The sequence below is a fragment of the Hippoglossus hippoglossus genome, chromosome 4 (genome assembly GCF_009819705.1).
Source record: "Hippoglossus hippoglossus isolate fHipHip1 chromosome 4, fHipHip1.pri, whole genome shotgun sequence".
NCBI lineage: Eukaryota > Metazoa > Chordata > Actinopteri > Pleuronectiformes > Pleuronectidae > Hippoglossus > Hippoglossus hippoglossus.
The window spans coordinates 17,032,492-17,103,111 of record NC_047154.1 but is presented as its reverse complement, the minus strand read 5'-3'; the positions used below and the strand labels follow the sequence as shown (position 1 = coordinate 17,103,111).

The 70,620-nt window shown below is 38.3% G+C and overlaps 6 protein-coding genes across 10 annotated transcripts in view; 4 read left to right on the top strand and 2 right to left on the bottom strand.

Annotated features, from left to right (window-relative positions):
* Positions 1–8,945: 8,945 nt before the first annotated feature.
* On the bottom strand, positions 8,946–12,437 carry tctex1d2 (Tctex1 domain containing 2). Its single transcript, XM_034583446.1, has 5 exons — positions 12,279–12,437; positions 11,244–11,377; positions 10,418–10,487; positions 9,425–9,488; positions 8,946–9,328 (listed from the first exon to the last, which is right to left on the bottom strand). The coding sequence occupies exons 1-5, from the start codon at positions 12,323–12,325 to the stop codon at positions 9,281–9,283; spliced, it is 363 nt and encodes a 120-aa protein (XP_034439337.1). The 5' UTR covers positions 12,326–12,437; the 3' UTR covers positions 8,946–9,280.
* A 4,200-nt stretch (positions 12,438–16,637) lies between these two features.
* Positions 16,638–21,716, top strand: si:ch211-276k2.2 (receptor-transporting protein 3). Its single transcript, XM_034583445.1, has 3 exons — positions 16,638–16,810; positions 17,459–17,789; positions 21,522–21,716. Exons 1-2 carry the CDS (start codon positions 16,662–16,664, stop codon positions 17,787–17,789), a joined length of 480 nt encoding a protein of 159 aa, XP_034439336.1. The 5' UTR covers positions 16,638–16,661; the 3' UTR covers positions 21,522–21,716.
* LOC117760571 (receptor-transporting protein 3-like) lies at positions 20,317–21,512 on the top strand. The gene is made up of 2 exons (XM_034583694.1): positions 20,317–20,616; positions 21,212–21,512. Exons 1-2 carry the CDS (start codon positions 20,468–20,470, stop codon positions 21,510–21,512), a joined length of 450 nt encoding a protein of 149 aa, XP_034439585.1. The 5' UTR covers positions 20,317–20,467.
* A 3,184-nt stretch (positions 21,717–24,900) lies between the features above and the next one.
* Positions 24,901–36,217, top strand: LOC117760660 (5-hydroxytryptamine receptor 3A-like). 2 transcript variants are annotated; one of them, XM_034583854.1, is made up of 19 exons: positions 24,901–25,023; positions 25,170–25,224; positions 25,538–25,701; positions 25,852–25,896; positions 26,021–26,127; positions 26,796–26,965; positions 27,323–27,486; positions 28,076–28,286; positions 29,374–29,550; positions 29,728–29,903; positions 31,547–31,610; positions 31,859–32,019; positions 32,248–32,292; positions 32,598–32,704; positions 33,701–33,870; positions 34,009–34,172; positions 34,782–34,992; positions 35,481–35,693; positions 35,817–36,217. In XM_034583854.1, exons 1-19 carry the CDS (start codon positions 24,997–24,999, stop codon positions 36,095–36,097), a joined length of 2,712 nt encoding a protein of 903 aa, XP_034439745.1. In that variant the 5' UTR covers positions 24,901–24,996; the 3' UTR covers positions 36,098–36,217. The 2 variants fall into 2 exon arrangements, with proteins under 2 accessions (XP_034439745.1, XP_034439744.1); XM_034583853.1 differs by having other exon boundaries at positions 31,859–32,022.
* A 4,819-nt stretch (positions 36,218–41,036) lies between these two features.
* Positions 41,037–45,618, top strand: LOC117760075 (5-hydroxytryptamine receptor 3A-like). The gene is made up of 9 exons (XM_034582814.1): positions 41,037–41,094; positions 41,735–41,898; positions 42,137–42,181; positions 42,253–42,362; positions 42,456–42,625; positions 42,886–43,046; positions 43,400–43,610; positions 43,993–44,271; positions 45,055–45,618. Exons 1-9 carry the CDS (start codon positions 41,040–41,042, stop codon positions 45,264–45,266), a joined length of 1,407 nt encoding a protein of 468 aa, XP_034438705.1. The 5' UTR covers positions 41,037–41,039; the 3' UTR covers positions 45,267–45,618.
* Positions 45,619–59,449: 13,831 nt separating this feature from the next.
* The window catches only part of rubcn (rubicon autophagy regulator), a 21,061-nt gene continuing 9,890 nt past the window's right edge, over positions 59,450–70,620 (bottom strand). For 2 of the 4 annotated variants that reach the window (XM_034582810.1, XM_034582811.1), the window contains 12 exons: positions 70,462–70,620; positions 69,966–70,073; positions 69,026–69,100; positions 66,258–66,312; positions 66,001–66,133; positions 65,712–65,857; positions 65,261–65,325; positions 64,720–64,958; positions 63,600–63,661; positions 63,271–63,424; positions 63,020–63,113; positions 59,450–59,831 (listed from right to left, as the gene is read on the bottom strand). The exon at positions 70,462–70,620 is cut by the window's right edge and continues 40 nt beyond it. In XM_034582810.1, the coding sequence (XP_034438701.1) occupies positions 59,695–59,831; positions 63,020–63,113; positions 63,271–63,424; positions 63,600–63,661; positions 64,720–64,958; positions 65,261–65,325; positions 65,712–65,857; positions 66,001–66,133; positions 66,258–66,312; positions 69,026–69,100; positions 69,966–70,073; positions 70,462–70,620 (1,427 nt within the window). In that variant the 3' untranslated portion in view covers positions 59,450–59,694. The remainder of the gene's footprint in view (positions 59,832–63,019; positions 63,114–63,270; positions 63,425–63,599; positions 63,662–64,719; positions 64,959–65,260; positions 65,326–65,711; positions 65,858–66,000; positions 66,134–66,257; positions 66,313–69,025; positions 69,101–69,965; positions 70,074–70,461) is intronic. The other 2 variants (XM_034582812.1, XM_034582813.1) reach the window with 1 other exon arrangement.

The window sequence follows — 70,620 nt, the reverse complement described above, 5'->3', positions numbered from 1 at the left end:
TTGTGACAAGAATTATTATTTGATCAATTTAGTAGCAGATAATTATGTAATCAGTGGACTTCAGTGGTCGTTTGTCTCTGCGTGTCAACCCAGTGATGAACTGGCGACCTCCCCATGTTGTCTCCTGCCCAGTGTCAGCAGGGATTTGCTCCTGCCCTCAAAGGATAACTGGTGCAGCAAATGGACGGTTGGATGATAATTACTCAATCAGCAACAAGGACTCTCAACCAGTTCCATTCTGCAGGCGGAGGAGGGATTAAACATAAAGCTCAGAGGTGGGATTTGCATCAGCTAGTGCAGATAAAACTAATGCTGTGAAGAGGTAAGAAGCATTTACTGAGGCCGAGTGAGAACTCACACTGAGAAATATTATTGAGGCCTTTATTACCACGAGCCACAGTCCCGATTCAATCAAGAGGTTTTTCTTTAAAAAAAAGTTAATATACATATAACAGCATTTTATAAAATATATTAATAAAATACTCTTTTTATGCTCATCTCTTGTTATTAACACGATCACCACAATGTACTAATCTCTCTTTTTACTGGAAGAAAACTTTCCCCACAAAACTCACCCCACAAACTGAACTAAAGTAAATAAAGGAACGAGGTCTTTGTGCGTCAGTTCCCACATGCCAGGTGTGTTTGAGAGGACAATAAATGCAACTTCACTTTTTATACATCTCAACGAATGTAAAATAATGAAGTAGTGATCTCATGATACTTATTGAAGTATGGTTATGCCCAACCTATGTTATAGATCATAAGATATAAGAGCAAATATTTATATTTCATGGACTAATTGACAATGCTATTCTAGAATGAATAATTCACTTTACTTGTTCTAGTGTCTCGAAACATAAGAAATTTAAATATCAATCATCTTCACAGGATCATTTTTTTTCCAGCTTTCAAATGGAAATTGTCTCAGAAGGTGCCACCAGTGATATTCTACATGAAATCCAACCTTTCATCGTCTGTGTGTGCATGTGTCCAACCGTGTCCATATTTCATGACAGTTTGATCATATAGTGAAAAAGATATGCAGCTTTATGCAGGAACATTTCAATATCGGGACCCTACATGGAACCAACCTGACCCCCACCCCACCCCTCCATGAGACACACTTGATACAAAACCATATCCTTACAATCTTTAAACGATTCTTTTACTATCAAAAGCATTAACAAAGTGCTGATTGAGAAAGTGAAATCTCCCAAGGAACATCAGACACATTCATTCAGACACTCAAGGTTTTGGCAGAGAGCTCCTGACATGGGGCCTCATTTGGTGGTTTTCAACCATGGGGTCTTCGCAGTCCCCTGTGGATAGCTGATCATAGAATATAAGGGGGTTCTTACAAATTTGTCGTTGCTGTGGACATAATCAGCCATTCTTGGGGGCCCTCTCTCAACTCAGGGCCCCTGCTTGCATACCAACTTGTCCCTGGGTGAAGCTGCAAGATGGAGTGTTAAATATAATGTTGAACACTAACACCAAACAAAAAAAAAATTGCTACCACTCCAGTGACAGCTTGGCAAAAGTAAATTATAGACGCAGCAAAGCACAAACACATTCATTAGGAACATTGTGGTAAGCTGTCCCCACAGTGGTTACAACAGGACAACACACTTGTCTGAAGCCAGTGGAGATTGTTGAGAGAACATAAAACAAGAGGAAGGCAGGTTCTGTAATCATCTCACAGAGCCATTTCCTCTGTAGACCTTCTGGCCACAATTTCCATTATCTGAGAAAAAGCTTAATTGAATGTAAACACATTCACTTCGGCCACAAATTATTGCACATCAATATTCTCCTGTTCAGAGGCAAGACAAACCTTCCCCTCATCACTGGTGATAACAAAGCAAATAACTGAGTGTAAACACAATTACTTTGTGGTTTGTAATTAAATCGTGATACAGCCTGAAGAAATACTGATATAATGGTTGAAATGTGACTCTGGGCTATAAATTAGCCAATAATTTCGCTGTTAGGCTTTCAGCAAACAGTGAGTGACAATCAATTAAATACTTTTTACTCCATGTAAAATGTAGAAAGTGCTGTTGAGATCATCATTTTATATTACTGGGAAATAAGAGTGCGTTGGGACTAAAAAGAAGAACAGCCAAACTGTAACCAGTTATTATTTTTCACTTATTAAATGTATAATTATACTAACAACCAGTTCTTCATGTTCTTCATGGAAATTATGCTAAACGCTGCACTGGCTGCATCATGCAAATCCTCCAGTCCAGTAATTATAGCTCATTTATAAATATATCTAACAAGAGGGAGTTTGATTGTCACTGCACAGCTCTGAGCCATATAGACTGAATACTGCTAATTACACATTGTACATTTGAATTATACTGATGATGCCACAAGTCTCATTTCACTGATCAGTATTTTAAGATTTCCACTGCGGATCTTTTCAAAATCCTGTGTTTGCTCGCTTCACTTTAACAGTTATACAGGCTTAAACAAGTTCTGCTTTGTGTTGATAAAAATGTTGGTGCCTCAATCAATACAAGTCACTGAGCTTCATGATGTGCAGATGGTCTGTTTGTTGGTTTCTTCGTCTGCAGGATTACACAAAGTCTACATATGTGAGTTCCACCAAACTTGGTCAAGGGATGGAGCCTGGGCCTGAGAAAAAAACATTAAAAAAGGTGCAAATGCAGGTAATAGGCAGATCCAGGAATTTCTTTATCTTATATGACAAATCTTTTTTTTATATATTTCTACTATAAGAACTATTCAATCATGTGTAAAATTGTGTAATAATAATGTGCAGTGCTCTTTTGAGTAGATATACAAATTCGCCATTATCTCAAGAGATAACAGTTATTGTATTAATAATACAACAATTTTAATTAACCTGACAATTGCTATTTCTGGTTGGACTACCATCATTATGGAAAGCACAGTCAACTGATTTTATCACATGTTGTTAGCCTGGATTATATTAAAGAAAATAATAGTCATATATCTTTACTTGTTTCTTCGAGTCAAGCCACATCCCAAATGTGAATGCATCCTTCAGTCTATTAGTCCATTGGAAAATGACCATTAACTAGTAGTTCTAGAACTAGAACGACATTTGAAAGGTGAAAGCTTCACACTGAATAGTGCTGCAGGATGCAAGGTGATATTTCATGGAAGCTACATTAGCTTTACAGTTTTTGTTGCTGAAACGATCACGCAAAGGTCAGCTCACCAAAAGCCTCCCATTCTGTGAAGATACAAGTGGTCAGATGCCTCATTCCTTAAGGTCAAAATACCGTTCAGTATATCACCAACAATGTAAATGGACAAATCATTTAGAAATGAATGAATATAGTCGACAGGGAGGTTTTCTTCTGCTTCTGCTTTGTCTGCCTTGATGAATAATCTATGCAAATCCTCGAAAGGAGTGGGGGCTGTTGAGAGAATTCCTGTAACCTGAAAACCTGTGACCCAAAGATTCCATGTTCATGAACTGTAAAACATTTGCCCATGAAATGGGGGATAAAACACAGTAAATTTGAAGAGGCAGTGAGTGATGAGTGATATGCTGATGATAGGGAATGGCTCATACAATCACTCCTTCAAACGTAAAACATAAAGCTAAGCGCAAATTAGAAAACCCTCCAACTTCACGCTTAATGATCGAAGGGGTACGTGTCTTTGACAGTTTAGATTTCCAATCTGTCGGAGCCAATTAAGACGAAGCTATATGACGGCATCAAACATCCTGTGAGATTAATATGTGACATTGATGGAGGTGATGAAAGTGAGAACATACATTAAATAAGACCATGAAAGTCACCATGTGTTTCTATTTTCAGGCAGCTCAGCCATTGAATTTATTTCGTCATGGTGGGCATGGGTGAGTGTCCACTTCGACATCACTCAGTCTCACATTTACTCACACCTTTAGATATCAGAGGGAATTGCCTGGTGTGGTCCTCTTGCTTCCTCTCCAACGAGCGGTTGTGAATTATGTCCTATGTTCTATGTATTCAGGTAAATCTGTTGGCTTTAAGCCCCAAAATCAATAAAGGAGATCAGGGTTTTCCCTGAAAAATCAATAGATCTGCTTCCTCACCACTTAGGCTCATGGGAGAAGCTGCGGGCTGAGGATGAAAGGTTTAAATAACCTGAGGTGTTGTCAAGGGTGAGGTATATTGACTTGTCTATGTTCTTCACAAATATTAGGGGAAAAAAGGCCATTGAGTCATAAAGGAACTAAAGAACCTGGTGCTGGGCCTGTTCTTAACCTGCCTGTTTGGACTAACCTGTTTGCTTGGCCTGTGTTTATGCTGGTTGCACCTTAATTCAACAGCAAAAGAGACCTAACCTAATTTAGATGTGACGGCTGCGGTCTTTGTCAGGACATGGCAAACTAAGTCCATGGAACCCTGAAGCTGCGCCCCCAGTGCTACACAAAGTGCTGTGTGTCGTTAACTCAAAGTCAGATAAAGCTTGACTCAGTACGCAGAACAGTAGACTTTATATAAAGATGGACGACGTGTCTCCACTCCTTTCCACATTCCAAAAATGAAGCCAAAATATCCCAGATTTGAACGCTGCCATCTTTGGAGCATCACTTTTGAGGAGCTGTCATGTCGTCCATCTTGATACACAGTCTATACGCAGAGCCATGAACTTGTCGTCACCATTGTCATGATGGTTTTCACCATCATGATTTTCACCTCTATATGCAAAAGGTATAAATATTGAATGTTTCTTGTGTAAAAGACAGTTTTAATGTGTTTTTTTTGGTTTGTTCTTTTTAATATAAAATAGCTTGTGTAAATATATATATATATATATATATATATTTGTGTTTTTATACAATTATATTGCGTTAGTTAAAGTAAGTTAATTTGAGTGATACATAGCAGTATTGTCTTCTAACAAGGGGACATTTTTGTTGAACATATATAGATTTGTTCTCACCTTTGCGTGTTAAGTATATCTTACTGTGCTCAACTGTGGATATGTGAAATGAAAGGCTCAGGGGAACATGTTGGTAATGAGCAGGAGGATATAATGATAGATTTCAGCACACGGGAGATTTGCGGAGAATGTACACCCTAGAAAAATGACAGCATAATTATACCAGATGACCAGAGGTTGGCCACGCACTGGCTTTATAAGCTAATGTACAATTTTGGCATTGTAGCCGAGTTTTAGAGAGATCAATTTATTTTTAAGTTGCTATACCACAGGTTTACAACTAGATGGCCCAAAGTCTAGATTCGCCATTGTTCATATTTTTTCCCCCTCAAATATGTGTTTCATTTTGCACCAAAAAGGAGAACTGTTTGCAAAAAAATAGTTTCTACACCACATTTGAATAGAAAAAAAAGAATTCTATTTAAAAAGATAGCACTCAATGTATTTAGGGTACTCGCTTGCCAAATGCCCTGTTTGGATGCAAGTATGCTTTCATTCAAAAGAAGCACATTTTAAATAAGCTTAAGGGTTTGGGTTAACCCTGTGTTTATGTACAAATGTTTTGTTTGTTTATAATTTTGCTCCCTAAAATCAAGGATTTTAAAAATGTAATTGGAAGTAATTTGAAGCTAAAAACTGATCTAGTTTTGTGTGTTAATTTATGCACGTTTGCATTGGTTAGGTTAATGAGAAGCTAGAATGACAGTCTGACATATTTTAAGACATCTTATCACTTACTGCCCTCGAATTTGCTTGTTTTGAGTAAAACATAGATATTTAGGGCTTGACAGAGCATTGAAAATCTTAGTCAATGGTTTCAGTTCTGTGCATTTCTAAAGTGTTTACTGGTGTTAGTCTGAATATTAAGCAGGGATTTTTGATAACTTTGAATTAAGCCAATAAAACAGCATCCACTAAATAAAGCAATTAGCCTTAAGTCAAGTAAGCGAAGTCATCCTATTCACTTGGTGAAGTAGTAGTCTATAACTCAATAATATTGCTTCCAAGACAACAGGCAGTGAGGAGGAGAGAGCCGAGGATAATAGAGGGTTTACACAACTCGCCACAATCACTGCTCCCTGAGTGGTAAACACCCAACAGCCAGCATCTGTCATTGTGGATTCACAATGAAAAACAACATCAAAACCACTGTTTAAAATGTAAAGAGCAGCTGTGCAAATCACTGCACAAATACATTCACAAAGAATTCAGATTCTTATGGACTGCTCAAATAGATGAGGAGCAATGTGAGGCTCCGCTGAACTTTCTGCAAGGTTGTGCATGGGAAGGAATTTAGGTATGAGGCACTACTAACAAGTGAGCCCTTAAGGCAGTATAGATGCTGTGTGTCTCTAGGATGGCTGTGAGGACACTGGTAGGGTCCAGCCGCACCATTCCCCAAAGGCAGTTGCTGTAGCAACTGGGGCTGTAGCACAGACTGCATCGAGAAGATATGATAAACCGAGCCTCTGGATGAGAGAGTAAACAGTAAACAGTGGATCGTGGTGGCATCTGATTGTGTTGGTGGATCCTGATCGGGGCGGCAGCTGATCGTGCACTATAATTACAACTAGACTGTTTATATACAATATGTCTACTCACATTCTCGACCATTACTGACCATAACTCCTCCATTTCAATTGTCCCTGCTGATCGCTTTATCTCTGTCAGACATTTTCTTATAGATAAATACTTTAAACATTGACACAATTTTCCAGTTTCTTCTAATCCATGTTGTAAATAGTGTCATGTTAGTTAAACGCGGCATCTATCCTGGGAGAGGGATCCCTCACATGTGGCTCTCTCTGAACCACCTATGTGGGTTTTTTTGGAGGTTTATATTCTGTCCAACATCTTGGTCGAATCGATGCCACGAAAAAACTGTGGGTGTTTTGAGAGCAAAGGGAGGTCTTACCCAGGTTAAATGTGGTGTTCCCACTGGGTGCTCAGCAAGTGTAGATAATAAATTATAGTGAAGACATAATGGGGTGAAAATGCAAATAGCTGCCTATTAGGTTGCAAAGGCGTTCAGAGTAGTTTGAAAAACTACTCTGAACGCCAACGTATATTTTTTCCACAAATACTTTTTTATTTATATTTCAATCTGTTTCATCATTAAAAACACAAAAGTAATAAGCTTATGGATCATTATTTTTACACCTTGCTGACATTCTTCTGATCTTCACAAAACTCATACGGTGCAATTGTAACAATTCACTTTCTCTGTCACCTCTCTCACTAAATAATGAGAAGGAATTGCAATCACCAATCATATGTGTAAAGTATAAGAGTTTCTAACACGACATTCACAACTCAGCTGCGCGCTGCAACCAGAAATAGAGCAGCATAACAGAATCATCAAGCATTTATGTGTAATTAGAGTGTGAGCCATTGGACTAATTGATTTGGCTTTGCTTGATCACTTCGACTGCTCACTTCAAGTCTCATTAGTCTTTATATACAGTCTGAAAAGCATCTTAGTTTGCTCGCTGGAGGCAGATTTACTGAAATTAATGGAAAAAACCTGAATTACTACATGGCAGTACAGTGGTGTGGTAGTATTGTCCCAACACAGCAGGAAGGTTCCTGTTTGGAATCCCAGCTTTCTGTGTGCATGTGCATGTTCTCTCCGTGTCTGTGTGGGTTTTCTCCAGGTACTCCGGCTTCCTGCCACGGTCCAAACACATGCAGATTGGGTTTAGGATGATTGGAGACTAAATTAACCGTAGGTGTGAATGTGAGAGTGAATGTGTGTCTCTGTAAGTCCGCGCCTGTGATACACTGGCGACCAGTCCAGGGTGTACCCCGTCTCTCGCCCCAATATCAGCTGGGATTGGCTCCAGCCCCGTCGTGACCCTCAAAGGATAAACAGTATAGATGATGGCTGGATAGATGGAGGAGTAACTACCAAAGCAAAGGAATATCCGAAAATGTCATCCTGTATAACTGAAGACAGGCGCCTCAATTTGATCAAATAATTACAGAGAAGAGTTGGTAAACCTATGAGACAACTGACAATAGTTGCAAATACTGTAGCTACAAGGAGATTTTGTTGTGTGAAAACAAAATTAAGGTTTATATTCAGGCTTCGAGGAGTCGTACAGCTAACGTGAAATGAGCAGAAAACACAATGCAGTAGACTGAGACACTTGGATGAAGCAAACATGCCACAAATTTAGTCATACCTTAAAAATTTTACAAAAATACTTGATAACACTTAATAATAGATAGAATAAGAGTTTAAAATGATACATGATCAAGATATTTTATTATGAAACATACTGAATCTTTTGGGTTTTGTCTATGTTTGTGTTAGCCCTTCCTTGTTCTCCAATGCAATAATGGAGTGTTGCTCTGTGAGTACTATCAGTTGAATGCTGTGTTTTCAGCCTCCTCATATGCTTCATAGATCCAATGAAATGTGGTGTCTCATCACTACGTTTATCATCTGTTTAAATGTAGAACCTTCTCACAGTGGAATCTGACTAAAAAGGCGGAATGGAAAACAATTATGATTAGTAATGTAATGGCTCTCCGGCTGATTAAAGCCTCTGCAGGACAAATGGTCTTTGGATTTTTTATTTTAATCCTGAAGAGACAAAGTAGCTTGAAGACATTTTCTCTCAGACCAAGCGTATTATATCAGCTTGACTTGGCCAGACTTTGTTGTTTCAGCACTTATTAACAATCATTCCTCCTGTCAGAAAGACACAGGATATATTTTCTTTTCCTCAATTTAATCTAAAAAGCATGAGTTTGGAATTCTGACAGCCAGTAGCTTCCCTGCAGCAGTTACCCCTGTTATGACCAGAGACAAATACTGACCTCTACTGTACTCCTGAGTCAAGCACCCAAAGTATAGTACAAATACACACTATACTGCATTACAGTCATTTGTTTTTACTGTGTTTTTGCAGCTGAAAGTGCTGCAAGTACTGGATACAGCGACAGCTGTAATTTTCTAACCTTGCATGTCTGCTAAACACGGAATAAAATGATCTGGAAAAGTTTTTAGACACAATTTTAATCTGTTCACTTTCAAAAACAAATAACTGGTCTTTTAAATAAAAGAATTTCAAAATAAAAGAAAATGTGGTAAAGTTGACATTTTCACTGATGGGTGTGAACGTCTGTTTTGTTCTTCAGTAAAAATAACATCTCACGAACATGTTGAGGATTTCCACACCCAACATGACAACAAACGTTTCAACACCATTTGGAACTTGTTAACAACAACAGTTAAGGAGTCAAAGTTACCATGCTTTGATCTACAACATTACACTATATCTACAATAGAGGCCAGTCTTTCCACTCTCATCCGGGTAAATTCGTCCCGTCCTCAGTAATGATAGCTTCCGAAAACTGCCACCAAACAGAACAAGCTGTCCTGTAGAGGCAAAACACAGAATTTAAGAATAACTGTCTTTGAGTAATTTGCCCCACACCCCCATCCCAATTAAGTGATCTGAGCAAAAGCACCTACGTTCATATAAACATCTTCTGCATAGTTGTCTGTGTCAGCATCCCACAAGCACCTGGAGGACATCCTAGTAAAACACAAGAAGAGATTGAGCTGAGTCACAATGGTCATGGACTCATACATTGAAATACATCTGGACTCCTGTCTGGGAGACCCTGCAATATGTAAAGAATCACAGAAAAACCTTGTAAAAAATACTATTTTATTATGTGAACATAGTAATATAATTTACCCTCACTGTTTTTGTTGAAAGTCAGAGGAAGGTTGAAGCTATATTCATTATTAGATCTTATCTCCAACCCCATTTAGATACTTTTTCAATATTAAACAATGTAATGGAACACCAGCACAAATTCCAGCCCAAAAATGAATTGTGTAAAGTCAATAAAAACCAAACAAACCACCTTCATTATCACAGTTTCATGTCACATTTTAAATTTCCTTTCCCAGGCTATCTCTGAACGTTGATTTTGTAAACATGAATATGACTAAATTATTGAAAATTGTTATCTGATGTTCAAATGTAAGCAACTGCTTAGTTATTGCTTGAATATTGATATTTTAAAACCATAATCACACAACAAGAGCACAGGCTTCACTTCATACATTAGTTAAATATTGCTGTGGGCTCAGTGCCAGAGAAAAAAAAAAACTGGATTCCTAAAAGATCATTTAATAAAAAGTACATACTAGTAAACAAACACTCATACTGGTAAAAAAAAAAAAAAGTTTAATGTTATACTATGTTATCTGGGGAACGTGGGTGTAGAATTAGTTGACAACAGACTGAGAGGCAGCCAGAGATTTACGAGTTTACAGTATTTGCATTTCTAAAGCAATAATATTGTCAGCAGAGCAGCACACTTTCAAATCCAATGTGAAGTGCAACAAGTTTTACACCTGCTTCCCCCAAATAACATAGTACACCGCAGAATATAGTAGTTTTACAAAGTGTAGCAGCTACTTTTTATGTACCAGTACCAAATGATCACTCACTTGACTCCCTGTCCTCGCTGTTCTCCGAGGACAACCTGCACGACGAGCTTATATCTGTCAAATCCAGCATCTGTTGACGAAGAGAAATGAGTTGTAATAATGCGCATCAGCAATTATCCAAATATTGAGAAGGGACGATACAAGGGTGGGTATTGATATGCTACATTTACTGTGTAGGATTCATGGTTTTTAAGAGGCAACAGGAAGGTGGACATGAGTGCACACACAGAGCAGGCAGCCCACAGGGAGGTCTGTGATATTATTGGAGGAGATGGGGGATATAAAAAAAGAGTCACAGATAGGGGAGCTTTACAGAACCATATTGCAAAACTCTTCTGTTTTTCTGAATTAACGAGATAACCCAAAATCCTTGTACTTTCCCTCCGAACAATCCCAAAGACCTGAGGTGCCTGCGCAAAGCAAACAAATCTTAACAATGCAATTTACATTACTTAAAGAAACAAGCATTTCCCAATGTCTCAAATAGTCTAAGTCAAAATCCCAAATCTCACATTTAGCCTTTCAGAGTGTTGAAAGCAAACATGTCCGGTCCGTGTAGTTTGATCCAGTTTAATTTTGATTTGGGTTTACGACAGGTGAATGCGTGTGTCTTAGTTATATGGATGACATTGGTATTACTGTGTCGACTTTGCACAGGTACCTCAGGATTTGGTGATTGTTCAGATGGAAAGTACAAGGATTTTGAGCCATCTCATTGTTGAAAATCAGAGCAGGATTCTTTTATCGTGAAAACGTTTCTGGCTCCTCTGTCCCTCTGAGTAAATAACACCAGAAAGTTAAAAAAAAAAAAAAAAGCATCTCTCACTCTTCACTTTTTCCTTGACAGAGTCTGCCAGTGTTTTGGACAGCAGTGGGACCTCCTCTGGGTCATACTGCACCCCAGACAGTTGCTCCCTCACGATTTCACGAATGCACTCCTTCACGATGGCTGGTTTAAATCTGGAAGATTTAACAGTGAGAAGAAACGAGGCAGGAAGTTAAATTCAATCAGCTTAAACTGGTCACAGTGGGAACAAATAATCAGCCTCCCTAAGTATGGGGCCACATATGACGACCTCTGCCAAGGAGGTTGTTTGCGTCTGCGTGTGTCTATCTGTCTGATATTTAGCAGGATTATACAAAAACTACGACATGAAACTTGGTGGAAGGATGTGGTATGGGTCAGGGTAAAACCAATTAAAATTTGGTGCATTTCTGGATCAGGGAGCGGATCCAGGGTTTAATTTTTTCCTCTTTATTAAACATTGCGTTTTTTAACATTAACATTGATTTCTAGAAAAAACTAAATAATGAATGGTTTCTTAATGAAAAAACATCTGGCATGTGGAGTAATATCACAGGAGTAATATCTGAGAGTGTGTGCAATCCGGTGCAGATCAGAATGAAAATGTGGATCTAGTGAATTTAATAGTGGTTTCATGAGGGGACTGTGGTAGAAATCTCCTAATGGATACTGGTTGTTTCCCTCCAATGCTCTAAGGGAGATAACTTCAGATTTTTAAAAAGTGAATTAAATTGAGTGCATTAAAGTGTTTGGTGACTTGGTGTAATGTCACTATATTGATAAGTGATGTTACTACACAGGGCACTTGACTCTTAACTTTGACCACTTCTTCATACATGTGTACACACAGCTAACGGTATGAGCTACCTGACCGAACGCTAGAATAAACACTTAATCCTGGTCTATCACGAACGTGTTATCCAAGCTAACACCGGTCTTAGTGGTTTCATCTTAAAACGCCAAAGGAAATGGCGAGTTACTCTGGAAATGCTAATACAGCGGCTAAACCCATCCACCACAGGTTTTCGCTGAAAGCTGTTTTTTCGAGCGACTCACTTGTGCTGATGATGAGGTCTGATGAGAAAAGTGTCCGACGACTCCATGTTGAATCAACGTTAGAGCCACAACAGCACAGAGGACATTAAAACAGACATGTCGATGCTAACTCAGTGAGGACAAGATCAATTCGTGGCAGCGGTAGCTCGTAGAGACACTTCCGGTGCTGCCACTGATACGTAAAGGCAGCTGCCTCTGACGCTTCACTGTTTCAAGGCAGTTGCCTTTGTTGCCACACTGAGAGCAACTACATTTATTCAATGAGATGCTGGTTTATGAAAGTTTATGAGACAGCTCTTTAGCTCTCAGTAATTTCAAGTACAACTTGAAAGATAAAAATAATGTTGCTTTTGATGACAGATAGACGTTAAACATGTGCAAATAATCGCCTTTTATTTTTTTATGTTTGAGTAATTTGTGCAAATGCAGATCATAATAACTAAATTAAAGCATTAAATTATAGCATTGTCTAATGCAATGACATATTAAGGTAAATGTTAATATTGGAACCTTAAAAAGGGCTACAGAGCTGCAACAACAGACACAAACTCAGTTAAAGTGACTTTAATATTAAAAAATTGTTGCGGTTGACAAGGCACAGACATTAATTGGCTGATGATACATTAATAACAGCTTCTCACCATCATCATTTCAGACAGAGGAGTAAAGTCATAGCAAATTTGAGTCATTTTATGTAACTCATTGAAAAGAAAGCATTGTTCCAGTTTCAGTCATTAAGCATCATGTTCCACTGACATCACTGCCAAGTCCTACCACATTCGTATTGCTTAGTAAAATGCAATTACTAAGCAATATGAGGATACAATACTTACAGAACAAATAACATAATCATATTTGTCAAAGTCAAAGAAATGCAGTCTGCATGGAAAAAGAAGTTGACTGGTCAGCACAAAATGAGCATGAGCGCTTAGGCGACCCATGCTAGGTTTCCCTAATGATCAAGGAGAACAAGGCAAAGATTTTCTTTTGTTTCTTGTCGCTGTTAGGAGTCTGAGGTGTGGCAGTAAACAAAAATAAAAGAATTAACATGGCATGGACCCATAAAATGCTTAATAAATCTTATTCAAGTTTAACTAAACCAATAAAACATTTTTTTCAGATGAAAACCAATATATCTGGATATTTTGTAGACAAAATATTTATTTGGGAATTCAGCCATATTTAAATACAGTACATATGAGCACAGAAAGTAGAGAAGAATAAAACAGATGTGAAGGGATGACAACATAACTGTACGCAGTGTCTCAACCATCCATGCCCCGGAACAATAACAAGTAAGTAAGCGTTCTGAATAAGTCACAAACAGCGGTAGTTGCTCTCAGACAGTGTGGCAGCAGGGGCAACTGACAGCTGCCTCAAATCGCGTTAACTGCCTTCACAAATCAGTGGCAGTTTCTGTTGCCACCGGAAGTGCCTCTACGAGCTGCCGCTGCCACCATTTGAGCTCGCTGTCTCTCTGCTAACTAGCTAGTCTTTGCTCAGTTGTGGCTGTTACCATAGCGACGTTCAACACAAGCTTCCCGTTTCAAAATAAGAGTATGTTTACCCCATTGATAATGTAATACTAACCAGGAATTCGTGGGTTATTTCCTTTCAATTTAGTCTTGAAAACTTAATTCGTCCTTTTGAAATGTGTCATTTCTTCCTCTGCTAAAAAAAAGAAAACACTATGAGATCTTTGACATCAGTTAAAATAATGATAAAAAGAATCACTGTGACAACTGTGGTCTATTGCCAAGTAGGTTTATACAAGGAATCAGCTGTGATATGTTAGAGCAATAATGAATTGAAAAATTGAAAAACACTGCAAAATATTATGAACACTAGATTTTAGAAAAAAAGGGTATGTGCGATTTGAACGGTTGATATTTACAGTTTGACATTGCGACCCTCAAAGGATAAGCGGTATAGATAATGGATGGATGGAAATAATAAGAATAAAGACATTTATGATCACAGAGTAACGTTAATTCATACCTGGAAGCTGTCCGGTGTTATCACTGATCTGTCTGAGGTTTGGGGTTAAGGCCCGAGGGCGCATCTCCTTTAGGTTTCTCAAATGTCAAACACTCTACTCAGAAAGGCTCAACCTAAACCTTCTATCTCATCCTTTCCATATCTGTCTTCTACTCTATATGTATTTCTGACTTTATCAGTGTGAGAGGAACCAAAAATACCTGCTTCTGATCTTTATTCTCATTGTTCTGTCTCTTCCGAGGGAATAAGCCTTTTTTTTGCGATACAAGAATCGTCTAAAATGTCACTACTACCTCCTCTATCTCTTTCATTTCACCCTCACTTCCTTTTACTCCCACGTGAAGTAGGGTGATATTCAAAGAAGTCACATCCAAGTCGCCGAGGTCTTTATCGTGATTTCTGAACTCAACCACTTTCAAGGCCTCTTCAGCTGCAATCAAATCAGAACATACATGTATCTCCTGGTTTCACTTCCCTGACAAGAAACCAAAAAGACCAGATACGGTCCAATAATCAGTGTCAGGCTCTGATAGCCGCACGGATACTGGGAACTTTACATCCAAATCTCCCATTTCTCAATTTTCACTCCTCCTGCTTAGTGAAAGAAAAAGTGGATGGATGTTTCCACAATAAACTGTTCATATTAAAATCAATGTTTTTTTGTATTCAATCACAAATATTTGAGTATGTATCATATACAGGTCAAATTGAAATGTCTCTATAATAACAAGGTTTCCTCCTGATTTAGCACCATCCAACATCTGCATATACACTAAATCAAGTGCTGGACAACACTCACTCGCAAAACAACACAAATCCAATGAGTCTCTTTCAAATCTACATGATGCTTTATTAGAATCATTAAAGATAATCATTTGAAATCACGCTTGTATCACAAAGCCAGAGGGGTCAACACTGTTTGCTCAGTTTAATTGCTGCAGAAGCAGCGGGAAAAGGCCATAAAATGTCTGATTACACTGGAGCCAAAGGTTGATTCAGCCCTTTCTGTATTGATCCTCATTATCTAGAGGCCCATAATAAGGTACAATTACAAATAACTGTAATTCAATTACTTTCCCTTCAATCATTAAACCTGCGAATGAGCAATCAGACCTTAATGCATTTTTGTATTGGTTTATTACAATGAGCTTCTGTTTACATGCACGGTTGTGGTGAGAGAATAAAGGTTTACACATTTACTCTTGTAGCTCCTCCACTGATGGTCGACTGTGAGTCAAGCTAATGTGTAAATAGCAGCTATAATTTTTATTCAACCATTTTTATTCACAGTTCATATTGTTTTTAATTGGGCATTGGTTGAAGAAGAAAAAAGCCCAGTATCAATATGTACAAAATTATAATTTTAACGTCCTTAATATTTCTCCATGTGGAAACGAGGATGGTATCAATTGAAACTCAAGTAAAGTTTTTGAAGCGTGACTTTTAATTAGAACTGCTAGTTTCATTTGACCTAAAAGACAAATTACATCACAGTTATAAAGGTATGATAAAGATGTATAGAAGTACACTATGGTACAGTGCAGTGAACAGGACAGTACACTATGGTATAGTACAGTAAGGTACAGTACAGCAGGCCTACAGACAGAGACATATGGAAATCAAGCTCTTTTCTACAATCACCAAAAACGTGTTACGAAGAAGAAAGGAGCAAAACTTCAAATGATCTGTAGGAGGAGCGAGTCAAGATTCCTCAATCAGCAATTTGCAAACTGTGACGTCCATAAAAAGGGTGTGTGGTTGTTAGACAGAGCAGACTTTGCACCAAAAGATGGACTGTTGAAGGGTGTAATGCAGAAAAGCTCCAGTAGGTTGCACTACTGCACAAACAAAACAACTATGGAAAACTGAAGCCCTAAATTTCTATTTCCCAAGCAGCCTGATTAGAGTCAGTTATTCAGGTGCTTCTCTTCTTGGCAAATAAGGACAAATAAACCATAGTCTGTCAGTAAATCCACACAACTCATAATTATATTGTGTGTGTGACGTTGAAACAAATGTTTAAAATGTTGTAGCATAGTAGCATATTCATCTTTTTCACAGCTGGATAATTCAGTGACTCATGTTTATAATCAACATCTGTCATAACAACACAAGCCTCTCCTCACCCTCCTCCTCCCCACCATAATAAAACTAAATTTGAGGAATCCAATATTAAGTTTCATTTTCCTGTAACTCTCTGTAACAGTGCAACATCACTTCCTGTTGACCGGAGGACGAAAACATATAAATACAAGATCTGCACTCACAAGCAGCAGCAGCAGTAAAGTTGACCAGGCTGACTTGTTGTCCTCTCAAGCTTTTCTTTTACCGGACTGATCAGCTGTCAGACTTTACTGAACCACCAGCACCACCAACACTGACAGGATGGCTCTGGCAGAGTGGACGTCTAACTTCAAGAGCGAAGCTGACGGTCTCCTGCATGGAGACACCTGGAATCTGGAGTTTGATTCCAGTATTCAGATCGAACATCCTCAGCATGGATGGAAGGAGTACCTCAGGAAGACCAGTGCAAGGTCAGTGTACTGCTAAACACTGCAAATGATTCTGGTAGACTTCAGATACTACATGATAAGTTGTAGGTTAACCTCTAAAAATAAGTAAAAATTATTTATTTTATTTTATTATTTACATTTAGATCATTATTTACATTTCCAAATGTGAGGCATCTATCATGCACATGTTTTTTATTTGAAGATATATTACACTCTGTAAGGATCATATATGAGATTAAAACTGTTGGAATAGAAATTAACAGGGGATAATGTCACACAGGATAAAAGACTTTCCGACAGACTTTTAGACCTTAATTTTAAATGTGACTTCTGTTCAAGTATTAGTATGTATGTACGTGTACATGTCCTTACATCTTCTTGAGGACCATTTTGAGCATAGATCTTCCAAAGTGAGGACATTTTGGCTAGGATGCTTTCCTGCAGCAGAGATATTGGCTGTTCTTAGATTTTGAAACAGCAGCCACACAGCAAACACATGTAATAAAATACAGCCAATATCTGTGTTGCTATGGTCTGAATTAGAGATGTATAATGTATAGTTATATTTAAATAGTGGGTGAGACTAAGAGGAGAGGCCTGTTGAAGGAAATATACACTACTGTCAGTTTCATATCCACACTGTGTTTTAAGCCATCTGTCTATCTGAAGGTTTCAGTGCAGCCTGTGTCCACGGGGCTGGCCCTCCAACCGAGTGATGGTGGTCTTCCACATGCACCTGGAGGGCAGCACGGGCACCGTCAAAGTGAGGCGCTTGCGTCAGAACTGCAAAAGGTGCAGCAATGCTCCAATGGTGGATCCCAGCGTAGAGCCGGAGAACATCACCATCCTCATGAGGAACCTGGTGAAGAAGATAAGAATTAAGTGCTACAACGAAAAACTGGATCAAGGCCACTACAATCCCACGAAGCTCGAAGTCAACAGTCCCCACGAGCCTGCCCACTGCGAGGGATGTATTCAAGGCTTCTGTACAAAAGAGTGAGCCGCGCTTCATGATCGCACAGTTTTGTGCCGTTGCTTTTGGCATCGCTTGTAACTCCGTTTGTTTTGATAAATGTACCTAAAAATAATACTTGTCCCAGATTTAATATCCTGGGGGGGAGGGTGTGTTTTTTTGAGATTGTAACAAGAGTTTTTGAATTTGTTGTTATGCTCTTATTAAACTATAATTTACAAAAGTAATATCTCTCTCTGGCTCTCTACTCTTCTTACGATGAAACAAGCATTTTTCAACTTATTTCAAATGAAAACGTTGAGTAAATCTGACTTATCTTTCTATTATCCTATACAGTGGAGGCAGAGGTGTGGTGTAGAGGAACGGAAAATATTTGCGGATGTGAAAAGAGAAGTGTTTTAAAGATGTAGAAGAAATGTGAATGTTGTGCAGAGGTCTTGTCTGTGCATTAGTCAATATAATCAAAACTTCTGTGTGTGATGTAAGATTAAAACAGTAGGCTCTGGTCTCCGGGCATAAGTGACCATGTAACCCATGTAAACAAAGAGGAGTTACACTTTCATATTCTGAGTGTAAATATATTTTTATTTAGCTTTTTCACAATTAGACGGTTTGATGACTATTTGGTGTTGACATCAAGCTGAGCAACATGAGACTTCCGTGCTCCACCCTGATTATTGTCTAACCTAAAACTTAAGTTTCGTTTTCCTCTAACTGTTGGCAGTTTCATCACTTTCAGTTTGCTGGACAGGACAAACACAGCCCCAATGTGCAATAAGAGAAATGTTGAACAGGCACAGGAATCTTTCTCACAAGCTGTTCATTTAGTTCACACATCAGCTGACTTTAGAGCCACCAGGACCACTTGTACAGACAGGATGAAGCACAAAAATAAAATAATCCACCCTCAAAGTCTGAAAGTGCTCCCTCTGTTTCACAAATAAGAATATCACTGTGATGAGCACTGAATAGCCTTGACGTTTTAGCAAATTCTGCAGTGTCCTTGCAAATAGTTGAAATTATTTGGCTCTATTTTACCTGTGGTGGATCTAAGATTTTTCTTTTATGGAGGCCATAAAGGGGCTACACTTCACACAAGGGGGGCCATTTATATTTCTAATCTCCTTAATATTTATCACTTCAGATGCTGAAACAGTGCAGCAGACTCACAGCCACACTAGAAGCAAAGTTAACCACTTACTTGCAGACAACTGCACCACTGGAACACCTTTAAGTGGCGGAAATACAAATGATTCCCTTGGGCAGAAGAGGTTTTTTATTGCTTTTTCAACATTCAAGCATATTTGCAATGTACATATATATATATATATTAAAGTGAAATGGATGTACTAGAAAAAAGGAAAGATTAAATATAATGCGCAAACTGTGACGGATAAAACCTAAATTATCACTACCCAACAGAACAGTGCAGCCAACAGGTTTTTGACTTCTGTCACATTCAACTTTTATTAAACAAAAAGAACAAACCTAAAAAACCTAGTAGTTGAGTATTTGATATTATCCAAGATTACATTACATTACATTAAATTTATCTGACGCTTTTATCTAAAGCAACTTACAATAAGTGCATCAACCATGAGGGTACAAACCCAGAACAACAAGAATCAAGAAAGTACAATTTTCTTCAAAACAGCTCCAGTGAAGAAAAATACAGTGATTCAAATTAAAACTATGCCCTTTGTAATATTAACCCTCTAGTCTAAATCTAATTTATAAAAATGTAACGATTTAGAACAGCATGTTTAGCATATTACTACATTATCATCTACAATGATAAAGTTCTTTGGTATGAAAACCTGCATTTTAAATTTTAACAAGCAATTTTTACTTCTGTATCATCAATACACTTCATGAAGGGCATAAATCTGTTATTTCCAGGATGGAGGGGGCGTGCGGAGAACGGAGCTAAACTTCAAATGATCTGTAGGAGGAGCGAGTCAAGATTCCTCAATCAGCAATTCGCAAACTGTGACGTCCATAAAAAGGGTGTGTGGTTGTTAGACAGAGCAGACTTTGCACCAAAAGATGGACTGTTGAAGGGTGCAATGCAGAAAAGCTCCACTAGGTTGGACTACTGCACAAACAAAACAACTATGGAAAAGTGAAGCTCTATATTTCTAATTCCCAAGCAGCCTGATTAGAGTCAGTTATTCAGGTGCTTCTCTTCTTGGCAAATAAGGACAAATAAACCATAGTCCGTCAGTAAATCCACACAACTCATAATTATTTTGTGTGTGACGTTGAAACAAATTTTTAAAATGTTGTTGGATTCTGGCCTCCAGATATAAGGGACCACAATGGCTCATAAAAACAGAGAGCAGTTCAGTTTGTTCTGTCAAACAGTAGCATATTCATCTTTTTCACAGCTGGACCATTCAGTGACTCATGTTTATAATCAACATCTGTCATAACAACACAAGCCTCTCCTCACCCTCCTCCTCCCCACCATAATATTACAAAATTTAAGGAATCCAATATTAAGTTTCATTTTCGTATCTGTGACAGTCCCACATCACTTCCTGTTGAACGGAGGACAAAAACATATAAATACAAGATCTGTACTCACAAGCAGCAGCAGCAGTGAAGTTGACCAGGCTGACGTGTTGTCCTCTCAAGCTTTTCTTTTACCGCACTGATCAGCTGTCAGACTTTACTGAACCACCAGCACCACCGGCACTGACAGGATGGATCTGGCAGAGTGGACGTCTAACTTCAAGAGCGAAGCTGACGGTCTCCTGCATGGAGACACCTGGAATCTGGAGTTTGTTTCCAGTATTCAGCCCGAACATCCTCAGCCTGGATGGGAGGAGTACCTCACGCAGACCAGTGCAAGGTCAGTGTACTGCTAAACACTGCAAATGATTCTGGTAGACTTCAGATACTACATGATAGGTTGTAGGTTAACCTCTAAAAATAAGTTTAAATTATTTATTTTATTTTATTATTAACATTTAGATCATTATTTACATTTCCAAATGTGAGGCATAACACATCTATCATACACATGATTTGTATATGATGATATATATTACACTCTGTAAGGATCATATATGAGATTAATACTGTTGGCATAGAAACAGAAAGTTAAAGACAGACTTTTACACCTTAATGTTAAATGTGACTTTTGTTCAAGTATTAGTATGTATGTACGTGTACTTGTCCTTACATCTTTGTGAGGACCATTTTGAGCATAGATCTTCCAAAGTGAGGACATTTTGGCCAGGATGTTTTCCTGCAACAGAGATATTGGCTGTTCTTAGATTTTGAACCAGACAAATAAATACTATTGAAAGAGCAGCCTCACAGCAAACACATGTAATAAAATATAGCGAATATCTGTGACTAAGAGGAGAGGCCTGTTGAAGGAAATATACACTACTGTCAGTTTCATATCCACACTGTGTTTTAAGCCATCTGTCTATCTAAAGGTTTTGGTGCAGCCAGTGTCCACGGGGCTGGCCCTCCAACCGAGTGACGGTGGTTTTCCACATGTGCCTGAAGGACAGCACGGGCACCGTCAAAGTGATGCGCTTCGGTCAGAAGTGCCAGAACTGCAGCAATGCCCCGATGGTGGATCCCATTGTAGAGCCGGAGAACATCACCATCCTCATGAAGAACCTGGTGACGAAGATTAGAATTAAGTGCTACGAAGAAGACCTGGACGACCTCGAAGTCAACAGTCCCCACGATCCTCCCAACTGCGATGCATGTATTCGAGGCATCCATTGAAACTAGTGAACCATGCTTTGTGATCGCACAGTTGTGCCGTTGCTTTTGGCATCGCTTGTAACTCAGTTTTTTTGATAAATGTACCTAAAAGTAATACCTTGCCCAGATTTACTATCCTGGGGGGAGGGGTGTGTTGTTTTGAGATTGTAACAAGAGTTTTTGAATTTGTTGTTATGCTCTTATTAAACTACAATTTACAAAAAATATCTCTCTCTGTCTCTCTACTCTTCTTACTATAAAACGAGCGTTTTTCAACTTATTTCAAATGAAAACGTTGAGTAAATCTGACTTATCTTTCTATTATCCTATACAGTGGAGGCAGAGGTGTGGTGTAGAGAAACGGAAAATATTTGCGGATATGAAAAGAGAAGTGTTTTAAAGATGTAGGAGAAATGTGAATGTTGTGCAGAGGTCTTGTCTGTGCATTAGTCGATATAATCAAAACTTCTGTGTGTGATGTAAGATTAAAACAGTAGGCTTTGGTCTCAAGGGATAAGTGACATGTAACCCATGTAAACAAAGAGGAGTTGCACTTTAATATCTGGCATTTGGTGTTTGACTTCATTATATTTTCTGCGCTTCTCTAACGTGTCCTTACACAAGTCTGGGCAAAAGTTTATGCGCTGGCCTTCCCACTCCACACTACCTTTCTCCAGAGGTGGGAAGTAACGAAGTACAAATACTTCGTTACTGTTACTGTAAGTATATTTTTCACGTATCTGTACTTTACTTGAGTATTTATTTTCCTGACGACTTTTTACTTTTACTCGATACATTTGAACGCAAATTTCTGTACTTTCTACTCCTTATATTCTCAAAACTGTCTCGTTACTTGAGCAGCGGAGGTTGGCGCAACGGCGCACCTCTCTCTCGCTCACTCGCGTGCCCCCTGCCTCGGGAGATGCGCAGGCCCGGCGGCGTGTTTGCCGTCGGGGGGGCAGCGCGAGACCCTAAGCGTCCGGAGGTTGGTCGGGATGCCTTGGTCGACCGGGGTCGAGCAGGCTGTACCGGTAATGATCCCTCCGCAGGTTCACCTTCAGAAACTTTGTTAAGAGTTTTACTTCCTCGTCTTCTCGGCGCTCCGCCAGGGCCGTGACCGACTCTGGCAGGGCCGATCCGAGGACCTCCCTAAAACATTCCCCATCCATTTATTCCCTTTAGAATTATCCAGGAACTCATGCAGGAGCTCGGTTCAGGACAGTCTTCATTATTCTGTATGAAATTTGGCCTGCAGCAAAACTAGACGTGTCCAGTGATTTTTTTCTTAGCACTGTGCAGGTTGTTAACAAAAGAGGAAAACTATATTATTTTGTGTGCCTAGAACTTGTTTTCTTTTTGCTGAGTTATCATAAGGGGCATTGTGTATCATTCCTGCTACTGATTAGAAAGTGAAAGGTCCATGTTTCGTGATATTTACAGAATCTTTTAGTGGTTATACTGTGGTCTATTAGTGTTCTTAGGCAGACACAAGAGGCACTTGTTTATTCTGTTGTGTTGGTTCTTTGTTGTCCCTAGAGGTTCAGATGCACTAGTCCATTACTATTTGAACCTCAGCATGTGGGGTTCAAAATTTGTAAAATTGTACAGTATATGTATATTTTTGTTATAATCTTTCAATCAGTTGAAATAAAGCCTGAAGAGAAACATTTTGGGTTGTTTTGTGTCTGTATAGGCCTACTATAAAAATCACTTTGCATTTTTAATTTTGGTACTTGTACTTTTGCTTTTGATACTTAAGTACATTTCAACACCAGATACTTTTAATACTTGAGTACATTTAATATGAGCTACTTTAAGACTTTGACTCAAGTCATTTTCTTACGGGTGACTTTCACTTTTACCGGAGTCACTTTCAGGTAAGATATCTGTACTTTTACTCAAGTATAACTTTCAAGTACTTTATACACCACTTCAAGTACTTCATCACCGCTTGTCTCCCTCTGAACCAGAGGAATTTCACCAGGGTGTCGGCTGTGGCTCGCATCTGGATTTGGCTTAGTTCCGCACCTGTATGCTTGTTCAATCTCCAAACAGTCAATGTCCAAACCCAATCCTTCCTTCAACAACAGTCCGTATGTTATTACGCGTCTCTCGTCCTTCAGGTATGACACAGTTTTCTGGACTTGAGTTAGCCTCCCATCCCTCGTGTTGCATTTCTCTTCCAGCATCGAGATGCATGTCTCAGTCTCAGTAATTCTTCCCCCGTTCTGCTGAGCTGTGGTCTGGAGGGAATCAAGGCTCGCTTTTATTTCACTGATGTCTTTTGCGATTACCTGCAGCATGGTTTTGATGCTTGCTAGCTCAGTGGCTGTGTCAGATTGGGGCTCAGCTGTGACTGCTGGCTCTTCTCTGTCCATCTCCCCTGTAAATAATGTGCCTTCTTTACTTGACATGTTCTGAAACTGTTTCCTATTAACATCAGGCTTGCAAATGGGTATTCAGAAATGCCTAAACTTGGCTGTGTGCAGCTCTCAGCTTTCTACTGTGCAGCCGTCACCTACGACGTAGTAGCTCTCAACGAAAACAGTTTTTTCTTGATCAAGACAACAATGTGCCTGACCACACCTTATTTTTTATTTCAGACCTACATGTCTCAGATGGGTGCAAGTGCATTTGCTATTTTTCCAACACAGGTGCTTGATGGGTAAATGACTGCATGGGTATACCATACGAGGCCGAACTAAAGTCTGTGGACTGAGTTGAACATGTCTTCTTCTACGCCCATGAATAAACTACAGCAGTGGTCCACATCTTGGTCAAACTGTGGCTCAAAATGGCCATCAGATCGTTGCGATAATTTGATACGCAGCACAAAAACGTCCAGCACAAAAACAATAAAACAGTAAACTGTAAAACTTTAGGTGGACTCACTAATGACGAGAAATAATACTAAAGTATAGCTCCAAACAGAAAGTTCCAAACAGGCAGGTTAAGAATGGGCACTGCACAAGTATGACATAAAGACACTACCAGTTTAATTTGATGAGGCCTACAACACGAGGGAGGTAGGTGGGTGGGTTGGAGCTGACACCAGAGGACACCTGTTGCTCACGGGGCCTCCACGATTTATTTGCATCCGACCAGCAGGTGTGACAATGATTCTGTCGTGGTCAGTCGTCACCTTCTCCCAGTCACACACCGAGGCACCAGACGTTCACTGTGGTTTTGCTTTGTTTTGTGTGAAACCACCGACAGGGAAAGTAGCAGCCTTGCAGAGTTTTCCATTTCCCACATCATTTGCCCGTGGCACTATGTATATCTTGGCCACTGAGGCTGAATTTAGTCATGCAAGAGTTAGTCTCACAGGTAAGTAACAGGTTGGTTGGTTATTTATTGATCACCTCAGTTTAAATTTGAGGTGACTTTTCTGACATTGCAATTCACCGCCTAAATCAAAGGCTCCCATTTAACAATGTGATGATGGTTATTTCCTCTCTATAGGCACAACATCCTGAAGGAGTATAGAGATTTAACTCTTGACATCATGACATCCAAGGGCGTGACACTGAAGGTAAAGTATCTTCCTCATGGTGCATATTCTGTATGTGATGAAGTGTTATTTCTGATCTGTTGTTATAAATCTCCATTTTATAACTGATGATCTTTACCCATATAATTTATCGGTCCATAACAGTCTTTCATCTGTGTTCATTTTAGTGGCTTTTTCCATTTGTCACATCCACTCTGGTTGTGTTTGTTATCCTAATGCCAGGTAAGAGTTTCTCTCTGCACAATATCTGTGTTTGTGGCCCAACTTTACCTCAAGAAAGTAATGTATGTTGTACAATAATAATAATAATACATATAAGCTACAGTAAATAAACACTAAATGATGTGAAGACAAATCGAATCAACAAAAAAAAGGATTGAAGCAATGGAAATGCTGGAAGATTCAAGTTACTGTATATTGTTCATGAAACTGGAAAACTAGCAAAAAAAATGTTATTAGCTGGAAATAGTTTTACTTCAAATCACTAACGTTAATAAAGAACATTACCATAATAATCTCTGAATGGTCCCACCAGCTCCGTGCAGCGCCATCATGGTGAACTGCTCTCAGCCAAACCAGCCGGCTCTGCTGGAGGCGCTGACTCCAATCTTTAACCTGAGCGCCATACGACCTGTCATGAACATGACGACCTGCACCAACATCAAAATCTTCTTCACCCTGTATGGAATACTAGGAGTGGTACGTTCAACTCTCTGATGAGGAGTAGAACTCATTAGCTGTAGCACATAGTCCAACAAGTATAAGAATATGATAAATTTATCATAAACTTCATATTGATTAGCATTGACAATGTTTTGGTGTCTTAAAGTCGCTCCTCTTGTCTTCCAGGATGAAAAGGCTCAACTCTTGACCACGTACCTGTGGCTCCACTATGTAAGTCCTGCACTCGTCCATCTTAATGTCTCAGGGAAACTGCGTGATCAGTCTGTGTGTGTGATGTGAATATTAGTAAGTGTATAAGCTGCTCTGTGCACCGACACCAGTTTGGTTGTTTCAGTGGTGGATAAACGAGCTTGTCAGTTGGGATCCAGTCGAGTGTGGCACCAACAAGATCACTCTGCCCAGAGACAAATTCTGGATTCCAGATATTGTCATCAATGAATTGTGAGTGACCTCAAAACTAAAATGCATCTTTGTTAAAGTTAGAGTGGTGACATTCCAAATTTTCCTTATTAAGAACAAATTCTATAAATCTGACCAAAACCAAGTAGTTTGTCTTTTCAATATTTATTCCTGAGGGAGATGTAAATCTTTAAAAACTAGCTATGCAATCTTCATATTTTAATTTCTTTAAGAGGTTCAGTAATTTCCAACTAAGCACTGTGAAAAACTGCTATTTTCAGCTGTGAATTACTATAGCTTTGCTGCTCCAGTGAGTATTTGCACCATATAAATAGCATAATATTAGTCAATGTTTGGTCAAACAAACTTGGCAATACTCTTTGCCAGGATCATTTTATTGTTTTTCCTTCTCAAGTTTTTCTTTTCTGTTTTAATCTTCATGGGATATGTGGACGATGGAAGTTATGAATATATATTTGCTGTCCACCATGAATATAAGAGCTTAATAAATGAATAGAGAATTCTCAGTGCAAAATAAGCTCAAGTTACAAGAGTATTAGATGAAAGTATCATATGAATTAAATATTATTCCGTGGTGGCAGACACGTAGCTTTGTTTTAAAATCTGAACTCTGAAATGCAAATAGACTCTTAAACATCGGAAAAAGTTAAGACAGTACTATGCTCCTATGCTTTTCTCTTGTCCTGCAGCATGGATGAAAACACAGCCCCTACTGTCCCGTATCTGAACCTGTACAGCAATGGTTGGATGCATGATGCTTATCCGGCCAAAGTTGTCAGCTCCTGTAACCTCGATATCTACAACTTCCCCTTCGACATACAGAACTGCACTTTGACATTCAACTCCTACATCCATTATGGTGAGACACCTCACAGTGTTTTCATTTCCTTCTGCTGTCGGGGGCAATAAAGGGGTTGCCCAAGGACACTTCAGCTGGCAGGGGAATGAACCACCAACCTTCTGGTTAGCGGACAAACTGCTCTTTCTCCTGAGTCACAGTCGCTTTAGATAAAGGGTTGTATCTGATTACTAAACATGAGTTAACCTGTAGATTATGCACATTAGAGTGTTTCACACTGCTGCTACTATCATGTATTTTTTTTCCCTCCTTTCTTTGTCAGAGTTGGGATGATTATTGAGCGTGGGTCATGTGAGAGGGAGGAACACATGTTTACACTGATGAACAGGATACATTTCTCTGCTCTTCTCTCCTCAGCGACAGACATTATTATTTTCCTGAACAAATCTATGGATCACATCACGGAGCACTCCAAGGATGTCATGACCACACTGGGGGAATGGGAGCTGCTGGACATCACCTCCAACAAACACACCCTAGAATTTGCTGATGGTGAAGTGATTGACGAGCTCGCATTTCATGTACGTTGATTGATTGTACGCTCTGTAAATGATTGTAGATACAACATCGTTACAGACATCTATACAATGCAAGTCCTTAGATGTACAGCTACAGTAAAGATAAGTGGACTGGGGTGTGACAACAATAATTCACAGCATAAATACATACATACATTTATTCTTATTACAAGACAACCTTAATTGACAGACACATACATCCTCTTCTGGTAATACATATACAAAAGAAAAAAGAAAAAGAGAAGAACCACACACACACACAAAAAGAAAAAAAAGAAATTCCAAATGAACGCTTATAGAACGATTATATATCTATAAATTGACATTTATCCAAATACCTGGCTAATTTAAAAGTTTCACACAGAGACAGATAACTCAGTCTTTGTGCCTTTACAATAAAAGGGACGGTAGAAAACAAAATTAAACTCATCAGTTAAATGTCTGATGCCAGCCGGGTACTACAACATAGTTCTCTGTACCATATTCAGTTTTTAGCAATGTAAAAGTATACAGTTTTGATAATTGATAAGAACCACACTGAACTGAGCAACAGATGACAGTGTCTTATTTTTTTCTGATCTTCCCTTTGCAGATCAGACTGAGGCGTCGGGCCACCCTGTACGTGGTGAACCTGCTGATCCCCAGCTGCTTCCTCATCACGGTGGACCTCTTCAGCTTCCTGCTGCCTCCTCAGGCTGTGGACCGCTCCTCCTTCAAGATGACCCTCATCCTGGGCTACACCGTCTTCCTGCTCATGATGAACGACCTGCTGCCCTCCACAGGAAACTCCATACCTCTCATAAGTCAGCGGCATTCAGATTAAACAAAGGTTTTTAGCAGTGTAATATGACAGAATGTGAAAGGAAGGGTTTGTTCCTTTCAAATATAATTGGTAGCGAATGGAAGACTGTGAGCCATCTGACTAAAGTGAAGGAAAGTTTAGACTAGGATGTAAAAACAGTACTTCTTCCTTCTCCCTTGACACCATCACACAAATATTAACTCATTGAAAGAATTAAGTGGATAGCTCAAATCTGCTGGAACCTCTCCCTCACTGAAGATGGTGAAGATTATTGGATCTGTTGTCATTAGTTGACCTTTCGATCATAATTAGAGAGCTTACAAGGTTTAGGGCGGCTCGTCAGGCAAGTGTTACAACTGGATTTCCATCTTAGCCATAAACTGATTCGGTGGGCAGAATGTTTTAAAATTTACATAATTTACATGTGATTTTCTGGTGAAGGCAGAAGGGTAGAAAGACTTTTACATATTTGACCAACATAGGCAGCTGTCCGCCCGCTGAACAGAAAATAAATATTCTATCACCCTGCACACCAGCATACTGTAGCTAGAAGCAGGGTATTGTTTTTGTCTCTGAGTGTGTGTATGTAATAGATGGATTTTCACCAAATTTGGTGAGACTATTACCTGGTAGGGTATCTCTCAGAATGATTGACTTTTAGAGCTGATCAGTCAAAGGTCAAGATCAGCATAAAGAAAATGTGATTTGGAAAACTTCATTCAGAGATATCGCTGTTATTACCCCTCATATAATGAATGGCATGTTATAAAAAGATGTCAGCAGTATAGACACAACCTAAAGCTGATATTGATCCAAACATTTTTTTTATCATATGGTAGGAATAATGTTACAATGGCATTGTCCGAAATTATATAGTGTAGTAATGCACTAAGTTTTGCAACCAATGTCATTAGAGGCAAATTGTCCAGCCTATTTAGATTAACCATTTGTCATCATCATTATGAAATGGCATTATTACAATAGTTAGCATTGCCTGGTTGGGGTATTTACAGCAACGCCCCTCTGATGCTTTCCATTGGTTCTGGCCTCACATCCCTCACACACACTCTCTTATCTCTCTGCCTCAGACATCTTCTTCTCTCTCTGCCTGGCTCTGATGGTGGCCAGTCTACTGGAGACTATCTTCATCACCAACCTGCTGTGCGGCTCCGCAAACGTCTCTCCAGTCCCTCACTGGATCCAAGTGCTCGTCCTGCAAATTCTGGGCTGTCTTGTTCCCCTGCCACAGAAGGTTAAAGATTCAGGTATTGAGTGACTGCTATCTTACAGTGGCAAATACACAAATATTCATAATGTGGGATGAAAATATGTTCAACATGATTCTTTGCATGCGATGTCAATTCAAAAAGAAGGAAACAAAGAGGTAAATGTCGTGAAAGTATTTTCCGGATGAAATTATAACAATCAAGCCTTTTTTTCAGACACAAAGCGAAGTGCTGCGGTGGCAAAGCGTGAGGAGCCTCGAGACGAGAGGGGGCCACTGGTGGAGGACAAGGCCGTGCAGGAGCTGAGGAGCCTGGGTAAGGACCTCCAGGCTCTCCGCCTCCAGGTGGAGCAGCAGCTTGGTGGAACCTCAAGCTCCGAGGAGTGGATCCAGGTGGGTTTCACCATAGACCGCCTGCTGTTCGGCCTCTACATCCTCTTCATATCAGTCAGCTTCATTACCATCATTATTATCTGGGTGAACTCATACAGGCAGTAGACCTCTGTTTTAACATCCTCCATTTTGCGTGATAGTGATTCAAATGTTTCAATCAGTTTCTGATCAGTTCATCATAATGTTTTAATGCTTCTGATCATTTTCTTATTTATGCAATAAATACAGTCTATTATATGGTTAATGTATAACAAATGCTCATATTATCCCTAGTGAAAAACTAAAATAGCTCGTCTGCTTTTTGCAATTTTAAAATGGAGGGAACCACTGTATGCAAAATAAAAGTACTTGGAAAAAAATTCTCTCAGTTTTTGATTGACATTTATTTCAAACATACTGATTGTGTTCCAATAATTTTATTTACTTTTCATTTATTTAAAATTTGTATTGCTAATCCTAACCCCTAATCCTCACACTGCGCAGAAGCTAAGCTACGCTAACATTACTAGAAAATATTGTTATCTGCTATGACTCACTCCACCAAAACTAAATGAAGTAATCAAATAGTGTAGGCTTTCATTTGCTCATGTAGAATATGATCAGAAATATTAACAAACTCTTAATAAAAGGAGTCTTAAATAATAAGATGTATAAAAAATATATAGTTAGTAGGTTGGTTTAAACAAGCGAATAACCAAGCAATAATTGAAAGCAATGTTTCTGATGATGTGTAACCTACCGCTTTAAGAAATGTAACCGTTAAACCTTTGGGAATTTAACTATTATATTTATCATTCAAATTACACCAGCCACATTTTTATCTACAATTTTAACACATTGTGAGTAACTGAAGATCATGTTTTTTAAAGAGAGGCAATCTAAGCACAAACATTTGTTTAGTCACAATTATCATTGACAAACAATTTGATATATTAAAAAGGCTACACAACATGGCCAAAAGTGTGTGGACATAATATCACGGGATTTTTAAATGTGGCTATTTGCCGATATGGTCTAGCTCACAGTCGGTCTTCTCATTCATTGAAGGTTTTGGATGTGGTTGAGGTGAAGACTCAATGCCGCAAAGCTTCAAGCACAAAATATCGCTGAAACATGAAAATTGACCTTGGTTCAGCAATACGATGCCAAGCACAATTCATATCCACATACCTTTGTAGTGTATCCCAAGGCCATGTTATATATATGTGCACAACTTAAAATAACATAATAATCCAAATCCATATTTAAAAAATTCTTGGAGAGTAACTAGATGGTGTAGTTGTGATTACAAGAAATGTGTTTTATGACAGAAGTTTTTTGTTACATCTGCGTTCCAATATTAACACCCAAACTTTCTCATTTCGGTCTTAAATTTACCTCTGAATATTATACAATGGTTTCCTAATGTTGGGATTGACTGTAGAATTCAGGCCTTTTCATGCAACATAACATTTTAAAATAACTCTAACATCTACATCGAAGACCTAAAGTCTAATCACACGATAGATAAAAAATAGTAACTGTATCTTTTAATCTTAGTTAATACATTTCAACTCTGTGAAGCCAACTTGACAGGTCAGCTCTCACCACCAGGAAACCACACACACTAACAACAGCTTTTGACCCGATGTTGATGTTTTTAGTGCTGCCAGCGGAAAGTCAAGCCTTCTAAGCTTCTATTCATCTTCATCTTTGTTCTCATGAATGGTAAGTCCAGCTCACTTCATATCGTCACATGTACATAGAGCTCCTGCTTGTTACTGATTATTAAAAAAAATTGAGGAATCCATGTGGTTCAGAAAACAGAGGCCACTGTGTGAAATCCAGTAAAGAGAAACATGACATATTTATTCATCAATATTCCTCATTTTACCTGTGTTTGGTTCTGCTGGAGCTTTTTCCACAGTTGCCAAGTGTCTGCTCATTGTGGAAACTGTTTGGTTTTTCCTCTGCAGCCGAGAGCAGTTCCCTTATGATGAACTGCTCTCAACCTGACGCACCCTCCTTGCTGGAGGCTCTCAAACCAGTTTTCAAACTGAGCGCCATTCGACCCGTCAGGAATATATCAACCATCACTCATGTCAACATTTCCTTCACCCTGTATGGCATTTTGGGGGTGGTAAGAAACACGACAAAAAACACAACCAATTCTGCCTGAGGCCATGTTCAATTGCTTGTCAGTGTAAAGTCAGCTTTATAATGTTTAACAACTTTCTGTTATTCTTCGTACAACATTTTGTGGTTCTGTCAACCTTAACAAAGTCATTGCACTAGGTTTGTATTACCTAATGCGACTTTGCATTAAAAGAGAATTGACCACAAGTAAATATTTGTTCTTTTCCAGGATGAAAAGGCCCAAATCTTGACAACTTTAATCTGGCAATCTTTAGTAAGTACTTAATTTCTCAGTTTCTAAGCAATGATAAAATTGATCATCTTGCTTAATGTTCGAAAAAGGTCAGTATACAGTATATGATGTAAAGTGTATCTCATTAATGACAAAATAAAATGTTTTCAGCCGAAAATGAATTAAGAAAACAGAGCTGCTTTTCAAGTCTTTTAAAACCATATTATAAAATGTGACTGTCAAAATTTGTGACCAACTTCAGACACTACACTATATATAGTGACATCCCCTGGGAGCTCTAGTTTCATTAATGTACTTGATGTATGTGTGTGATTCATGTGTTGCAGAGTTGGAGAAACGAGTTCATCTTGTGGGACCCACAACAGTGTGGTTCTTCATCGATCACAGTCCCAAGAAAACTACTGTGGGTACCAGATGTGGTCATTAATGAATTGTAAGTACCAGCTAATGTGTAGAGGCCTGCCGCCTTAGATGTTAAATGTTTACATGTCATAAGCTTGATTTTGATTGATTCCTACATAAAAGGTGCTTTGGAGGATATTTAATCAATATTAAAAGAGAAGTAACAAAATAACATAAACACTATTGCTTTTACTTTTGGGATGAATTATCTTTTCAACCAGTTTTTGGTTTTGTTTCCCAGTGTCAGTGGACAGAGTGTAATTGAATATGTCTGAGCAATAGTTGGCAGGGAAAAACTCTTGAAGCTATTAACAACTACAACTTCTTAATTAATAACTACAGTACATAATCACAATAATGTTAGCAAATTGATGCCTATTTACAAATCCAACCAACATTGGCATTCTGTTCTGTTGGGTTTCTGTCCACCTGATGAGTGTTAGTCTGCTTTTAGCTCAGCGTCTGCTCCCCTCCAGGCCCTGACTGTAACATCAGGCTCTTTGCCTGTTAAATCCTCCACCATGTTCACATGCTACCTGCTAACTCTGTGTCTCTACCCTGTCGTGTTGGGCAGGTATTGAAGAGTGGGTTCATTAGAGGTTGTGTGATGGAAACAGATCAATGAGGGTGTTAAAACTCAATCAAAACAGATCAGCATTTTATCTGAAGTCCCCCCCATTCAGCATCTATGGAGAGCACACTTAATTCATGGGTTATAACACACTATAATATAGTTTTAAACACAAGTACCTGTAAATTGATATGTAGGCATCCTTAACCCGTTGAGGCTGCTCAATAAACAGATTATAAAATACTGTAATTGTTGAAAAATATATTATAAGCTCTTGAAAATGTTCTTATATCTGCTCAGTAAGAAAGTCTGTTATAAACCAACAAACGTCTTCAACTTACGACAGCTCTAATTTTCATATGAATAATTATTGTCCTAATTGAATTGGAGGGACTAGAGATACAAGTTTTATGAGAAATCATAAAATCAATGTGTTTAATGTCTTGTTTTCTGTAGTATGGAGAAGAACTCAGCTCCATTCACTCCATACACCTATGTGTATTATGACGGCCTTGTTTTTGATGCACAACCTGTCAGAGTGGTCAGCTCCTGCAGACTGGACATCTACAAGTTCCCATTCGATGTCCAGAACTGCAGCTTAAGCTTCAACTCCTACGCGTACCTCAGTAAGGGTTTTAGGGGGTTTGGGTTACTAACTCTGTGAGTTGAAATCTGCAGATGGATACTTTCAATAAAGTATAAAAATATAATAGAAGTAGATCTGATCTGACAAAGCTTTGACTGTATTATATCTTTCCTCTCAGAGTCTGCTCTACAGATTAACCTCCCACGGCCTGCAGGGGAAATATTTGAAATGTCTAAAGAAATGATGGCGACTATGGGCGAGTGGGAACTAATTGGAATCACAGTGGAGAAATTAGTTTTTAATGCTAACAATGAAGAAGTGTATGAGGAGCTTCGTTTCTATGTAAGTAAATCCTACACTACACTTATTGTTACTGTAATATACACTCTTATGGTGTTTTATGTATTCAAACAACAGGAAAGCTAAGAGGATGATACAGGAGATGTAAAGAATTAGAGTGTAATGGTTAAATAAAAAACTAGCAAGACACAGAGAATAATGTGAACCAACAGTTTTACACACTGATTATGCAGGACAATCATACAAAAAATATGCACACATTTAAATAATCTCTTCTTTTGCCTCAAAAATTAAAAGTAAAGTTATTGTACGGGATGTTCAAATATTAAATCTGAGTGTTTTAATGTAAACTGATGTTAAACCTCTGACGTTCTAAACATTCTTTTATTGGATTGTATATTATTCTTTTTCTAAATGTTACCCTCTTTTTTTACTTTCTTATTGAATCATTTATTTTTACTACTGCTCTTGCAAATTTGCAAACACACTCACTCACTCACATCCATACACACACACACACACACACACACACACACACACACACACACACACACACACACACACACACACAAACACATTTAGTTATTTTATATCCAATGCATTACATGTATATCTCATCTTGACTTCCACAATGTATTAACTCTGCTGCAGGTGTCACTGAAGCGTCGGGCCACCCTGTACGTGGTGAACCTGCTGATCCCCAGCTGCTTCCTCATCACGGTGGACCTCTTCAGCTTCCTGCTGCCTCCTCAGACTGTGGACCGCTCCTCCTTCAAGATGACCCTCATCCTGGGCTACACCGTCTTCCTGCTCATCATGAACGACCTGCTGCCCGTCACAGGAAACTCCATACCTCTCATAAGTCAGTTGAAAATACTTTCACTTATATTTATCTCTTGTTGTTAGTAGCCGCATAAATGGAGCGACGCCTGCGAGCTAGCTCAGGCAACCAACTCAAGCTGCGCTGCTCCAATCATGTGACGTACACCACGTGACATACCTCACTCTCCACAATCATCTTTAATACCTTATCACGCTGTCTTTTTAAGCAGAGAAGATTTCCCATCACTCCCTTTGCTTGCCTCACTGCTGCGTCAGTATTGCTGCCAGTTGCTTACACCCCAGTATCCACCTGTAGGCTCCGACGGTGGGGTTACAAGTATTTGCTCATCACTCCCATCATATCTATGTAATCATATCGGGGGGAGTGACTAAATCGGGGCCTAGACGCCAAACACTAACCTGTTCTACTTTTGCAATAAACATTTGAACGTGATTTGTCTAACAACTTCACCACTAGATGCCACTAAATCCCACACATTGAAAAAAAGTACTCTATTGTTATCCCAGATGTGTTCCTGTCTCTGTGCCTGGGGCTGATGGTGGCCAGTCTGCTGGAGACTATCCTGATCACCAACCTGCTGTGCGGCTCCACTCATTATTCTGCAGTTCCTCACTGGATCAGAGTACTTGTTCTCCGTATCCTGGGCCAACTGGTGCGACTTCCTCCAAAGTCCAGAGATCTACAAGACGTCACAGTCATCCAAAACCCTTCAGCACATGGTAGCCGTCCGACCTGAGATTTGATTTTACACATGCAAACATTTTCCTGCTTTGCAGAAGTAGTCAAGTCAGATTAAATAGTCAGATCTGCCTTCCCCTCTTCCTGTGTCCCCTCTGCAACAGAAATGAAAGTTTCCTCTGTGGTGGAAGAGGACAGTGAGGCTCCAGAACAGAAAGGACCTCTGAATAAGGACAAGGCCCTGGACGAGCTGAGGAGCCTGGGTAAGGAGCTCCAGGGTCTCCGCCTCCGGGTGGAGCAGCATCTGGGTGGGAGCCAGAGTTCAGAGGAGTGGATCCAGGTGGGTTTCATCATAGACCGCCTGCTGTTCGGCCTGTACGTCCTCTTCATATCAGTCAGCTTCATTACCATCATCATCATCTGGGTGCAGTCGTACAACCCCTGATTTGACTATTTTGTTTGTTTTGTTCTTATTTTTAGATGCAGGGTCACATTATTTACCATGTTAATTGTTTCTAGGCAGATAGAGGAAAATGTAAAGGCCAGTTAAAAAATAGATTTGGAAATAATGTAATGTGACATGACAACTCTCAAATTATCTGTCCTCCCTTCATTATTCATTTTAATTATTTATTTTCTTTTTTATTCTTAAAATTATCTTTTTTTTCAGAAACAAATATCTGAGAGAGCTTGAAATCCCCACATTTGTTTTTTCTGCATTGTCAGTGAAGCAACACCGGTTCTTTTTGCTTTTCTTTTCCCATCAGTAGGTCAGTAAGACTGGGACGTTTGTGAAATCCATCTTGATCTGTATAGTGTCACTTCAGGTTTCTATCATTCTTGTTCTCTTCTCCCACTCGTTCCCTTCCGGCTGATGTGCCATGTTTGTGTAATTTCAGGTTCCATTTATTCTTCTCTCTTTTGTTTGTAAAGTTGATGCTATTTCCCCACACTCTCTGATACAGGAATGATAATATAAGCTACTTTCAGACATTGAACCCTGGACGAAATCCGGAAAAGTGAGTGGGTATGTTCATGACTTTCCAACACGAGATGGTTGTAAAACACAAAAGAACACAAATATCTCAGGGTAAAAAAGAGGAGCCATACACATACACTGCTGTGTTCTTCATATGTGAAAGATAAACTTCGCACCCAATTTTCCGGCCATTGTCCAAAGTTCATGTCTGAACAGCAATAAAGGCTTCATTGATCGAGGATTTCAATATTCATCAAGCGTATAGACACACCAGAAGATATAAAGTGTTTAAGTTCTTCCTTTGTATTTATTGTTATTCGTTATTATTCATGTTAATATGTAATGCGGTTAAAATGTGTCCGCCATTTTAGAAAAAAAATATTCATTTCGAAACTAATAAAACAAGCTGCCACTCCCTTACGAAAGCCGTCTCTTGTGTGTCATCTCGTGAGAACATCAGTCTGTTTCGTGTTGTGTTTGTTACGAGCGTAAGAGCTGGTTCACCCTCATTCCACGTTGAGGTGTGTGCTGGCATTATTTGTACTGGTCGGGGCAAACTGCAAGAATAAACAGACGAACGTAAAACAACAATATGATGAACATTCTAATGAGGTAGAGAAAACTCACACATTCTTGTTTAACTCGTTTTACTGACACGTGGGCAAGTGATTCAGATGGAAAGTGTGCGAGGTGAGGCTCAAATCTGAAAATCAGAAATGGGCTGTGCTGTTTGTTCAGACTGTTGTCTTATTCATTGAACTTTAGAAAGTGGGTGTACAGCCATGTGAGTAGCGAACCCTGTTTTTGGGCCCATGTGTGCTGCTGTGATCTTCACTCGACCCTGACAAAATGCCTTCATCCTCCTGTGCTGGCTGCCACTGATTGAGATGGAAAATTGTGACCCTGGAAGGCAGAAAACCAAACTTCTCCCAAATAAAAAACAGGGACGATTTCCATACAGCTGAGGCTACATTCACACTGATCATTTTTAATTTTAAAATGCATAACTTTTTACACCTGGTGTCATAGTACCCTGGAGTTTTGGAGCCCCAAAAAAGAAGAGTTTTGAAAACGTCATCTCTTCCTGATTGGGTCTTATCTGTCATAAGTCGACAACCAGCGGTGAATGCAACATGGGTCGCAAAGTACAAGCGTCTCTAACCCTTACTGCCTCATTGTCTATGATAGAAAATAAATCTGTGGTCTAACTCGTGTGTAGTATTTTCTGCAACTAAGCAACCAGCTGTAGAGTAGACAATCTGTTCGTACTGTGCTCACGCCATACACACATGCACACGATTGACCATTGTACTGGACTGGTAATGATATTTCCTTTAGGTGTGTTTATTTCTTTTTGAAATTTAAATAAAGTTTATTTCCATAATTATAAATATTATTTACCAGACAAGTTCTTCATCCATTTCTCATAAATGTTCGGCTGTGTCTTGTTTTGTTGTTATTCTAAACTGGTTCACATGAGAAATAGCAACATTCTCATCATCTCCTTGAGGACAACGTTCCTCCCTCCCTGAACTCTTTACTCTAACACACTAGAGTACATCAATCCATGAATTTCACTGAGGGCAACTTATATCTCTCCACCATTTCACCACCCTTCTTCCTCTGACCTATAAATTGTCAGAGGAATAAGGGGAATACATGGAAAGCTGTTATGAATAAATAAATAAACATTCATGAAGCATATAGACACACCAGAAGATATAAAGTGTTTAAGTTCTTCCTTTGTATTTTTTGTTATTCATTATTATTCATGTTAATATGTAATACAGTTAAAATGTGTCCGCCATTTTAGAAAAACAATATTCATTTCGAAACTAATAAAACAAGCTGCCACTCCCTTACGAAAGCCGTCTCTTGTGTGTCATCTCGTGAGAACATCAGTCTGTTTCGTGTTGTGTTTGTTACGAATGTAAGAGCTGATTCACCCTCATTCCACATTGAGGTGTGTGCTGGCAATATTTGTACTGGTCGGGGCAAACTGCAAGAAAAAACAGACTAACGTAAAACAACAATATGATGAACATTGTAATGAGGTACAGAAAACTCATGTTTTTCTTGTTTAACTCGTTTTACTGACACGTGGGCAAGTGATTCAGATGGAAAGTGTGCGAGGTGAGGCTCAAATCTGAAAATCAGAAATGGACTGTGCTGTTTGTTCAGACTGTTGTCTTATTCATTGAACTTTAGAAAGTGAGTGTACAGCCATGTGAGTAGCGAACCCTGTTTTTGGGCCCATGTGTGCTGCTGTGATCTTCACTCAACCCTGACAAAATGCCTTCATCCTCCTGTGCTGGCTGCCACTGATTGAGATGGAAAATTGTGACCCTGGAAGGCACAAAACCAAACTTCTCCCAAATAAAAAACAGGGACGATTTCCATACAGCTGAGGCTACATTCACACTGATCATTTTTAATTTTAAAATGCATAACTTTTTACACCTGGTGTCATAGTACCCTGGAGTTTTGGAGCCCCAAAAAAGAAGAGTTTTGAAAACGTCATCTCTTCCTGATTGGGTCTTATCTGTCATAAGTCGACAACCAGCGGTGAATGCAACATGGGTCGTAAAGTACAAGCGTCTCTAACCCTTACTGCCTCATTGTCTATGATAGAAAATAAATCTGTGGTCTAACTCGTGTGTAGTATTTTCTGCAACTAAGCAACCAGCTGTAGAGTAGACGATCTGTTCGTACTGTGCTCACGTCATACACACATGCACACGATTGACCATTGTACTGGACTGGTAATGATATTTCCTTTAGGTGTGTTTATTTCTTTTTGAAATTTAAATAAAGTTTATTTCCATAATTATAAATATTATTTACCAGACAAGTTCTTCATCCATTTCTCGTAAATGTTCGGCTGTGTCTTGTTTTGTTGTTATTCTAAACTGGTTCACATGAGAAATAGCAACACACTTGAGTACATCAATCCATGAATTTCACTGAGGTCAATTTATATCTCTTCACCATTTCACCACCCTTCTTCCTCTGACCTATAAATTGTCAGAGGAATAAGGGGAATACATGGAAAGCTGTTATCAAGCGAATCACAAATTCATTATTACACTTTCATAAGAAAAGATGATGGCAGTCCTGGTTAATAAATAAAGTGAAATTCATTTCTGTTTCCTATCAGATGAACTGAAAGGAAATAAGTTTGTTTCATAACTGTCACCAACATCACTGTTCCTCTGGAACAAAACCCAATGGTTAATTGTGTATTTTAACAAGTCAATTAACATGGAGGAGACTGGGGTAATGACCTATACTGCAGCCAGCCACCAGGGGGTAATCTGGATGCTTTGGCTTCACTTTTGGGAGCGTCATGTCATCCATCTTTATATACAGTCTATGATAAATCCCCTCAAGGCACAGACACATTCTGGCATTTTGCTAGATACAGCCCCTGATTTTATAGAGTCATTCGGAGCAGGGCTTTTTCTTTAAATGTTTTTTTAATTTTGTGATTGTGACTTTCAGTTCACCTAAGTTTTTTTTTCTTGTTTAATTTAAGGATGTTACGACCTCTTGAAAACTCCTTTGTAGTTCTCCCTGTTTCTGTTTTAAAGATAAACTTAAGGTTCAATCCTAACCATGAATTATCAAATTTGACCAAAAACCGTAGGTTCATGTTGATTCTCTTTCTCTCCTCAACAGCGTGTTTGTGACAGTGAATCACAGATTTCTAAAACAGCATAAAACCAATAATAAGTACATGGAACAATGGAACAGATTTAAACCCCCAGAGGTGGAGGTGTTGAAAAATAAAATGGCTGAGTGGTTACTGAAGGTGTGGAATAACAAGCTCCATGTTTAACTGTGTGAGTTTATGATCCATCTGTGTGTGTTGTGTGTTTTGTATCTCCATTTATGGATGAAATGTAATGAAGTTTTAGGAGTTCTTCAAAATATATTTATTTTTCTTTTTGCCTGGGTCCTCCTGGTACCCACAGCAATCTGAGGTCAAAGCATCTGAGGCATAAATGTAGGAATATCACATTTTTTAATTTGAGGAAATTCAGTATATCTATAATTTAATAAATGGACATATAACATATATTTGTTATTGCAGTTTTGTGGGAGAACAGTCTGCATGTGATTGTGTTGATAAGTATTTGTGTGAGCTGTTGTTTTGCTCAGGTTGTGGGGGCATAACTAATCTAAATTATGGAGACTCATCTAATATTTGGATGCAGAAAGTTTTTCTGTTTTTGTTTTGTTTCTGTATTAGGTGTGTGTGGGGGGGGGGGGGGGTGGAGGTTGTGGAGGTTGTGGTTAAGTCTCCAGAGAACTAATCTACCGTTAAGTTGCACAAACAAGCATGTGTGTATGTTCACTGTCAGCAGGAGTCCACTTTGCCTTATTCATGTGTAGGTCGACATCCAGCATGGGTTCATCTCAGAAGAGCATCGGCATCATCTCAGGTTTACTCTTAATATCAGGTAATGACCATCTACTTATATTCACTACTTTATCGATTGGAGTCACGTGTGTCTAATTTTTCCGAACCGAAGCACATTTAGCTCTGCAGCTGAGACGTGGCTTATTCTCCTCATTTAAATTATTTCAGTTTAAATTCATGCAGTGATTTATCCAGTCTGTTTCAGGTCTAAAATGATTCTCACAGTGGATTAATACAGACGTTATCTTTACTGGTGGAGGCGAAAAAACGTTAGCATCTGCCACATTTCGCTATTTATCTTTCAACTTATATACACAGCAAATCATACTATGTTATGTTGAGGAATTATAGGATGCCACTGTGACCTGTCTAATATCAAACTGCATTTTCCTTGGGCCATTTAATATCAAAATCTATTATGCAAAGCTCATTTTGTTATGTGTCCTATAATTGTGGCAGATTTTGTTCTGATATGTGAGTCTTTAGTGACTTAATGAAAATCATACCATAGTGTTGTGTATTTTAACCTTGAAATGCATTTTAAATCTTTAAATGCAAATTATTTGCTTATTAACACATCTCTTAAATGATTGGTGAGAAACTTTAAAGGTGCAGTTAAGATGTAAGTGTAGCAGCGGTCAGAGTTTATTGGAAAAACGTCCCTCCTCTTCTCTCGTCAGCGTCTCTGTGTCACAGTAAACTGACGTGTAAAGAAGGTCACAGTGGTCCGACCCTCGAGTCCATGCAGGCTGTGTTTGACCTGAAGCCCTTCAGGCCAGCAGTGAACCTCAGCAATCCCACCATTACCAACATCTCCTTCACCCTCTACGCTGTCCTGGGAGTGGTGAGACTGTCATTTAAAGTGATCTTTATAGAAAAATACCTCTTAAATCCAGAATAAATATGCGCTGAGAGAACTTGTGCAGTGGCTGACAGAGAAAATGTCAGGCAGATGTTTGCTGTAGTGAAATGTCAATTCGATGTATTGTGTGCAAACAGTTTTTGACTTAGAGTAATTCTGACCTTAAAGAGAAAGCAGTCGGCTTCACTTTAGTTTTACCCTCTGTTTACTGTGATTTCAGAATGAGAAGACCCAGATTCTCACTACTTTCCTGTGGCTCAGACTGGTAAGTAACATGAAGAGACATAATAATGAAAAATGTAATCAAATTTCATGTTGGACTTTATTTCACTGCAGTACTGGCAGCATGAGTTCCTGGTCTGGGACCCTGAAGAGTGTGATGGCGTCACTAGGATTTCTCTCCCCGTGAAGGAGCTTTGGTCTCCTGACATCATCGTGTATGAGTTGTAAGTTTCATTGAGCTGTTTCGCAGAAAGCAGATTTCTTTTACTATTTTCTTGTACTTCATCCTGATTCCTCCACCTCCAAACCCCCCAAAGTGTGGATGATGACGTCTCCCAAGCGTGTCCATACGTCTACGTCAACCACACGGGTCACATCCGCTGGGACAGGATGCTGCGACTCGTCTCGGCCTGCAACCTGGAGATCTTCAGTTTTCCCTTTGACGTGCAGAACTGCTCATTCACGTTTGGCTCCTACATGCACACCAGTAAGAAAAGGCTCCTTGACAAATACACAATCACACAAACAAGTTATCGAGTCATAGCCTGCACTGAGACACACCGAACGCAAAGCTGGTGCAGCAATGGGTCTGAAAATGTGAGTCAGGGAATAAAAAATATATACAAACAAAAAGTTGAAGAAAAATAATAATCGCTATGTAAAATCAGGGACACTTAGCATTAAGCTAACTTTTAACTAACGTTTGCGTATGCTTTCTCTCTCTCAATGTCTTTTCATTTTTCACAGTACGAGATGTGAGGATCAGTCCAGCACTGACCTTTGAGGAGATGTCTGGAAACTCAAAGCGTTACCTGGAAGCCAGCGGAGAATGGGAGCTGGTGGACATACTGGGAGAGACGTCCATCCTCCAGTTTGGGATCGACGAGTGGGACATCATCACCTTCTGGGTGACGGAGATCAGTTTACATGTTGTTTACTGTGCTTGAATCTGTAAATATATCAACTGTAAAACCTATAGGCCGACAACAGACAGGCACAGTTAGTGATGAACTGGTGAACGCAGTGGAGATTTTAAAAGCATAAAAGCTCAAATGTTCCCTCAGGAGTTGGCTGAGACCAAAAACTGAGCATAAAATGTGTGAATATTGAACTTAATAGAAAATGACTGTAAATTAATTTTAATGTTGTTCTAAATTTGCGTTTGGCTAAAAATTTGTTAATAAAGTTGATAATATACGTTATTTTTTTTACACATCCACAGAGATGCATTTAAAGTGAACATACCTGTCTTTTACACTAGGTGGTCATCAAGCGGCGTCCAGTCCTCTACGTGGTCAACCTGCTCATCCCCAGCTCCTTCCTCATGCTCATCGACATCCTGTCCTTCTACCTGCCGCCCCACAGCGTTGACCGCGCCTCCTTCAAGATGACCCTCATCCTGGGCTACACCGTCTTTCTGCTCATCATGAACGACCTGCTGCCCAGCACAGCAAACGGCACGCCCATCATAGGTCAGAGGTCAAGACACTGTTGTGGTGATGTTACCTGAAAGCTTACATAGCGTAGGTCATAGGTTTCACCGTTGTTAACATCATGATAATCCACGGTGTTAATCAACAGTAACTAACGTTCATCTTGTTTCACTGTCTCCTAGTGACAGTCGCTGTTGTGTCTGAAAATCATTTTTCAGTCAATATCAAAAATTTTACCTCCCAGAAATTTCCATGACCCAAGCAATGACAGAAAGAGTTTGGGTTTTTGGAAAAAAATTGGGATTGTGTTCCTTTATGGACCATATATCAAAGCCCTTTTGTTAACGTCTATCAAAATATCCAGCACCGATTTTAGAAATCATGCAATCAAGCAACTCTTCTGTCCCTCTATCTTCTGTAGGCATCTATTTCTCAGTGTGTCTGGCCCTCATGGTCATCAGTCTGCTGGAGACGGTCATCATTACCAATGTCCTGCACCACAGTACCATGAAATATCAAGAGGTTCCAAACTGGGTGAGGGTGGTTATCCTCAAACACATTGCCAACCTCATCTGCTACCGCTGGCCGGAGGACGTCCGGCCCTCTTCTGCGCCACAGAAGGATAAACCTCAAAGCTCAGGCCCGTTGGTCGTCCAACACACCAACCAGACACCTGCCCAGCAAACAACCAACAATGGAGGTACTCAGACCCAGTGAATGACACACATGACTTTGCCAGATGAAGGTCCTCACTGGGTTTAACTTAGAGGTCACATTTTAGATTTATTAGGTCTCATCTAAAAATATATCAGTATTATGAGACATTTCTACAGTATAGAGAATCACAGTGTAGTTAACACTCAATCTAGATTGAACATTTTCTCATTATCTTCGCTCTTTTCTATTAAAACCATTTCCTCATTTATATTTGGCTTCATCCAGTTTAAAGCAGCCTCCACCTTACACCATCTTATTTGCAAATCCACTCAAGCTCCACATTCATAATAATGAGCTGCTTTCTGATTTATTAGGCTACAACTTAGGGACGTCTCAGCTAGCAAACATCTGTCCAATCCAAAGCAAACAGCTAAACAGTCACCGTAGCATCAAGCTACATCATAACCTACAAAAACAACGTGTTTATGAGACCAAAATATTTGACCTCGCTAAACCTTTATCAATATTTTATGAGTGGATGGATATGTCAACTATGTTTCAGAATTTGCTTGTTTTGTTAAGAAAGAGGGAAACAAAGAAAAGCTAAGCTCACTGACGTTATCTATGGATTTAGAATAATCTGAATACTGGTTTAAGATTTTGTAATTTGTTGTATATTGTGTTGGTGTGTTTTTATCATTTGTCATCATAATTATCAGATGTAATATACTGTATGTCCAACCAGTGGGTGTAACATGTCGCCGGTCCTGATTCCAGACCGCGCACCGTGTTAAGCGGCTGATTTCTGTTCCCCTGCCTGTTACAGCCGCTCTGACTGAACTGCAGCAGATCTGTCAGTACCTGGCCGACCTCCGCGCCCACCTCACGTCGCTGCAGAAGGAGGGCGAGCTGCAGGACCAGTGGTGCCACGTGGGATATGTCCTCGACTTCCTGCTCTTCCGCATCTATCTGCTGCTCATATCCTGCTACGCCATGGTCATCATCTCCATGTGGTGCATCTGGATCTACCAGTCTTGACCGGACAAGGCCTGGGATCAATTCACTGTTAACTCTAAATTTAAAGAAATTAAATGAATATCTATAGTTAGACAGCAAACCTCATTGCTAACATGTTACACCCCATGAGAAATTAGCTAACGGTACATTTTAAGAGAAAGTCATGGTCCCCGGACACATACACCTCTAGATACCTCTTCCTGTTAAACCTTAATACTTTTGTTGTATTCAATGTCCATTTAGGGAAAGAAACAAGTCTATAATATCTCATGAGCTGTGTCTAATGTGTCGTTTGTGTTATTCTGGTGAACTATATAAACATTTCTTTGCCTGTTGATTAAACTCAACTGAGAATCATTGCCTCTCTTGTCTGAATTGAAGCTCTCTCACGAACAAGAACCTTCTTCTTCATAAAGAAATCACTCAATCATAAACAAAGTTCCACCAGGCTTCCAACCTCAACATAATATCTAGACTGTATTGATGAAAATGTTACAAAACATATTTGAATACTGACTCATTAGTCTGTGTGTCTGACCTTTGAACTGTGTTATTCAAAATCTTTGAACATGTTCTCTGGAGAATAAAATTCAACTTTGTTTTCCTATAAAATGTTGAGTGGAGATTAACTCTGGGCTTCTTCTTTTGTCTTAATGACTTGGTGCATTAAACATGTGTCGATAATGACATATGGACATCAAAGCATCCAAAAACCTACATAAAACATGGACTTTACATGTCAACTGGGTTTTGTTTCTTAGTGAGCTGGATGTGCTGGTATGCATAGTACCAGTCTTTATGCTGAACTAACCAGCTGTTTGCTATAACTTCATACTTAGACATGTGAGCAAAATCTCAGCCAGGCAGCCAGTGAGCTTAACATGTCGACCTATTACTTTGAAAGAAAAATCACATTCACTATATCGTACTATGCTGATATGTTGAAGCTGCCTAATTTTTTAGATAACTGGAATTACTGAATGACTGAATGAATTCATGAATTAACCGTCTGTTTGTTTGTCTGTTGGTTTGTTTGTTTGCAGGATTACAAAAAACAACTTAATCAATTTCCACCAAACTTGATGAAGGGATGGGGCCCGGGAAGAGCCCATTTAATGTGGGTGCAGATGTGGATTCAAGATTTTATTAGGGCCCGAGCACCTCCGGTGGGAGGCCCTATTGTATTTCGAAGGATTTGTATTTCCCTTTTGAGGCTTTTTCAGGGCCTAGACATGCTCAAATTGTTACCAAAGTTTGCAGGGAATTCAAAACCCCCAAAAGTCATCGTATTCTGGAGTAATTTGAAATGGGCGTGGAAAAATGGCTCAACAGCGCCATCTAAGGAAAAGCCCCTCAGTTAGCTTTCACCGATCTTCAGAAAAATCGTAGCCCAGGTGTATCATGACAAGACAAACAAAAAAGGTCAGAGGTGCAATTGGAAAAAAGAAACAGGAAGCCCGCCATTTTGACTGTAGTGGCCATATTGGCCATTTTCCACATTTTTACTTTGATGTACTTGTCCCAGGGCTTTCATCAGATCAACTTCATATGGAGATGCGTGTCATCACAACAAGATGGAGATGAAAACTACCTCAAAGATCGATTTTTCGTCACATGGTGTGACCGTGGCGTGGCGTCTAAGTTTGATTACACGCCTTCAAAACACGAGGTTCTGTATCTCTGACATATTTGGTCGAATCGAGTCCAAACTAGACATGTAAGACAAGAGTTCCAGCCTGATGACATCTACACAGAAATCATGACTTAAAAACACAGCGCCCCCTGGTGGAAACAGGAAATGTCTTGTTTTTTGCATGTCTTACACTTGGAAGTATTCCTCCTCATCCACTGACCGCAGCCATGTCAAACTGTGGCAAAAGGGTCTCAAGACATTGATAATGTAGGCATAAGATTACTGTGACTTTTCGTCAAACGCCATATTAATGGCGTGGCGTTAAAGTTCATCGACTCGCTGTGACACACGAAATTGCTGTAACTTCCGTGTTCATTGGTCTATCTCCCTCAAACTACATTTGTGTAGCAACAGCCCCCCCCCCCCCCCCCCCCCCCTGCAGACATTCATATGGTTTTAAGGAATGGGTGTGGCAAAATAACTAACTAGCGCCCCCTAAAGGGCAGCCCCGGCACCACGAGTTGCGGACATGTAAAAAAAACCATTAGGGACATGTGTTTTCTCATAACAAACAAATAAGTCTCTTGGATAGATATGCTAGACCAAACAGGAAGCCCGCCATTTTGACTTTAGTGGCCATTTTGGCCATTTTTCACATTTTTACTTTGACGAACTTGTCGTAGGGCTTTCATCAGATCAACTTCATATTGAGATGAGTGTCATTTAAACAAGATGGAGATAAAAACTAACTCAAAGATCGATTTTTCGTCACACGGTGTGACCGTGGCTGGGCATCAAAGTTTGGTTACACGCCATCAAAACATGAGGTTCTGTATCTCTGACATATTTCTTCCAATCGAGTCCAAACTAGACATGTAAGACAAGAGTCCCGGCCTGGTGACATCTACACAGAAATCTTGACTTAAAATCACAGTGCCACCTGCTGGCTACAGGAAGTGACATGTTTTTACATTGATTTGCATTATCCAACTACTGACCTTAGTTTTAGTTACTTTTTAGTTACTTTTTAGTTACTTTGGTACTTTTAGTTACTTTTTAGTTACTCTGGTACATTTAGTTACTTTTTAGTTACTCTGGTATATTTAGTTACTTTTTAGTTACTTTTGTACATTTAGTTACTTTAGTACATTTAGTTACTTTTGTACTTTTAGTTACTTTTTAGTTACTTTAGTACTTTTGTACTTTTAGTTACTTTTTAGTTACTTTAGTACTTTTAGTTACTTTTGTACTTTTAGTTACTTATGTACTTTCAGTTACTTTTTAGTTACTTTTGTACATTTAGTTACTTTTTAGTTACTTTTGTACTTTTAGTTACTTTTTAGTTACTTTCGTAGTTTTAGTTACTTTTTAGTTACTTTGGTACTTTTAGTTACTTTTTAGTTACTCTGGTACATTTAGTTACTTTTTAGTTACTTTTGTACATTTAGTTACTTTTTAGTTACTTTTGTACATTTAGTTACTTTTGTACTTTTAGTTACTTTTTAGTTACTTTTGTACTTTTGTACTTTTAGTTACTTTTTAGTTACTTTTGTACTTTTAGTTACTTTTGTACTTTTAGTAACTTTTGTACTTTTAGTTACTTTTTAGTTACTTTTGTACTTTTAGTTACTTTTTAGTTACTTTTGTACATTTAGTTACCTTTTAGTTACTTTTGTACTTTTAGTTACTTTTTAGATACTTTGGTACTTTTAGTTACTTTTTAGTTACTTTTGTACTTTTAGTTACTTTTCAGTTACTTTCGTACTTTTAGTTACTTTTTGGTTACTTTTGTACTTTTAGTTACTTTTGTACTTTTAGTTACTTTTTAGTTACTTTTGTACTTTTAGTTACTTTTTAGTTACTTTTGTACTTTTAGTTACTTTTGTACTTTTAGTTAATTTTTAGTTACTTTTGTACTTTTAGTTACTTTTTAGTTACTGTCAAACTTTTAGTTACTTTTTAGTTACTTTTGTACTTTTAGTTACTTTTTAGTTACTTTGGTACTTTTAGTTACTTTTTAGTTACTTTTGTACATTTAGTTACTTTTTAGTTACTTTTCTACTTTTAGTTACTTTTTAGTTACTTTCATACTTTTAGTTAGTTTTTAGATACTTTGGTACTTTTAGTTACTTTTGTACTTTTAGTTACTTTTTAGTTACTTTCGTACTTTTAGTTACTTTTTGGTTAATTTTGTACTTTTAGTTACTTTTGTACTTTTAGTTACTTTTTAGTTACTTTAGTACATTTAGTTACTTTTGTACTTTTAGTTACTTTTTAGTTACTTTTGTACTTTTGTACTTTTAGTTACTTTTTAGTTACTTTAGTACTTTTAGTTACTTTTGTACTTTTAGTTACTTATGTACTTTCAGTTACTTTTTAGTTACTTTTGTACTTTTAGTTACTTTTTAGTTACTTTAGTACTTTTAGTTACTTTTGTACTTTTAGTTACTTTTGTACTTTTAGTTACTTTTTAGTTACTTTAGTACATTTAGTTACTTTTGTACTTTTAGTTACTTTTTAGTTACTTTAGTACTTTTGTACTTTTAGTTACTTTTTAGTTACTTTTGTACATTTAGTTACTTTTGTACTTTTAGTTACTTTTTAGTTACTTTCATACTTTTAGTTACTTTTTAGTTACTTTGGTACTTTTAGTTACTTTTTAGTTACTTTTGTAATTTTAGTTACTTTTGTACTTTTAGTTACTTTTTAGTTACTTTTGTACTTTTAGTTACTTTTGTACTTTTAGTAACGTAACGTAATGTAAAGTGACGTGACGTGGCGTGGCGTTACGTTATGTTACGTTACGTTACCTTATGTTACTTTACGTTACTTTACATTACTTTACGTTACTTTACGTTACTTTACGTTACTTTTCGTTACTTCACGTTACGTTACGTTACGTTACGTTACGTTACGTTACTTACTTACTTAGTATTTGAAGTTTACATTTTACTTTTCGTTACTTTTTAGTTACTTTTGTACTTTTAGTTACTTTTTAGTTACTTTTGTACATTTAGTTACTTTTTAGTTACTTTTGTACTTTTAGTTACTTTTTAGTTACTTTCGTAGTTTTAGTTACTTTTTAGTTACTTTGGTACTTTTAGTTACTTTTTAGTTACTCTGGTACATTTAGTTACTTTTTAGTTACTTTTGTACATTTAGTTACTTTTTAGTTACTTTTGTACATTTAGTTACTTTTGTACTTTTAGTTACTTTTTAGTTACTTTTGTACTTTTGTACTTTTAGTTACTTTTTAGTTACTTTTGTACTTTTAGTTACTTTTGTACTTTTAGTAACTTTTGTACTTTTAGTTACTTTTTAGTTACTTTTGTACTTTTAGTTACTTTTTAGTTACTTTTGTACATTTAGTTACCTTTTAGTTACTTTTGTACTTTTAGTTACTTTTTAGATACTTTGGTACTTTTAGTTACTTTTTAGTTACTTTTGTACTTTTAGTTACTTTTCAGTTACTTTCGTACTTTTAGTTACTTTTTGGTTACTTTTGTACTTTTAGTTACTTTTGTACTTTTAGTTACTTTTTAGTTACTTTTGTACTTTTAGTTACTTTTTAGTTACTTTTGTACTTTTAGTTACTTTTGTACTTTTAGTTAATTTTTAGTTACTTTTGTACTTTTAGTTACTTTTTAGTTACTGTCAAACTTTTAGTTACTTTTTAGTTACTTTTGTACTTTTAGTTACTTTTTAGTTACTTTGGTACTTTAAGTTACTTTTTAGTTACTTTTGTACATTTAGTTACTTTTTAGTTACTTTTCTACTTTTAGTTACTTTTTAGTTACTTTCATACTTTTAGTTAGTTTTTAGATACTTTGGTACTTTTAGTTACTTTTGTACTTTTAGTTACTTTTTAGTTACTTTCGTACTTTTAGTTACTTTTTGGTTAATTTTGTACTTTTAGTTACTTTTGTACTTTTAGTTACTTTTTAGTTACTTTAGTACATTTAGTTACTTTTGTACTTTTAGTTACTTTTTAGTTACTTTTGTACTTTTGTACTTTTAGTTACTTTTTAGTTACTTTAGTACTTTTAGTTACTTTTGTACTTTTAGTTACTTATGTACTTTCAGTTACTTTTTAGTTACTTTTGTACATTTAGTTACTTTTTAGTTACTTTCATACTTTTAGTTACTTTTGTACTTTTAGTTACTTTTTAGTTACTTTTGTAATTTTAGTTACTTTTGTACTTTTAGTTACTTTTTAGTTACTTTTGTACTTTTAGTTACTTTTGTACTTTTAGTAACGTAACGTAATGTAAAGTGACGTGACGTGGCATGGCGTGGCGTTACGTTATGTTACGTTACCTTATGTTACTTTACGTTACTTTACATTACTTTACGTTACTTTACGTTACTTTACGTTACTTTTCGTTACTTCACGTAACGTTACGTTACGTTACGTTACTTACTTACTTAGTATTTGAAGTTTACATTTTACTTTTCGTTGCTTTTTAGTTACTTTTGTACTTTTAGTTACTTTTTAGTTACTTTTGTACATTTAGTTACTTTTTAGTTACTTTTGTACTTTTAGTTACTTTTTAGTTACTTTCGTAGTTTTAGTTACTTTTTAGTTACTTTGGTACTTTTAGTTACTTTTTAGTTACTCTGGTACATTTAGTTACTTTTTAGTTACTTTTGTACATTTAGTTACTTTTTAGTTACTTTTTAGTTACTTTAGTACTTTTAGTTACTTTTGTACTTTTAGTTACTTATGTACTTTCAGTTATTTTAGTTACTTTTGTACATTTAGTTACTTTTTAGTTACTTTTGTACTTTTAGTTACTTTTTAGTTACTTTCATACTTTTAGTTACTTTTGTACTTTTAGTTACTTTTGTACTTTTAGTTACTTTTTAGTTACTTTTGTACTTTTAGTTACTTTTGTACTTTTAGTAACGTAATGTAAAGTGACGTGGCGTGGCGTGGCGTTACGTTATGTTACGTTACGTTACCTTATGTTACTTTACGTTACTTTACATTACTTTACGTTACTTTACGTTACTTTTCGTTACTTTTCGTTACTTCACGTAACGTTACGTTACGTTACTTACTTACTTAGTATTTGAAGTTTACATTTTACTTTTCGTTACTTTTTAGTTACTTTTGTACTTTTAGTTACTTTTTAGTTACTTTTGTACATTTAGTTACTTTTTAGTTACTTTTTAGTTACTTTTGTACTTTTAGTTACTTTTTAGTTACTTTCGTACTTTTAGTTACTTTTTAGTTACTTTCATACTTTTAGTTACGTGGCGTGGCGTGGCGTTACGTTATGTTACCTTATGTTACTTTACGTTACTTTACATTACTTTACGTTACTTTACGTTACTTTACGTTACTTTTCGTTACTTCACGTAACGTTACGTTACGTTACGTTACGTTACGTTACGTTACTTACTTACTTAGTATTTGAAGTTTACATTTTACTTTTCGTTACTTTTTAGTTACTTTTGTACTTTTAGTTACTTTTTAGTTACTTTTGTACATTTAGTTACTTTTTAGTTACTTTTTAGTTACTTTCGTAGTTTTAGTTACTTTTTATTTACTCTGGTACATTTAGTTACTTTTTAGTTACTTTTGTACATTTAGTTACTTTTTAGTTACTTTTGTACATTTAGTTACTTTTGTACTTTTAGTTACTTTTTAGTTACTTTAGTACTTTTAGTTACTTTTGTACTTTTAGTAACTTTTGTACTTTTAGTTACTTTTTAGTTACTTTTGTACTTTTAGTTACTTTTTAGTTACTTTTGTACATTTAGTTACCTTTTAGTTACTTTTGTAGTTTTAGTTACTTTTTAGATACTTTGGTACTTTTAGTTACTTTTTAGTTACTTTTGTACTTTTAGTTACTTTTTAGTTACTTTCGTACTTTTAGTTACTTTTTGGTTACTTTTGTACTTTTAGTTACTTTCGTACTTTTAGTTACTTTTTAGTTACTTTTGTACTTTTAGTTACTTTTTAGTTACTTTGGTACTTTTAGTTACCTTTGTACTTTTAGTTACTTTTTAGTTACTTTTGTACTTTTAGTTACTTTTTAGTTACTTTCAAACTTTTAGTTACTTTTTAGTTACTTTTGTACTTTTAGTTACTTTGGTACTTTTAGTTACTTTTTAGTTACTTTTGTACATTTAGTTACTTTTTAGTTACTTTTGTACTTTTAGTTACTTTTTAGTTACATTCATACTTTTAGTTAGTTTTTAGATACTTTGGTACTTTTAGTTACTTTTTACTTTTAGTTACTTTCGTACTTTTAGTTACTTTTTGGTTAATTTTGTACTTTTAGTTACTTTTGTACTTTTAGTTACTTTTTAGTTACTTTTGTACTTTTAGTTACTTTTTAGTTACTTTCATACTTTTAGTTACTTTTTAGATACTTTGGTACTTTTAGTTACTTTTTAGTTACTTTTGTACTTTTAGTTACTTTTTAGTTACTTTTGTACTTTTAGTTACTTTTTAGTTACTTTTGTACTTTTAGTTACTTTTGTACTTTTAGTTACTTTTTAGTTACTTTCATACTTTTAGTTACGTGACGTGACGTGGCGTGGCGTGGCGTTACGTTATGTTACGTTACGTTACCTTATGTTACTTTACGTTACTTTACATTACTTTTCGTTACTTCACGTAACGTTACGTTACGTTACGTTACTTACTTACTTAGTATTTGAAGTTTACATTTTACTTTTAGTTACTTTTTAGTTACTTTCGTACTTTTAGTTACTTTTTAGTTACTTTTGTACTTTTAGTTACTTTTTAGTTACTTTTGTACTTTTAGTTACTTTTGTACTTTTAGTTACTTTTTAGTTACTTTCATACTTTTAGTTACTTTTTAGTTACTTTTGTACTTTTGGTTACTTTTTAGTTACTTTTGTACTTTTAGTTACTTTTTAGTTACTTTTGTACTTTTAGTAATGTAACGTAACGTAATGTAAAGTGACGTGACGTGGCGTGGCGTTACTTTACGTTACGTTACGTTATATTACGTTACGTTACTTTATGTTACTTTACTTTACTTTACATTACTTTACGTTACTTTTCGTTACTTCACGTAATGTTACGTTACTTTACGTTACTTTACTTTACGTTACGTTACGTTACTTACGTTACTTACTTACTTAGTATTTGAAGTTTACATTTGAAAGACTATTGAATATTTCCTGGTCAGACTATCATGTGGGTTATTCTAGTTTGGTGGTAATAGATTCAGTATACTCACAGTATATCATGGTTGGTTCTGTGCTTTTCTGTTACTGGATCTGTATCTTATATTACTGGCTTATTATTACACCAGCATATTGTCATTTGTTTTCCCGTGGCACACTTGTGTTTTACCACATTTTGATTCATATATGATTTTTGATGGTATATAGGATATATTTCTTGGCTTAGACTCTAAAAAAGATTATTATATCAATCCAATTGAATGTGTACAATTAAAGTGTTTCGTTGTCTTTTGGCCTCAGCCCCCTCTACTGTCCCCAGCAAAGTGGGAGAACCGTCAGAGGCTGTTTAACATGTTTTATTTTCTCCGTAACAATGTCTACACTGTTGTCCATGTGTGTTTTTAAGCATGTACATGGAATAGAAAGTAAAAAGAGAAAGTAAATAGTATATTGGTTCTAATTGAACCATCGATCTTTTCAGGAATCCACATCCTGAGACCTCCTCTGCCCCTCAAACACCGGAGCCACCACACAGTAAGACCTTTCCATAACTCTTTTTTAAACCTATAATATGTAACGTTTCTACATTAAAAAGTGTAATAATTACTACATCTACATATATGTGTTGTTGATTTGTATATCTACATTATCTGAAATGTTTCCAACAAATCTCCAACCCAGAGAAGTTAGAGAAATCCCAAATTTAATTCAAGTAACGGGGCGTCTGCAGGCACCTGTTCCGATAATGTTTGAGTTTGATATGTGAGAAAAGAAGTCGTTGAACGTAGCTAAACATAATGTAAATAAAACGTTAACCAGTTCGAGATCACTTCTGCGTGAGGCATTTAAGCTAGATTTTGTTGTTGTTTTACAACAAAGACAAAAACACTACTTCCACCAAAAACACCAAGATACTTCATAATGCCACCAAACTATTTCTTCTGTTTTCCAAAGATCCCTGGTAGAAGAAGTTACATATTGTGCATTTAAGTATTACTGTGCCCCAAATGTGTCCTTTATTATACTGTCTATAATAAGGAGAATAAATGTTATTACACTCAGAAACTGATCTATGTCAGATTATATCCACTGGATGGCGCCATGGACCAATTGGTGATTGCATGAAGTATAATTAATCTGTAGTTGTTCAAGTTGTATATTGAAAATGTCACTTTCAGGAGGTATATCAAAATGTCTCTGTCTTTCGTGTACAGATGTAAATGATTGTTGGTGGGTGTGATCTTATCGTCCCATAGCTGATGGCCCAGCGTAGTGAGCGACCCTTACACCCTGTGCTGTAGTTGATTGGACCAATATTACCTTTTATATCACTGTATGTATACCAGAATGTTTTGGATGGATGCTCAGAATTAAACGATATAATTATATGGAGAGTTGGACAAATAAATTCATTTCAGGAAAAATAGTTTTTTTATGTTTTGAGAGAAACACTTTGGATGAATATGTCAAATTGTTCATACAGCTCAGTTTGTTATATGGATGGATGGATGGATGGAGGGTAATTGATTCCACAGCATCACCTCTGATTTCTTCTGATGTCAAATTCAAGCAAAACTTCATAAAATACTCCCCGTCGGTGAATCGAACCCCGGTCTTCCGCGTGACAGGCAGAGATACTGTCTACTATACTAACGAAGATTAGTGTAATACCAAGATCAACCACGTGTATCAAAATGTGGCACTGTTCTATTGGGATTAATTAACCAAATCATTAGTTGTATTGTCTTTGTACAGTGATCTGGAATTTGAGAAATAATCTCTCCTGAGGCCTTAGATTGACAACTTTGTGTTCCCTGAATGTACAAAGGCTTCAGATTTACTCAGAGTTTACTGCTCTGGGAGGAATCCTGATCCCAGCTGGGATTTTAAAAGTCTGATCCAGGTCGTCCACTTGTCCTCTTCAGACGATGTCGTCCAGCTCCTTGTTCAGGGTCATGAAGTTGCTCTGGTCAGCTGAGACATGAAGCTGAATGTGGACTGACCTCTATGTCCCTCTGGAGGACAGAGGGACCAGCCTCTCGTACACCTGAGCCAGCAGACAGTAAGATGTTTTCATGACTTCTCTGAAGATGTATTAAAACCATTAGGCATTGGTCTTCTTTCTACTATTCAGTAAATGTTGAAAGTGAGGCAGCACTGAGTCAAGAGAAATAGCCTGAATAAAATAAAACATATTTTCATCAAGCTGAAATGATAAGTCAATAAATGTCCTATGAAGCTGCAACTATTTTGATGAAAATTCATCATTTTAGTGAAGTTAAAATAAACCAAAACTCTTTAGGTTGCATTTTATTTAAAAGTAGTTGAAAAGCCATATGAGGCTCTGAGAGATTGTGATGCACCATTCTCATCTTTTATTGTCTTAAAGTGTTCAAAGTAAACAGCAGATTAATTGATATTGAAAATGATAATGTAAAGTAACCACAACTTATCCGGAATATTACAAACACAGTGACGCTCATGAACAGTCTAGCCAGTCTTTTATTGTCAACATCATCATAGAACAAAGGCCAATGAACACAAATAATAATCATTATAATAATTAACATTTTTATTAATAATTATAGACATTTTCATCTGTAGTGCACTTAAAACCTCCACACTCTTCCTCCGTGTTAAAGGCAATCCAAGGTCAAACAATCTGCTGAGCTTTTTTTTTTCTCCATTGGAGTCGTTTGGTCGCTTCGTTCAGGAGTGATTAGGTGAAGAGCTCGGAGTTTCCTTTAAAAAAGCAGCCTGGTTGAAACGCAGAGAGACGTGGGAGCATTTTATCTGTGAGATGCTCTGTGTCTGTGAGCTGAGGGACATGGACGTCACACTTATTGCTTTAAGCAGCGTCTTGTGAGAGACAGTCTGTCCACATAAAGCAGAGCCTGTAGAGGATGGGGTGTTCTCTGGAACGTAGCCTGTTTAAAGGTTTCATACAAGATTGTACTTGGGACAAAACGTCCAGGGCAACGAAACTAAAAATCTGAAATGCTTGATTTAATCAGTGGGTTGAAAACTTAATTTCCTATAACTTCATTCCTATCTTGACAAGAACATATTATTAATTCTTCCCACAAAAAAAAACAACTACCGTTGGATCATCCTGTGAAAAGACCTCAGGCTGTTGGTTGTTTGAACTCACTACAGAGACGATGAAGAGATGAAGCCCTGGAAGCAAAATCAGTCACAAGACATTTTCTGTTTTTAACTCTGAAGGAGTTTCAGAGCAGAAACTCTTTTAAAGAGCAACAGACAATAACACGTGACTAGATCAGTGGTTCCCAACCAACGCATCAGGATCCAAATGGGTCCTCAGAGAAATCTGAGGGGTTACGTGATGATTTAAATAAAAATAAAAATAAGATTTTGCCACATTTTCTATTACTTATCCAATGTTTGTCTTTACTCTCGTTAGATACTGGGGATTTCACCTCTTTGGGTTTCTGAAAATCCTTCAATAAAAGATTTTAACATACAGACAAGGGAGAGGTGTCAATGTTCTCATTTAAGTCTGAGCAAAAGAGCGCATGAGTGCAAATAAGAGCAAATCCAAAATGTTGAACTATTGCTTTAAGGGGTGTGAGCCAAAGAAAGTTGGGAACCCACTGAAAGATTTCAGTCTGAGAAGTGATTCATGTTTCTGCTGCACTGACAGACTAACGTTTTGGACTAACACCCTTCACAATGCAGTGTGACCCAGGTGACAGGAGCTTCATTAAAGAAACAGTGAAGGTTCGGACAACTGAGCATCTGAAAAATCCCCCAGAGAGTGATCCATGACTCCCCAACAACAGACAGGACGTCAGTGCAAATCGCTGGACTCTATTATTCCAAAGCTGTTCGAAAATAACAGGCAAGTGCTGATTCAGCTGGTGCACATCATTTGTTCATGGTTGCATGTACAGCAGGTAGACGTGTGTGTACATACATACACACTCTCACACACTCTCTCTCTCTCTCTCTCTCTCTCTCACTCACACTCACAGACACACACACACACACACACACACACACACACACACACACACACACACAGCTCTTTCTAGGAACCACACAGGCTCACAAAGCAGCACTAAAGCGGAGCATTTGCAGTTTTAAAATATTTTGCGACACTGACTCTGAGACCTCTACCTGAAGTGTAGTGCTTCTATCAATCCAGCAGCTCTGCCAGATTTGAGTTCATTGGTCCTAGAGGCACGTAATCACGGCTAAAACAGCTTAAAACAAAACACTAAGGATTAATTCATTTTAAAAATAAAAACAAACAATTCAGTATAAAGGGCAGGATAGCTTCAATACAGTGTCTGTACTGGAAATCAGTCAAATCATAAAACAGATCTAAACTTTGAATTAGTTGCTATTTCCTCCTCTTTTCAAATAAACTCTGTCATTTTAATTCACAGAAACAAACTTCAGCTAAGCCAGTAGCCAGTAAAAATCACCCGAGTCAAAGCAGTTGCCAGAAGCTGCAGCTGTAGGAAAGATAAATATCAAACCTGGGCACAATACTCTGAACAAATACTTCTTTTCTGATCTATTTAAATGTGAAAAAATATATTGATTTTACCACAGGAGACGTGACTCTCAGGCCCTTTTCACACATTGGACATTCAAATGAATTTGAAGTTGATTTTGTATTTTTGCAGCGCTGCGCCAAAAGGGGAAACGATGTGTTTTCAGCCCTGTCTGTTTGTTGGTTGGCTTGTTTGTTTGTAAACAAGGTCGGACAGACACCACAGGACGGATTACCATGAAACGTGGAAGGAGGAAGGATGCGGTTTGGGTCAGGGAAGGGCCCAACCAATTTTGATGCAGATCCTGATCAGGGGGAAGATCCAGGAATTTCTTTTCACATTGTGAGATACGCCGTTTGTCGGTTTGCCAGATAAGGGTGCTCTTCAACAGTTCTGCAAATTCCTCAAGAAATAATGCAGAGATCTTTCATGCAGAAATCTGTAGAATGCTAATATCTATGAACATGTGCAATTTGGTGCAGATCCACGTAATGATCCAGATTCTGAAGTATTTTTAGGGGGAATTATCTTTATTTTTTTAGCAGGATTACGCAAAAACTCCAGAACTGATTGTCATGAAATTGTGTGCAAAGGTGGAACATGGCCCAAGGAAGAACCCAAACAATTTTGTAGCAGATGTGAATAAATGGGCGGATCCAAGATGTATTTTCCCACTTTCTTGGGAAAATAGATAGAGTTTAAGTCTTTAAGCCTCTCTGTGTGCCTTTCTAACTAAGCATTGTTTCTCTCAGGTTCACCAAAGCATAATTAGAAAACTGCCATGCCATGGAAGGAATTATTATGTTTCATAACAGTCACTTAATTTCTATGTTTAAATGACCGTAGCCTTTGTTAAAACAGGATGAAGCGTTAAATGCATGTGTGAAAAGGGCTTGGAGAAATAATTTATCTGAGAATCAACAGTGGCCACGTTCCTTTTCAGCTCATGTGACACAACTGATGACTTGATGTGGTAAAGCCTGCTGAGATCAAAACAGCTGTTTGCAAAGAGTATAGTCACCCAGGTCTGAGAAGACTGGAACGGAAAGAGAGGTGGTCAGTGACTACAATCAAGGTCGTGTTGTGCTCTTCTTCTTCCTCCTCTGAGTTCCCTCTGTTACCGGCACTAGGTCCCTCCTCCCTCGTCTTCTTGTTCCTCCATGTTTTTCCGTGCCATCCTCTCTCTCCGCTCCGCCAGCCGCAGACATCGAGGGCATTCTTTACCCGCCCGGAAGCAGTTTCGATGGTAACACGCATGACACTCTGGAAAGAGGAGGAACATCACAAAAACAAAAGTTAGTGACGGAGCGGTACAAAGGGGTTGTGGCACAAATGTGTCACCAATTATCAAAGGAAGATCTTCACAAAGAGCAGCTCTCGTGTTACTAAAACAAACAATGCGGCTGTGTTCACATAAGCCAAGCCAGTTAAACCAGTTTGATGACACAGCAGCCAATCACGATGAGACCTGGGGGAGGAAAGGTGAGGTGAGGAGTATAAAAGGCAGAGGAGTGAAAAGCAGCGAGACAGAAGGGAGGCGGAGGCAGGAACGTCGGAAAGCTGACATACTAGGACACACACACACACACACACACACTCCACCCTAAACCTGTTCAGACACCTTTAGTGCGTCAAAAAATCTCTCAACTTATGTGCTTCGACACAAACTTATTTCCTGTATGATTTTGTTCCCGTTTCCAAAACTAATGAAAATAATGAAGAGTGGATGAAATGACAAGCCATTCAAATTCAAAAATAGTGTTTATTTCAGGTTCACATGAAAATGGAACTTAAATAATAGCAGGCAGATCTAAAGTCAACTAAAAAGCATAAATTACACATTCAATATGACACATGGCACATCGCATTATTAAGAATATTCCTTCGACAAAAATCTAAATGAAAACAAAATAAAAAAAACAATCAGACGAGGCAGCAAAACAACTGGAATAATGTTTCCTCTGCGGTCAAGTCTACATTAAATATAAAACTACTTTTGAATGAACCAATCAGAGTAATCAGCTCAAGTAGTGTTCGGTTAGACTAAAAACATGTGCAACAGACTAGTGTCACAAAAGTCCAAACTGAAATTCATGACCAAAGCAAACTGAAATGTAAACGTCTAGAAGAGAACACACCATTTTGGTATCATTTTCCATCCCTAGCACGAGAAATCATCTTGATATTAAGCTGCAATCCATCTCTGACCGACAGGAAGTGAACAAGACCAAAACAGCACAGAGCTCAGAGCCGAAGACGTGAAAGTAAACCAGCAATGCATCACCAGCACTTAAAGAATCAAGGCCAAAAGATATCCATCACCAAATAGCTGCCAAAACATATCTTCCCTCCACCATTGCAAAGACACGAGACACCAACACAACCAGAGCCGGTAACACAGCAACAAACAGGAGCAGTGAGAGAAGAAACAAAAAAGAGTGAGAAATGTCTCAAACCAACAGTCAGACGAAAGAGTGTGAAAAGAAGAGAGAGAGAGAGAGAGAGAGAGAGAGAGAGAGAGAGAGAGAGAGAGAGAGAGAGAGAGAGAAATAAAGATGTAGGATTGCACAATTAATCTGAACTAATGTGATTATTTGCCTTCTCTCTAAGGATGAGATGATTGATACCACTCTTCAGATTTTTTGGTGGTTCACAGATCGAGCAATAATATATCATTTAATCTTTAAAGTTATCAATATGCAGATATTGTTGAGACAGGCTGTGGTTCCTCTTTTTTACCATTGTCATTATCAGAGCCCGATCAGATCAGCGATCAGAACCCGATCACTACTGTATGAACCCTGGTTCCGAATGTGCGAGATGACAGGGTCCATATTTTGGCGTAATGTCTCTACGGTGGGAGGGAGCGGAGTCGCGTCATCCTTCTTTATATATGGTCAATAGTCATTCAGTCAACCCGCTGCTATGATATGTGAGTGGTATCAATGATTGCTGCTTGGTTACTACATTTTCCAATATATGGTAAACATTGCTGTCAGGATGATGGTGGTGATGTTTTTGAAATTGTGCAGCCAAGACAGTATCAAAAATGTACAGAACTACTAAAAACATGTAAACAAGATGAAGGCGTTAGTAAAGAAAACCTCTGTAAACCTTAATTAACTAAAGACTTTCGCTTTATACGTTCAGACGAGGAGAAATGATCAGTATCTGGGAACATACAAGATGCTGTTCCCTGAAATATTAACTCTTCAACTACTCTATGTGTAGATCTAATTCTTTGTAGCTTGAATATACCTCCGTTTTTCATTTTTCTTACTCTTGTCCTCCGCCTCTCTCAGTACATTCATCTGTGTCGTTTAGCTCTGCGCTCTCTCCACCCTCCGTCTTGCTCTCCTCTTCTGCTCCCTCCCTCATCTTCCTGCCTCGGCTTACTCTCCTGGCTTTACGAGTTTTGCGACCTCTCCAGTTCGTCCGGGTGATGGTCGACTGTTTTTGGTCGTCCCCTATTTCTACCTCTCTTTTTTCATCCCCTCCCTCGCTTTTAACCTCCTCTCTGACTTTCCCTCTGAAGAAAACAGCTGACAGCTGATGGGGTTTTAGCAGTTTCATGATTGTAAATTTCTCCCGTTTTTCTGTACCAGCTCCTTGTATTTCACCTTTGTCTTGCTTTTCATTACCCTCATCAGTCTCTCTCTTGCTTTTCACCTTCTCCTCGGTTCCTGCTAGTTTTTCACCTTTGTCTTGCTTTTCATTACCCTCATCAGTCTCTCTCTTGCTTTTCGCCTTCTCCTCGGTTCCTGCTAGTTTCTCCAAAAGTCGATTTTCAGACTCCACTTTAATTTCTGTTTTCTCTTCACACTCTGTCTCTCTTTTGGAGAAAACCTTGGGTCGACGGAAAAGCCCTGATAGCTTCCAATGTCCTTTTGTCTCTTGACCAACTTCATCGAGACTCTCTATGCTGCTGCATGTCTCACTCTCACTATCTCCTTTTGAGATTCTCTTCTTTAATCTGTCCAGTTGAAGAACTTTCAATAAGTTGACTTTTTCCCTTCTTACTTGCCCATCTCTCCCTTCCTGAGCATTTACTTTCTCTTTGCTGGACACCTCATCTTGTTTAATTCCTATCTCCTCTCCCTCTTCCTCCGTCTCTGACGTCCCTCCAGTCATCTCCTGCTCCTCTTCATCTCCTTTGCCCCTAGAGAAAACATTGACCAGCTTTACTCTCTCCTGCCTCTCTTCAACCATGTCCCTTGACACTTCCCTCGTCTTTTCCCTCTTCTCCCGCTCTCCCCTCTTCTCCCCCCTATACACTTCTGTGTCTAAACCCTCCTCCCCTCCCTCCCCCTCTCTCCGGTCTCGAGAAAGGGCCTTTGCCAGCCTACGGGGGTTGGAGATCTTCCAGTCTCTCCAGGTAAGAGGAATGAAGGGTGTGCGGGGGTTGGGGGCTCTCAAGCCGCCCAGGCCTGCCGCCAGCAGAGAGGGCTCACCTTCGCAGCGCTGGCACTTGTTCAGCTGAAAGGGGAAGATGATGTCTTTGTCGTTGCCGCAGAACTCGCACACAAAACCCTTCGCCTGGCAAAGCTGCGGAGGAAGGACAGAAACATCAAACATGGTTTCGAAATATCTGGTTGTTTACTGACTTCATAACAATTATGTAACTGATCTATCAATTTGAATCACTGTGAAAAATCACCATGGCACAATTAAAGGTCACAAAAGAAGCAGATGCTCATCTTACCACACAACCATCTACGTGCACGGTACCAAGTTTAATCAGCTCTTTCATCCGGGGGGCCAGTTCTCCGTTGCGCACAGCACTGAGGTCATTGAGGGAGAAGAGGTGAAGGTCCTCAGTCAGGTGACCTGGCAGGCTGTCGAAGTGGTCCAGCACCCTAAGGGGAAGGACACACACACACACACACACACACACACACACACACACACACACACACACACACACAAAGACACCCTGAGTTTAAGATGCCTGTCTGAACGAGGAGAATAATTTTGTGTGATTTCAAAATGATTGTGAAACTCAGAAACATGCAGCAACAAGTTATCGTATACCCTTTAGCAAAGCGACAGGTCTTGAAGAGATTTTTCATGTGGAACAGCTGCACCCTCAAAACCTAAATGAAACAAAAGATTACTTTAACATACAATCAAGTAAAGAAAAACACACAGTCATAAGTTGCTAACAGACATGCACTGAACTCCAAACAATCTCCTGAAATTATCCGGAGGGGCTGTATGTGAGAACACAAATGTGCAAGTGAGTTGCTATGGACATTCTCCTACTAGCCCTCCAGTAAAAGCTCTGAGTGATGGGTAATGCCCAAGTTAGCCCATGTGTGATTACAGCAAAAAATCATCCAGGGGATTCACCGTGAGTGTGTTGGCAAAGTCTCTGGACAAGTCTAGACCCATTGTCCAGAGATCTTACAGAGTTCATGTCTGAAAATGGCTGAAGAGAGAAATATTACCAACAGTACCTTTCTGTTAAGGTGTTAAATATCCTGTGTTAGCTGATGGAGGTGGGCAAACACTACATTTCTCTTCTCACCATTTGCATGTCCTTTAAGTAAAAGCTACAAATAACCCTTATTAATCCATGAACCTTAAACCAACACTCTACTGAGATGGTCAGAATTCAAAACAACATTTAATTAGTTCACACCAAATTATATTTGAGGCACTCTTCAAAAGAAATAGATTACTTAGTGATAGTAGATTACAGCTTTGGAAGGTTTGCTCCTTCATTAAATTAAATAATAGGTAAGGTACTGTGTGGTTTAGACAGTTTAGCACCACTGCCGACCACTGAGCTACAACTCTGAGGCAATTAGTCTTTTTTTAGCCTCCTTTCAATGGGAGCTGTTGACGACATGAATGGTTCTATTCATTCTGATTTCACACCCTGATTACTGGACTATTTCCAGCTTCAGAATCTGTCACAAGTTTGTCATTTTACAATTAGGACACTTCATGCTCGGTAATGAAGTAATGATTTATGTCCAAAGTTTGTATTGAACCATTTATCAGATGTTTGAAAACGTGAAATGTTTGAAATAATTTAAACTGTTGTAAAAGTTGTTGTGGTGGGACACTAGAAAAAAATAATTAAACGTAGGCTAAATTTACAACCATCTGGTTAATGACAAATTTTCCATCCCTCTGTGGTACTCACCCGTACAGCCTCCAGAGGTTTAACCTTCTTGTAGAGGCCGCTGTTGATGTCATTAGGGTTGAACAGTGGGTCTCCAGCAATCTTGCTCAGAAGGTCACGGGCAAAGTTGCTGACGTAGTACTTGCTGAAGTCCCACTTCCTCAGCACTCGACCGGGAACCACCGCCTGGGCGTTCTCATGGCAGCACTGACAGAAGTAACGGCCGAGGTACTCACAGTAACGCAGTCGCTTAATATAGTCTGAGGTGGAGAGAGGCAGCAGAAACACAAGCAGTGAAGAGGTGAGTGTTTTTAATGGACACAGCGTTTGAGCACAAAAGTAAAAGTATCTCTGCAAAGAATTTCTATACATAAGTTAAAACTTTTAAGCCAGCTGATTGAGTTGGAACGAGACTTGCTCTAAGTCTTACAGTTGCACTGTCTGCTTGTAAAATGTAAGTAACCACAAAAATTGGAATTGCAAATGTTAAAAGAAATTCAGGAACGAGAAAATCCTTTCCCGTTTGGTCGTACAGAAGAATTTGTGGGATTGCTAGTCAAACCTGGGTCGATGCGGGTGCCACAGCCAGCGCAGCGGTAGTTCTGTTTAGCCACAACTATCTTCTTCCTGACAGGGAAACACATTATAGAAACATATTAAGAGTGAGGACAATCCATATTTCAGAGTTCAAAAGGCTTCACATTACAGTCACTTTGTTTCTCTACAGTTATTGTGAGAGGTGTTACATAATGAGATGAAACCTGCAGTCTCATTATGAAGTTCTGAACAAGAAAAGTGACGCCTCAGTCTTGAGCCACCGAGACAATTTTGCTATAATTTGCAGCTTATAAGCAAAATAATCATTTTGATTAGTTAACCAGAGCTCTGTTGGTTGTGTCATGGCACAGCTGAAGCAACAGCATGTGAAGGGTAGACTAAAACAGAAAGGAACAAAAGAAAAAACAAAAAGTGTCAATATTAGCAAAGGAAGGTAACACTGGATGTGGACTCACTTGGGGGCAGGGTGGATGTTGAAGATGATCTGCGGTCGCGGCGGTGCCCACTCGAGGTTGCCTCGGACACGAATCCTCAGCTTGTAGATGTCTGCGTGTTCACCATCGTCAGGTGAGATCGGGAGAGAGTCAGGGATGGGCAGCAGCTGGGTGACAGCAAAAAAAGAGTTGTGTGAGTTCACAGGTTCCTTGTGTTTGGAACTGTCTTACAGACTTCTCTAAGTTATATCGGTCATTGTAAATTTTGTGTCATATAGTGAAAATATAGTACGTAAGCAAAATGTTGTACCTTCTGTGGAGCGTCGTGTTCTGGGACCAGCCAGTCCAGCTCCGAGGCAGCAGGAAGCTGCATGCCCTCAAACTGCCTGAGCAAACCCATGGCTACTGACTCAGCAGAGTTAGACTGAAGGAAGGATGGAGAGCTGAAAACACACAGAGAGGAGATTCTCTTAGATTAAAAAAAAAAAGTCCTTGTTTAGTTTTTCACTCATTCAATAACAATTTTTTACATTATAAAAATAATAGACAAGTGTCTGCATAACTTACATGGACTCTGAGCTGAGAAAAGATCTGCTGCTCACACTGCGCTTTATGTCTGCATCTAAAAGACAAAACAACAGTTGAGTAATAGATTTGCGCAGCAAGAAGCAGAAACTAGTAGAAATGCTTTTTAACCACCAGCCACAGAGACTACAAGATTTTCAATAGTTGTAGTAAAATGCAAATGTTATGATTTCTAGAGAGAAAAAGAGAAGACTGGCTGATTCTGTCTGGACAAAAATGTACCAGCAGTTGGCTGGTGGATGGTGTTCAACTCTCACCACTGCTAAAGTGGCATCATTTGTTATAGCTAAGCAGCATTAATTAAAAAGAAGAAATGACTCATCAGAAAACAGGTAAATAAAAAGGGAAGACAAGTTTCCCTTTAAAAATACTTTTGTGTGAATTTCCCTGACAAAACAAAAATCACATCTGATTATATTCAAACATATACGTGTATTTTATCAGGGAGCAAGCAGGAAAGAGATGTTCTGGTAGATCAGAGATAAGACAGACAACATGTGAAAGTAAAGACATTAAGCTGTAGAGTTTGGCAGAGCAGGAGACTTCCTGCATGGATTGATGTTTGCTGACACTGGTTAGATTCAGAGCAAAGAGCTGGACAAGGAAGTTTGTCAGCAGCAACAAAATCGTCGATGCATAGAGACGAATCAGTTTGGCCTGAAGAGTGAGTGAAGTTAAATCATTTTCTGATTTCTCATTTGTTCTGATGATTTAGGAAGATTGTCAGCTGTAGAGTTTGTAGAAGACACAGGAGGATTTGTATCACCGGCACAAAAAGCACATGTGAGCAGACAGAACGTGTTGATTCACTTTCAGTCATTTAGTGTCCAGAGAAATGAGGTGCAATTGCAGCACAATCAGGTTATTTAGGAGGAATAGTTTATCACTGGCATAATACTGATCAATTAATATACATATATAATTACAAAATCAGATTGATGTAAATTCGATTCAGATTCATCATTCAAATCAATATTCAACCTACTGCTGCTTCTCCTGACTAGATTTAGAAATCAAGTACCAGTATGTGTCTGCCCAAATACCTTCACATCAATTAAGTAAGTTGTAATTTCATATAATGAGGACAAAATAACATCAGGCATACAATTTCAGATCTTGTTAAATAGTTTTTGATTATGATATGGTTACTGGATTTAAATGTAGTTACTTTGATTAAGAGAAGTTGAATTGATCTGGGTATTAATTAAGGAATTCCATGTTAAATTCAGCCTAATATGAACAGAAAGGTGTATCACTTAAAGCAGCAGCAAAACAGTATATTTTTGACTAATCACAACATTATCTCAGACAAAATCTCAATGTTAGGTTTCCTGCTGTATCAGAGTGTGATATTATATTGACATATTGTCCAACTCCAATCAGCTACACTCATGGTCATGATGAGACAGACTGTGTGTCTTCAATAAAATATACACTTTGTTTCAAGCTGTCCTCAAAAAAGAACCACTGGTCCTGGTTTGACTTCAAACTTTAAAAGGAACAACAAGGTGGAAGATGTGTATGTGACAGCAATCACACCTCATTCTCACTGGGACCACTTTGGACATGATGAATAATTGTATTCATGGATGGATGGATGGATGGATGGATGGATGGATGAACACCCGAGTTATAGTCAGCACAAAATGAAACTTGTTATCTCACTCGTCTCCTCATGAGCCTCTCTGAACTCTAACATGCACCAAACTACCAGAATCCTCGAGCTCTGAGCAACAAGCGCAGACAAAAGCAGACAAGCGCACAATCCAGCTGAGGTGAGGAAGCAGCTGGCTCAGCTCCAAACCGAAAACTGACAGCATTCTCCGCCCTGCTATGTAAACTTTTTTATGTGGATACTGTAGAGCTGGATCATCGGAGAATAAATGTTTTCATCTAAACCAAAACGGCCACTGAATTAGAACAGCTGCTGTGACTCTCTCAACAGCTAATTATTAATTCAAATGGTAATATATTCTTATTGACAGATGATTTACTTCCCTCTACAGGGTACAAAAGTTTGAATTTTAAGTATGTAGTCAGTATGGTGTTAACTTCCAACTGTAAGTAGTAGCAGAAGAATATTACTTCCACCAAGGAGGTGATGTTCTTGCCCCTGTCCATTTGTTTGTTTATTTGGTTTTTCAAAAGGACCCGTGAAAAGCACAGGACAGATTTCCACGAAACCTGGTGGAAGGATGGGACTTTGACTAAGAAAGAGCCAATTCGATTTTTACGTGCATCCGAATGAAGGGTAGGATTTTTCACCAATTTCCCAGGGAATATTTTATGGATCTTGAATCAGGCATATTTAGAGGGCTGATAATTATGAGTGTGTGAAATTTGCTGCAGTTTGATTGAATTCGAGGGGTCTGTTGGGCCTCGGCAGTGCTATGCGCTTCATCGAGTGACATTCAAGTTGTTCAATTATCCATCACTGACCTGGATTCTTTGGTTCACATTTGTTTCCCTCATCATCAGCATTAAAACTACTAAGTAAATCTAATCCAAATTTGTCACTGTGAAAAAATATGTAATGCGAGTCCTGCTACAGTTGGCATCGTACCTAAGACACAATTGGAGTAGTTTTCACCGCAAGATCTTATACAAACTGTATTGGCAGAAATCTAATATGAAAGCTGAAATGATCAGTTTGGAGAGGAGCCATCAGCTTCCTGTCAGAGCAGCACTGCCTCAGTAAACAGTATGTGTGCATCTGTGGAGCCTCGCCCACACGTCCAGCCTGCAGATACCTGAGAAGAGGGAGGCGAGTGACAGGGAGAGGCCGTTCTGAGACACCGCCAGCAGGGACTGACCCTCGCAGCCATCTGAGAGACAGAAACTAACACTCAGCACAACCATCACCACACGCACAAACATTTCAACACTCCACAGAGACGTGTGTCAGTGTCACAGGCAAACATGCTACAGCTTAGTACACTGCACCCATACTACACATATGGAAGTAATACAGCTCCAAGATACAACACACGTGTCTATGCACATACTGCAATACTGAGAGGTGCAGACACAATAAACACATTAACACATAAAGATATAAAAGTCAAGTACATTATACATGCACAAAGAAAATCCCACAACCCATGTTAGTGGTATCAAATGTTTAGATATTTCTCTCTGTTAGTGTCTCAGAAACTTTCATCTGTTTCCTCAACTCAGAGGAAATGTTTTGAAAATGACAGCGTAGAATATAGTAGAAGATTTCCAACACAAACAACACCCTTCAAACCTATTTATGACCATAATAATCCTAGATATGCCATCTTTCTAACTGTAATGTCTGAATAAATAGCAACACTAATAAGACAATTTTACAGAACTAACACTGCAGACTATCATTCTGTGACCTTTGAAATCAGACTACCATGTTTACAGTCCATGTTAAAGGGTGATATGAAGACTGCAAGATGATGAGGTTATGAATTATGAATGGAACACAAACATACTCATTCACACAGAAAGAAAAGGATTTCCTTGAAGGCATCATGTGCATTTTGGATTTAAAATTGAATACTTTATCCAAATAGATATTTTTCTATTGCCATTTTGCTTGCAGGGCTATACTAGCAACCCTGAATTCCATTTGAAAAAGGAATGGCTAATTGGGAACCTCATTACAAACTCATTTGTTATGTGTTCTGTTCCTCATGCTCCCTCATTCCCTCTCTCTACCTCTTAGTTCGCACTCCTCCACCTCCTCAGCTGAGCCCGAGTCCGACAGGCCCTGGTAGGAGTCCTGAGAGCTCCTCCTGGAGCCTCCACTGTCAGTGGAGTGAATAACTGCAGGAGAGGAAGATAAAACAAGAAGTACAAAAATAAAGAATCAGACACATGAGTGTATCAGATGGCTCAATATACAATTTTAATTTATACTATGCCAGTGGGGCTCATTTGTTGAGCCAGGGGAAATATTTGAGACTGAGACATACAAATCCCATTGAATACATCTTGTTGAGTGAAGGATCCAAATTCACCAAACCAAACCTGTCAAGTTTTTGTGTAAATCTGCGATTGATTTGCAAAAATATGAAGTATGTTTCATATCTAATCTAAACCTGAATATCTAACATAAAATATAAACCCAGACCATGAGTTTTGTGAAGGAAACATCATGCACCTGTACAGATGACTATGTGTTTTATCTAATTGCATCCCAATACTTTCTTACTGGGGTGGGAGGTTGTGCAGGGTGGCAGGCGGCTGTGACGGATCTGTTGCCTGCGTAGGCGGATCTTCTGCTTGAGCTGCTGAATCTCACAGTCACTGTCTCCCTCCTCCTCGCCCTCCTCTTCCCGACGCCGCAGGTTGCACTTCATCAACTCGATTG

Bases quoted from the DNA above. Each gene is read 5' to 3' on its own strand.
- tctex1d2 (XM_034583446.1), bottom strand. From the start codon at position 12,325: ATGGAGTCGTCGGACACTTTTCTCATCAGACCTCATCATCAGCACAA. The intron at 11,378-12,278 runs GTGAGTCGCTCG...TAAATCTTCCAG, and splicing joins AGACCTCATCATCAGCACAA to ATTTAAACCAGCCATCGTGA. The intron at 9,489-10,417 runs GTGAGTGATCAT...GTGTTTTACTAG, and splicing joins CAGCGAGGACAGGGAGTCAA to GATGTCCTCCAGGTGCTTGT.
- si:ch211-276k2.2 (XM_034583445.1), top strand. From the start codon at position 16,662: ATGGCTCTGGCAGAGTGGACGTCTAACTTCAAGAGCGAAGCTGACGGT. The intron at 16,811-17,458 runs GTCAGTGTACTG...GTCTATCTGAAG, and splicing joins CTCAGGAAGACCAGTGCAAG to GTTTCAGTGCAGCCTGTGTC.
- LOC117760571 (XM_034583694.1), top strand. From the start codon at position 20,468: ATGGATCTGGCAGAGTGGACGTCTAACTTCAAGAGCGAAGCTGACGGT. The intron at 20,617-21,211 runs GTCAGTGTACTG...GTCTATCTAAAG, and splicing joins CTCACGCAGACCAGTGCAAG to GTTTTGGTGCAGCCAGTGTC.
- LOC117760660 (XM_034583853.1), top strand. From the start codon at position 24,997: ATGACATCCAAGGGCGTGACACTGAAG. The intron at 25,897-26,020 runs GTAAGTCCTGCA...TGGTTGTTTCAG, and splicing joins CGTACCTGTGGCTCCACTAT to TGGTGGATAAACGAGCTTGT. The intron at 32,293-32,597 runs GTAAGTACTTAA...CATGTGTTGCAG, and splicing joins CTTTAATCTGGCAATCTTTA to AGTTGGAGAAACGAGTTCAT.
- LOC117760075 (XM_034582814.1), top strand. From the start codon at position 41,040: ATGGGTTCATCTCAGAAGAGCATCGGCATCATCTCAGGTTTACTCTTA. The intron at 43,047-43,399 runs GTGACGGAGATC...CTTTTACACTAG, and splicing joins GGGACATCATCACCTTCTGG to GTGGTCATCAAGCGGCGTCC. The intron at 43,611-43,992 runs GTCAGAGGTCAA...TATCTTCTGTAG, and splicing joins AAACGGCACGCCCATCATAG to GCATCTATTTCTCAGTGTGT.